The following is a 69,194-nucleotide window of genomic DNA, read 5'->3' as shown; positions in this document are numbered from 1 at the left end:
GTGACTGGAACGAGCCGGCTTTGCTCGCTCGTTTTCTGGAGGGTCTCCGCGCGGAGGTAAAGGATGAGATTCTCTCCCGGGAGGTTCCTTCCAGCGTGGATTCCTTGATTGAACTCGCTATTCGCATAGAGCGACGGGTTGATCTTCGTCACCGAGCTCGTGGAAAGGAGCTTGCGTTCTCCGTTGCCCCCCTCTCCGCATCACTACCATCTTCCTCCGCCGGCTCGGGTGCTGAGCCTATGCAGCTGGGGGGTATCCGCATCTCGACTAAGGAGAGGGAACGGAGAATCACCAACCGCCTCTGTCTCTATTGCGGTTCCGCTGGTCATTTTGTCACTTCATGTCCAGTAAAAGCCAGAGCTCATCAGTAAGCGGAGGGCTACTGGTGAGCGCTACTACTCTGGTCTCTCCTTCAAGATCCTGCACTACCTTGTCGGTCCATCTACGCTGGACCGGTTCGTCAGCTTCCTGCAGTGCCTTGATAGACTCTGGGGCGGAGGGCTGTTTTATGGACGAGACCTGGGCTCGGGAACATGACATTCCTCTCAGACAGTTAAGGGAGCCCACGGCCTTGTTCGCTTTGGATGGTAGTTCTCTCCCCAGGATTCAGCGTGAGACGCTACCTTTAACCCTCACTGTCTCTGGTAATCATAGCGAAACCCTTTCTTTTTTAATTTTTCGTTCACCTTTTACACCTGTTGTTTTGGGCCATCCCTGGCCAGTTTGTCATAATCCTTCTATTAATTGGTCTAGTAATTCTATCCTCTCCTGGAACGTCTCTTGTCATGTGAAATGTTTAATGTCTGCTATCCCTCCTGTTTCCTCTGTCTCTTCTTCACAGGAGGAGCCTTGTGATTTGACAGGGGTGCCGGAGGAATATCACGATCTGCGCACGGTGTTCAGTCGGTCCAGGGCCACCTCTCTTCCTCCACACCGGTCGTATGATTGTAGTATTGATCTCCTTCCGGGAACCACTCCCCCCCCGGGGTAGACTATACTCTCTGTCGGCTCCCGAACGTAAGGCTCTCAAAGATTATTTGTCTGTAGCTCTTGACGCCGGTACCATAGTCCCCTCCTCCTCTCCCGCCGGAGCGGGGGTTTTTTTTGTTAAGAAGAAGGACGGGTCCCTGCGCCCCTGCATAGATTATCGAGGGCTGAATGACATAACAGTGAAGAATCGTTATCCGCTCCCTCTTATGTCTTCAGCCTTCGAGATCCTGCAGGGAGCCAGGTTTTTCACTAAGTTGGACCTTCGTAATGCTTACCATCTCGTGCGCATCAGGGAGGGGGACAAGTGGAAGACGGCGTTTAACACTCCGTTAGGGCACTTTGAATACCGGGTTCTTCCTTTCGGCCTCGCTAACGCTCCAGCTGTCTTTCAGGCATTAGTCAATGACGTCCTGAGAGACATGCTGAACATCTTTGTTTTCGTTTACCTTGACGATATCCAGTGTCCTCCAGCGCCTTTTAGAGAATTGTCTTTTTGTGAAGGCTGAGAAGTGCACTTTTCATGCCTCCTCCGTCACATTTCTCGGTTCTGTTATTTCCGCTGAAGGCATTAAGATGGATCCCGCTAAGGTCCAAGCTGTCATTGATTGGCCCGTCCCTAAGTCACGCGTCGAGCTGCAGCGCTTTCTCGGCTTCGCGAATTTCTATCGTCGTTTCATCCGTAATTTCGGTCAGGTGGCAGCTCCTCTCACAGCCCTTACTTCTGTCAAGACGTGCTTTAAGTGGTCCGTTTCCGCCCAGGGAGCTTTTGATCTCCTCAAGAATCGTTTTACATCCGCACCTATCCTTGTTACACCTGACGTCTCTAGACAGTTCGTTGTCGAGGTTGACGCGTCAGAGGTGGGCGTGGGAGCCATTCTTTCTCAGCGCTCCCTCTCTGACGACAAGGTCCACCCTTGCGCGTATTTTTCTCATCGCCTGTCGCCATCGGAACGTAACTATGATGTGGGAAACCGCGAACTGCTCGCCATCCGCTTAGCCCTAGGCGAATGGCGACAGTGGTTGGAGGGGGCGACCGTTCCTTTTGTCGTTTGGACTGACCATAGGAACCTTGAGTACATCCGTTCTGCCAAACGACTTAATGCGCGTCAGGCTCGTTGGGCGCTGTTTTTCGCTCGTTTCGAGTTCGTAATTTCTTATCGTCCGGGCTCTAAGAACACCAAGCCTGATGCTTTATCTCGTCTCTTTAGTTCTTCAGTAGCCTCCACTGACCCCGAGAGGATTCTCCCTGAGGGGCGTTTTGTCGCGTTGACTGTCTGGGGAATTGAGAGGCAGGTAAACCAAGCACTCACTCACACTCCGTCGCCGCGCGCTTGTCCTAGGAACCTTCTTTTCGTTCCCGTTCCTACTCGTCTGGCCGTTCTTCAGTGGGCTCACTCTGCCAAGTTAGCCGGCCACCCCGGCGTTCGGGGTACGCTTGCTTCCATTCGCCAGCGTTTTTGGTGGCCCACTCGGGAGCATGACACGCGTCGTTTCGTGGCTGCTTGTTCGGTCTGCGCGCAGACTAAGTCCGGTAACTCCCCTCCTGCCGGCCGTCTCAGACCGCTTCCCATTCCCTCTCGACCGTGGTCTCACATCGCCTTAGATTTTATCACCGGACTGCCTTCGTCAGCGGGGAAGACTGTTATTCTTACGGTTGTCGATAGGTTCTCTAAGGCGGCTCATTTTATTCCCCTCGCTAAGCTCCCTTCTGCTAAAGAAACGGCACAAATCATCATCGAGAATGTTTTCAGAATTCATGGCCTTCCGTCAGACGTCGTTTCGGACAGGGGTCCGCAATTCACGTCTCAATTTTGGAGGGAGTTTTGCCGTTTGATTGGGGCTTCCGTCAGTCTCTCTTCCGGCTTTCACCCCCAGTCTAACGGTCAAGCAGAACGGGCCAATCAGACTATTGGTCGCATCTTACGCAGTCTTTCTTTTCGTAACCCTGCGTCTTGGTCAGAACAGCTCCCCTGGGCAGAATACGCCCACAACTCGCTTCCTTCGTCTGCGACCGGGCTATCTCCTTTTCAGAGTAGCCTCGGGTACCAGCCTCCGCTGTTCTCGTCTCAGTTCGCCGAGTCCAGCGTCCCCTCCGCTCAGGCTTTTGTCCAACGTTGCGAGCGCACCTGGAAGAGGGTCAGGTCTGCACTTTGCCGTTATAGGGCGCAGACTGTGAGAGCCGCTAATAAGCGTAGAACTAAGAGTCCTAGATATTGTTGCGGTCAGAGAGTTTGGCTCTCCACTCAGAACCTTCCCCTTAAGACAGCTTCTCGCAAGTTGACCCCGCGGTTCATTGGTCCGTTCCGTATTTCTCAGATCATTAATCCTGTCGCAGTGCGACTTCTTCTTCCGCGATATCTTCGCCGCGTCCACCCGGTCTTCCATGTCTCCTGTGTTAAGCCCGTTCTTCGCGCCCCCGCTCGTCTTCCCCCCCCCCCATCCTTGTCGAGGGCGCACCTATCTACAGGGTCCGTAAGATTTTGGACATGCGTCCTCTGGGCCGTGGTCATCAGTACCTAGTGGATTGGGAGGGGTACGGTCCTGAGGAAAGGAGTTGGGTTCCCTCTCGGGACGTGCTGGACCGTTCGCTGATCGATGATTTCCTCCGTTGCCGCCAGGTTTCCTCCTCGAGTGCGCCAGGAGGCGCTCGGTGAGTGGGGGGGTACTGTCATGTAGTGTCATATTATGTCTTGTTCCTGTTCTTTCTCTTCACTCCGTCTCCCTCTGCTGGTCGTATTAGGTTACCTTCTCTTCCTCTCCTTCCCCCAGCTGCTCCTCATCTTCTCTAACTACCTCGTTCACCCTTTTCCCACCTGTTCCCTTTTTTCCCTCTGATTAGGTCTCTATTTCTCTCTCTGTTCCTGCTTCTGTCTTTGTCAGATTCTCGTTTGAGTTTCTCATGCCAGAACCAAACTATCGTCTCGTTTGCTTCACCCTTGTCCTGTCCTGTCGGAATCTGCCTGTTCATCTGATGCTACGTGTGATCAGGTACCTCTGTCCTCTACGACCCGCGCCTACCCAGAGAGACCAGCAGTCTGTCGCCGCTAACCCAGCTATTCTCCTCTGCTGCTAGAAGGGGACTCTAACCCAGCTATTCTCCTCTGCTGCTAGAAGGGGAACTCTTCTGTGATTTCAGAAGGACTTTATGTTTCATTTGTCGCCCTCTCTGCGGGTTGTTTATTTTGACATTAAAGGACTCTGTTTTTGTTAAACCGCTTTTGGGTCCTCACTCACGTGCATAACAGTGGAAGGCTATCCGAAACGTTTGACCCAAGTAAAACAATTTAAAGGCAATGCTACCAAATACTAATTGAGTGTATGTAAACTTCTGACCCACTGGGAATGTGATGAACGAAACAAAAGCTGAAATAAATTATTCCCTCTCCTATTACTCTGACATTTCACATTCTTAAAATAAAGTGGTTATCCTAACTGACCAAAGACAGGGAATTTTTACTAGGATTAAATGTCAGGAATTGTGAAAAAAAAATGAGTTTAAATGTATTTGGCTATGGTGTATGTAAACTTCTGACTTCAACTGTAGGTCATTATTGTGGAGTCACTCCATTGTTGTTGCGCCATCGTCAGTTTTCTTCCATCACAACCATTGAACTCTGTAGCTGTTATAAAATCACCAATGGCCTCATGGTAACATCCCTAAGCAGTGTCCTTCCTGTCCTGCAGCTCAGTTCAAAATGACGAATGCATCGTTGATGTGTCTGAGTGGTGTAATACATCATCCATAGCATAATTACTAACTTGACCATGCTTAAAGATATATTCAATGTCTGATTTGTTATTGCTACCCATCTACCAATCACTGTGCTTTTTATGAGGCTTTTAAAAAGCTCCTTGGTCTTAGTAGTTGAATCTGTGCTTGAAATTCCATACATGACTGAGGGACCTTACAGATGTTATATGGGGGACAGAGGAAGGGGTTGTCATTTAAAAATCATGTCAACCCCTATCATCTCACACAGAGTGAGTCCATACAACTTATGATTTGTTAAGCCACATTTTATTTCTGAACTAATTAAGGCTTGCCTAAACAAAGGGGTTGAATACTTATGCAATTACTATATTTTAGTTAAGTTATTGCATATTATTATTGGTAAAAAAAAAAAAGTAGAATTAAATGTTAACTTTGACATTTTGGAGTATTTTGTGTAGCTCAATTACAAAACATTACAATTAAATCTATTTCAATCACACTTTGTGACGCAACAAAATGTGAAAAAAGTTCAAGGGGGTGTACACTTTCTTTAGGCCCTGTATGTTGTTAATAATATTTCAAACAGACCATTAATATACCAGACAGATTTTCTACTCTACAATCTTGAACATTGTCGGCAGCAGCCACATTGATCTCTAACCAAAACAAAGCACTTCTTGCTCTGACAAGTCCTCTCACTGTGGCGATTTATTTTGGGAATTAACTTCCCCCAAAACTTTATGACCGAGATACATTGTTCATGCCCTGGTCTCAGGATAACATCTGGGGGACGTGAACACCTCCAAAATACTGCTGAAGCCAGGGACAGAGAGGGCAAAGAGGCGATGCGTCCCCTCTGTGCACTGGCGTCACTGTAGCTCTTCCACCAGGCGTCCATTTTGGTTCTTTGTGTCCATTTTTGCATAGGTGACATTGTGAACAGACCTGATGATTTCCCTAAAGAGCAACAGTACTTCAATCTTAACTGCTGTACAGAAGGGTACGAGATTCTGACCCCGATAGACAGATTATTTTTGTTGTGGATGTAACATAAGAAAATATAAATATATGTCATCATTACTATTGATATTTTTATCCTGGTTAAGTTGATGCTCTTTACTTTGACCCCTGAATAAATATCCACCTGTCCTGTTCTACCTCAAACTCCGTACGACAAATTACTTTTCAAGGAACAACAGGGCAGCTGGTTGTTTGATGCATGTTTCTATATTTTTGTTGTATGTTTATTTACCTAATAAAGAGGAGTATTGGACTGACACGTTGTGATCACCTATCATAATTATACACTGAGTGTACACAACATTAAGAACACCTTCCAACTATTGAGTTGCACACCCCCCTTGCCCTCAAGAAACATCTAGTAATTATATTTACTTTTGATACGAAAGTATATTTTAAACCAAATACTTTTAGACTTCTACTCCAGCAGTATTTTACTGGGTGACTTTTGCTTTTACTTGAATCATTTTCTATTAAGGTATTTTTACTTTTACTCAAATATGACAATTGTGTACTTTTTCCACCACTGCCTTCTACCATACCCCCTTCCACTACCACACCCTTCCACTACAATACCCCATTCCACCACCATACCCCCTTCTACCACCATACCCCCTTCCACCACCATACCCCCTTCTACCACCATACCCCCTTCTACCACCATACCCCCTTCCACCACCATACCCCCTTCCACCACCATACCCCCTTCCACTACAATACCCCATTCCACCACCATACCCCCTTCTACCACCATACCCCCTTCCACCACCATACCCCCTTCCACCACCATACCCCCTTCCACTACAATACCCCCTTCCACCACCATACCACCTTCTACCACCATACCCCCTTCTACCACCATACCCCCTTCCACCACCATACCCCCTTCCACTACCACACCCCCTTCCACTACAATACCCCATTCCACCACCATACCCCCTTCTACCACCATACCCCCTTCCACCACCATACCCCCTTCCACCACCATACCCCCTTCCACCACCATACCCCCTTCCACTACCATACCCCCTTCCACTACCATACCCCCTTCCACCACCATACCCCCTTCCACTACCATACCCCCTTCCACCACCATACCCCCTTCCACCACCATACCCCCTTCCACCACCATACCCCCTTCAAAGGCACATACATTTTCTGTCTTGCACACTCACCCTCTGAATGGCACATATACACAATCCATATCTCAATTGTCTCAAGGCTTAAAAATCCATCTTTAACCTGTCTCCTCCCCTTCATCTACACTGATTGAAGTGGATTTAACAAGTGACATCAATCACCAGTAATACACCTGCAGATGTAATCAATGCCACCTGGTACAGAATCTCTGGCCTTTGGGAACATTTCTTCAGATTGACAAATTGGACTGTGACAGGCATTGACATTCCTTTGATACGTGTCTCTTTAATATTCTACCTGTAGCCGGGCGGGTAGGAGCGTTGGCCCAGTAACCGAAAGGTTGCTGGATTGAATCCCAGAGCTGACAAGGTTGTTCTGCCCCTGAACAAGGCAGTTAACCCACTGTTCCCCAGGCGCCGAAGACATGGATGTCGGTTAAGGCAGCCCCCCGCACCTCTCTGATTCCGAGCCTGGGTTAAATGTGGAAGACACATTTCAGTTGAATGCATTCAGTTGAATACATTCAGTTGTACAACTGACTAGGTATCCCCCCTTTCTTTCTCATACAAAGCTTTTTTGTTGTGTTGGAGCCAGGCGCTTTACTGGCAGGGGGGACATGACCCCAATATTAGAAACTGGCTAATTTGACTCCCTCCCCCCTAAGTAAAATCCCCACTGTAAGTGCCAGGCAACTACTGGCTTTGCACCGCATTGACTCAGCACCAAATTTTCAGTTGCGCTCGGTCACCCAGAGCTAGTTTGTGATAAAGGGAAAAAGAGCTGAGCACTGCTTGTAAGGAGAACAAAGAAACAAGCAATTTCTCCTCTTTCCCATTTCATCGGTCTGCAATGTTTTAGCTTTGGTCTGCAGTTAGTTTAGCAGCTCACACTACATGCTCTCTTTCTTTCTTTTTGTGGTGTTTGCTGAGGAGAAGTAGCTAGCTATATTCACGAGCTCTCCAATGTATAAATGTTTTTAACGTTTATAACATGTAACCATTTCATAAATGTATTCCTATGTTGTTGTGTAACTAGCGAACTATAGGTGATATTGTGTAAAAATAGTTTTATATAGTGATGCAATGCTAGGTTGTCTATTTTAGCGAGGCTAACATTAGCTAGCTAGCTAAGCTAGCACCAAACCTAGCACAGTATCTGGATCTTCCCGTTTTCTACTTCACTTTCAGATGAGCTGCACTCAGTGAGTCAGTGGTCACCCTTAGTGAAAAAGTAGCTAGTGCCCTTAATGTAGGTACCAATGCCAAAGAGGAGAAAAGACAGAAGATCTAGCTGGTCTGTCATAATATAATAGAGACAGTAGATCTAACTTGTATGTTGTAAAATAATAAAGACAGATGTAGCTGGTCTGTAGTAATATAATAGAGACAGTAGAACTAGCTGGTCTGGCATAATATAATTGACAGGACATAAGATTTCTAAAGGGGGAGTGCCGAGGACTAAGTAAATGAGTAAATGTCTACATAGCTAGCTAGCTTGCTATGTTCACATCAGGGCCTGAAACTCCCAGCGACGATTGAACATCCACTAAGAAAAGTCAGCAAAAACTTAAAAACAACATCAATGAAGAAGTCAACATACAAGTGTAAGTAAAAACTAATTCAAATAAGTTAGAAATTGTGCTACTAATGCACATGACGGTACAAACACGTCTCGTAAAAAGTATCTTTTGGAAGTTGTTGAAATAAAAGATTTTCCTTCTTCAGAATTTCCAGCTAACGTTAGTTAGCTAATTAATTAATTTTCTAGCTATCATACAGTAAGCGTATATTAATGTAAGTAGACATGCACTCATAATTGACTGTAGCGTATATAAAAGCACAGAGAGAGAGAGAGAGAGCGAGAGAGAGAGAGAGAGAGAGAGAGAGAGAGACAGAGAGAGAGACAGAGAGAGAGAGAGAGAGAAAGAGAGAGAGAGAGACAGAGAGAGAGAGAGAGAGAGAGAGAGAGAGACAGAGAGATAGAGAGAGAGAGAGATAGAGAGAGAGAGCACTGCCAGGATTGCCATTTCAGTGGTTTTCCTGCCAAATTGGGCTACTTTGAAAATTACATTGTGGGTGAAAATGTATTGGTCACGGTTTGAGGATTTTTGGGCTACTTCTAAGTTCCACTGTGGCCGGCATGGCATTTCTCTTTTATATATATTTCACTGTGACCTGCTGCTGCTGACTATCAGGCAGTGAGGCCGGCTGTTGCTGAGTGAGTGGTGTGGAGGGCCAGAGAGGTGTATGTTGAGAGAGCACTGCAGCATAGTCCACTATTGGCTGACACACATGAGTGAGAGGAGACCGAGCAGCACACACTGTGAACTTTTTACCAGTTGTAGGTAGGCTAATTCACTATTCATTACTCGCGAGTGGACATTTGAAATGGAAGGTATGGAACTCCCCTGCATGCTTCTGTTATGGGGAAAAGTCCTCATTGAAACTGACATTAAATGTGGAGAATGATACATTTGCATCTGTTGGCCATCAAGTACATCATTTATATGCCATTGTAGGCTTCTGTAGGCCAGGGTTTTCCAAACTCGGTTATTTGGATGAGCTGTGTAGTGTTGGTGGGGGGGGGGGGGGGGGGGGGACCCTGCTGCACCATCTCCATTGGGTTGAGGTCAGGTGATTGTAGAGGCCAGGTCATCTGATGCAGCACTCCATCACTCTCCTTCTTGGTCAAATAGCCCTTACACAGCCTGGAGGTGTGTAGGGTCATTGTCCTGTTGAAAAACAAATGATAGTCCCACTAAGTGCAAACCAGATGGGATGGCGTATCACTGCAGAATGCTGTGGTAGCCATGCTGGTTAAGTGTGCCTTGAATTCTAAATAAATCCCGACAGTACGATTTATTTGATTCAGTGATTGAAATTACGACCCCGTCCTCAGTAGCCTATTCCAGCAGACTATTGGGAAAAATAAGCACTTCTTACCTCGAAATACACCAAGCTATTCATGTTGAAATAATTAGTCTGTTCATTTGAACTAAGCAATCCGCTAAATCGTTCACTGCCGATGTTGAGGTAGGCCATCATTGAAAATTAGAATTTGTTCTCAACTGACTTGTCTATTAAATAAAGTTTAAATTAGATAAAACATTAAATTAAAAGGTACAGGGAGAGGATGAACAGGTTATCAGGAGAGAATTTGGAATTTGAGTTACAGAATTTGGAATTTGAGTTACAGAATTTGGAATTCCCAGTTTGGTAAAGTATGTTGCAGCACACAGATTAGAACTATAGGTTCAACTCCTCATCCTACAGCTGACTGTAGCCCAAGCGCTGTAACAAATGTTGTTGCCTCCATTCTGATTTCATTTGACTGTCATGGAGGTTGAAGAAGTGGCTGCTCTCAACAATGACACAAAGCAGACTGAACCAAGCAGGAGAAGCTGGATACCACAGATAGGAAAACAACAAATCATCACATGATATCATAACGTTTATATTTCACCCAGCAAGAATGTTAGGAAAGTTTGCTTGCCAAAGTCTTTCAGGATCCAATAACTACTTTCTCAGTTCTTAGATGAGTCTATAAGTTTCACAATGAGTTGGCAAGCACATTTCCTGAACACATTTCTGTATTGGTAGAGACCATATTGGTAGAATATACAAGTTGCTGAATATAGAGAGTAATACTGACTTGCTATGTAATTGGGTCAGTGTCTGAATAAGGCAGATAGGCTTGAGCTCGATCCATACCCGCTACTGTCTGATAATAATAATAAACTCACAAAGCCAATGCTTTTAACAGTTTACCCTTTGAAATGTTAATTCAAAAACGTGTCTTTGATCCTCTGCACTGTAACGTAGCCTGACTGCATTTTACCCACCATGCAAGATTACGGCAGCCTAAACAACAGCAGTCAAGCCCTTTGGGAGTGACATACTTAAAACCCAACATTTCCATAAAAAGCCTTTGTGTTGCCACCTTTCGCGTTGCCACCTTGCGCAGGGTTGTAGGCAAGCATACAACTTTCGTATACAACGACCACACACAGTACAACACATGACAATGAATTTAGAATCGGTTGTAAAATGGAATGAAACACTTTTATTATAGCTGTGCCAGAGGTTGATCACACCGTTCATCTACAATATGAGTGAACATCCGATACACTAATTCCTAAGTAAGCTATTTTACAATACACATACACTCCATTTGATTGAAGTTATGATATGAGCTAACCAATGGACAACTGACAGCAGTTTGATAAACAGGCAAGTCTGTTTATGGAAGCGAATGTCAGTGTGACTAAGTGACTAAGTGTCATGTTAACATCCCTTAGCAGTTTCTTCTTCCGGCAGCTCAGATAGGAAGGAAGGCTGAATGTTTGTAGTGTCTGGGTGTTATAATTAAATCCCCAAAGAAGAAAATCATCTATGAGAGCTCTCAGAGTCATTCCCCTTACCCTCTTCTGTGTCAATCGCTGCGAGATCCTGATCTCGTCACCCCAGTCACACGTAGTCACCACAGTGGGCAGCACAGGGTGCAGAGACACTCGCAGGCCTGCTGGTGTGAGTGCAGCATATTCAGCATCCGTGTGCTCTGCTGGTCGTAGAAGTGGACTGTGCCCCGTGACCAGTATGGACCCATCTGGAGAGGAAGTCACACAGCACAGCATAGGCCTCCACCTAAACCCCCACACCATTAGAAACACACTAAAATCAATTAATAGACTATACACTGAGTGTACAAAACATTAAGGACACCTGCTCTTTCCATGACATAGACTGAACATGTGAATCCAGGTGTAAGCTAGGATCCTATATTGATCTCCCTTGTTAAATCCACTTCAGTCAGTGTAGATGAAGGGGAGGAGACAGGTTAAAGAAGGAGTTTTAAGACTTGGTGCAAATCAATAAGCTGGAGACTCATCTCCCTCACTAGCTTTAAGCACCAGCTGTCAGAACAGCTCACAGATCACTGCACCTGTACATAGCCCATCTGTAAATAGCCCATCCAACTACCTCATCCCCATACTGTTATTTATTTGATTTATTTTGCTCCTTTGAACCCCAGTATCTCTACTTGCACACTCATCTTCTGCACATCTATCACTCCAGTGTTTAATTGCTAAACTGTAATTATTTTGCCGCTATGGCCTATTTATTGCCTTACCTCCCTTATCCTACCTCATTTTCACACACTGTATATAGACTTGTTCTATTGTATTATTGACTGTATGTTTGTTTATTCCATGTGTAACTCTGTATTGTTGTTTGTGTCGCACTGCTTTGCTTTATCTTGGCCAGGTCGCAGTTGTAAATGAGAACTTGTTCTCAACTGGCCTACCTGGTTAAATAAAGGTGTTCTCAACTGGCCGACCTGGTTAAATAAAGGTGTTCTCAACTGGCCTACCTGGTTAAATAAAGGTGAAATAAATTAAGTAAAAAATATTAGGAAAGTGTCTTTAATGTTTTGTACACTCAGTGTACATTGCAAATGGCCCAGGCTCACATTTTCCACTTTTAGTCGGACACTTGCAGAGCACAAAATAATTATAAATGTTGGCTATTCTTGCAAAACAAGTTTGCAATACTGAAGATCAAGATTGCGTTGAGGTTGTAATCCTGTGCTGCCTGCCTGAGATTCCCCCTTACGCTACTATGTAAAGCCATTAGACTAGCTTGTGAACAAGCCCTATATAAATCCAATCAATTATTATTACTGTGGCATTGCATGCATTTCATATACAGCACAGAGTTTACTTTATTAATGATGTCATCACATGAGAGGTTTCAAGATATAGACTTCCTATCATATTGTGAGTAATAGGCATCTCAGTGCTGTTTTGCATATAACCCGTAGTAAACTGGGAAATAACATGCATAAACAAATAAATTACATGTTTATTATGCTTATGTGTAACGAATCTCCTCTTCGTCTGAGGAAGAGTAAGAAGGATCGGACCAATATGCAGCGTGGTAAGTGTCCGTCATAATTTATTGACTGAACGCACAAAAACAAAATAACAAAGTGAAATGGAAGAAACGAAACAGTTCTGTAAGGTGACATACACTAAACAGAAAACAACAACCCACAAACAAGAGTGGGAAAACAGGCTGCCTAAGTATGGTTCTCAATCAGAGACAACGATTGACAGCTGCCTCTGATTGGGAACCATACCAGGCCAAACACATAGAAATACCAAACAAAGAACTAAAACATCGAATGCCCACCCCAACTCACGCCCTGACCAACCTAAAATAGAAACATACAAAAGGAACTAAGGTCAGGACGTGACATTATGCTTGTTTATTGTAGCTTTTTTTTACACAAAGGATCAATGTTGAAACTACACTTTAGTGACAGCTAAACATGCTTTCTTACATCGGCATGAGAGCTAGCTATAGGCTACTCACTCGTTGGACAAATATTGGCAGAAGAAACTCAGCAGGTTCTTTCAATATTCATATCACACATATCTGAATGTCACATTCTCTCTGTGACTCATTAGCGTTATTGTTTCTGGGTAACCATGTTTGTTTATAGAGTACTGTAAATGACAGGCCAAAGGAGCACTGCTATCAGCTATAGATCTGTGTGTGGAGCGTATGGATCTCTCACAGCCTAATCACCACTGACCTTGTGTCCCTCATACCGCCTCCTCTTGTCATTCTGTATGGCCGCTGTGCAGACAATAGGGCCATGTAGTTGTCATTGGTGTGCGCTACAAAGGAGTCTTCCTTGAGGTAAAGGCTGGGGCACATGTACAGCTCCTGGATTCATTCAACTGAATGGTAGAAGGTCAGAGAACATTCAACTGAATGGTAGAATGTCAGAGAACATTCAACTGAATGGTAGAAGGTCAGAGAACATTCAACTGGCTTGGCATTCATACTCAATAATACTGTATTTTCTGCCACAAAAAAAAGTGTAATTGACTTAAATAGTCAATTTGGTCCAACACTTACATACATTACAGGGAGAGGAATAATTGTGTATTATGAAAGACAAAACAAGTGAGAGCTTTAAGATAGATACTGTACATACATACTGTACATTCCATTATTACTAGTTATTTATTTGCTCCTTAATTAAAAAAATATATAATTCACCTTTATTTAACCAGGTAAGCTAGTTGGTAAGCTAACTGGGACCTGGCCAAGATAAAGCAAAGCAGTGCGACACAAACAACAACACAGAGTTACACATGGAATAAACAAGCGTACAGTCAGTAACACAATAGAAAAAAAAGAATGTCTATATACAGTGTGTGCAAATGGCGTGAGAAGGTAAGGCAATAAATAGGCCATAGTAGCAAAGTAATTACAATTTAGCAAATTAAGACTGGAGTGATAGATGAGCAGATGGTGATGTGCAAGAAGAAATACTGGTGTGCAAAAGAGCAGAAAAGTAAATAAAAACAATATGGGGATGAGGTAGGTAGATTCGGTGGGCTATTTACAGATGGGCTACATACAGCTGCAGCGATCGGTTAGCTGCTCAGATAGCTGATGTTTAAAATTAGTGAGGGAAATATAAGACTCCAGCTTCAGAAATGTTTGCAATTCGTTCCAGTCATTGGCAGCAGAGAACTGGAAGGAAAGGCGGCCAAAGCAGGTGTTGGCTTTGGGGATGACCAGTGAGATATACCTGTTGGAGCGCGTGCTACGGGTGGGTGTGGTTATCGTGACCAGTGAGCTGAGATAAGGCGGAGCTTTACCTAGCAAATACTTATAGATGACCTGAAGCCAGTGGGTCTGGCGAGGTCCAGCCGACTAGAGCATACAGGTCGCAGTGGCGGGTGGTATAAGGGGCTTTGGTGATAAAACGGATGGCACTGTCATAGACTGCATCCAGTTTGCCGAGTAGGGTATATGACATCGCCAAAGTCGGGGATCGGTAGGATAGTCAGTTTTACAAGGGTGTGTTTGGAGGCTTTGTTGTGAAATAGGAAGCCAATTCTAGATTTAATTTTGGATTGGAGATGTTTAATATGAGTCTGTAAGGAGAGTTTACAGTCTAGTCAGACACCTAGGTATTTGTAGTTGTCCACATATTCTAAGTCAGAACTGTCCAGAGTAGTGATGCTAGTCGGGCGGGCGGGTGCGGGCAGCGAACGGTTGAAACGCATGAATTTGGTTTTACTTGCTGTGACTAGGGTGGGCATTCTATGTTCCTTTTTCTATGTTTTTGTATTTCTTTGTTTTTGGCCGGGTATCGTTCTCAATCAGGGACAGCTGTCTATCGTTGTCTCTGATTGAGAACCATACTTAGGTAGCTCTTGCCCACATGGGTTTTGTGGGTAGTTGCTTTCTGTTTTGTACCTGACGGAGCTGTTTCGGTTGTTATTTTTGTTATTTTGTATTTAGTGTTCAGTTCTATTTAATAAATGACGAACACGTACCACGCTGCGCTTTGGTCCTCACCTTCTTCCACCAACGGCCGTTACATTACGAGTGTTTGAGAGCAGTTGGAGGCCACGGAAGGAGTGTTGTATGGCATTTAAGCTCGTTTGGAGGTTAGTTAACCCAGTGTCCAAAGAAGGGCCAGATGTATACAGAATGGTGTCATCTGCGTAGAGGTGGATCAGGGAATCACCAGCAGCAACAGCAAAATCGTTGATATATACAGAGAAAAGAGTCGGCCCGAGAATTGAACCCTGTGGCAGGCCACTCGATTTCGTCTCTGCGTTATATTGGCATCGAACATGTCACCCTCCCTAGGAGAGGGGGTGACCTTGATAATTTATTGTTAAAACGAGAGGCTGCCTGGATCTTTAATTTAAAGACCCTTGCTCCCTTCGGTCTCAACGTAGACTTTGATCTGAAGCCATTCTTGTGATTATTGTGACTTTGCCATTGTAATTGTTTGTAGACTTGTGTAGTTAAATGAATCTATGATGGTATGCTATCCATTTGTTGTTTGTATGCTGTTCTTTGCATGCCTTTTTAATATTTGATAATTAACCAATGATATTAGGCCACTCTTGGCCATGATTACAGACACCTGTGTCTTTTGACACTACATAAACGAGTCATCCCGCAGTGTTTGTGATTATACCCTGATGAAGACAGCTTGGCTGTCGAAACGTTGGTAATTACATTTTTGCATCTGAGCTCCTAGAGTGTGCGGCTCTCTTTAATTTTCAAACCTCCACAGAGACTGCCAGAGGTCCGGACAACAGGCCCTCCGATTTGACACACTGAACTCTGTCTGAGAAGTAGTTGGTGAGCCAGGCGAGGCACTCATTTGAGAAACCAAGGCTGTTGAGTCTGCCGATAAGAATATTGACAGAGTCGATAGCCTTGGCCAGGTCGATAAAGATGGCTGCAAAGTACTGTCTTTTATCGATGGCGGTTATAATATTATTTAGTACCTTGAGCGTGGCTGAGGTGGACCTATGACCAGCTCAAAAACTGGATTGCACAGTGGAGAAGGTAGGGTGGGATTCAAAATGGTCAGTGATCTGTTTATTAACTTGTCTTTCAAAGACTTTAGAAAGGCAGGGCAGGATGGATATAGGTCTATAACAGTTTGGGTCTAGAGTGTCACCCCCTTTGAGGAGGGGGATGACCGCGGGAGCTTTCCCATCTTTAGGGATCTCGGACGATACGAAAGAGAGGTTGAACAGACTGGTAATAGGGGTTGCAACAATGGTGGCGGATGATTTTAGAAAGAGAGGGTCCAGATTGTCTAGCCCAGCTGATTTGTACAGGTCCAGGTTTTGCAGCCCTTTCAGAACATCTGCTATCTGGATTTAGGTGAAGGAGAAGCTGGGAGGCTTGGGCAAGTAGCTGCGGGGGAGTGCGTAGCTGTTGGCCGGGGTTGGGGTAGGGTTAACCTCTACATCACCCGAGGAACAGAAGAGGAGTAGGATGAGGGTACGGCTAAAGGCTATCAAAACTGGTCGTCTAGTGCGTTGGGGACAGAGAATAAAAGGAGCAGATTTCTGGGCGTGGTAGAATAGATTCAGGGCATGGGTATGGTGGGGTGCGGGTACAGTGGAGGTAAACCCAGGCACCGAGTGATGATAAGAGAGGTTGCATCTCTGGACGGGCTAGTTATGCTGGGTGAGGTCACCGCATGTGTGGGAGGTGGGACAAAGGAGGTATCTGAGGCATGTTGAGTGGAACTAGGGGCTCCGCAATAAACTAAGACAATAATAACTATCCTAAACAACAGTGTACAAGGCATTTGACATTTGAGAGAGACATAAAGTGAGGCATAAAGCAATCACAGGTGTTGATTGGGAGAGCTAGCTAAGACAACAACGGGTAAGACAACAACAGCTAATCAGCTAAGACAACAATTACAGGTAAAATGGTGATGAATGGGCAGAGAGGGTCGGTTAACTACAGTATGTTTGCACGGACAACATGGCTGAGGTGAAACAAGCTATGTCCAAAGAACTGGGAAGGTACTAACGGAAATTGTCCAATAAGAAACGCTAATTTACATCCGTTGCAAAACATTTTGGTACAGTATGCCCTCCTGAACATGTCCGTGGTCTTACATACATGGTAGATCTGTTTGGAGACCTTAGCAATGGTTTGGAAGTCCCATGCGATGAGCGTGTGCTCCGCAGAGTCCTGGCTGACTGAGTCACTGCTGGTCACAAACTCCCTGCCCCCGGTCAGGAATAGGATGGCCAAAGTTTGCAGGATTCCTGCTCTGTACACCCTCTGAGAAGAGAATATAGGGCATAAATAGAATAAATAAAACATGCTGGTGAAGCTTGGCTCCTCTAGCAGATTTGACAATTCCATATTATCTGCAACCTGCATTGACACCTTATCTCACAGAACAAATTGCTGTTGCTTTAAAATGTACTAGCGGCTAGCCACTTGGGAACGTGCCAGTTTGAACTCATACCAAAAAGGGGTACAGTGCACCATAGAGTAGATCAGCATGCCTTGACAATGTTGTTAGCCCTATGAATTACTCTCTCTGTCTTGGTGACTGAAGAGCCACAGAGAGATCAGACCTGGGTTCAAATATCTTTCAGATTGATTGTCTGATAGAGCCTGCTTCTAGTGCCAGATGGGCAAGATTTGCACTTTTATGGCTATTCCATTGGTTCCATTGTGAAATTATTCTAAAGAAAACAAATACTGTTTGAATTCAGATCTAACAGAAATAGGCCTACAGTGCTGGGGAGAAGAGAGGGTTAATGATGCGGCTGACCTTGCAGGTATGGGCGTCCCAAGCCTTGACTTCTGCACTGTAACCCCCAGACAGGAACACTTCGGGGTCGTTGGGCTACACAGCCAAGCACATCACCTTGAACTGGTTCCCCACCTTCACGATCTGCTGTCTTGAGGAACCAAACAGAAACCGCCATAAGAGCTCCCCAGAGAACCTCTAACAAACCTCTAACAAACCTCTAGCAAACCTCTAGCAAACGTTTTACAAACAGGAGACAAGTACAGAACGTTACAGCTTTGATTAAGCATATATGAGAGAGCAAATGGACACAGCGTCATGTATAAGTATGAAACTTGAGTGGTCGTCTTTGAAGTCGAGGAGTTTATCGTTGTCACTCGCCGTCCCATACCGCCGAATTCTACCTCGGTCGACGTTATTACGCTGTCATAATGAACATCATGTGCAATCACCTTTATGTATGTCAGTGTACAATATCTATGTTTTTGTAATTTTCCAGGATCCTACAATCCTTTTGGGTACCAGAAGTCCTCACAAGGATAGTAAAACAAGGAAAATTCAAGACATTTCACCTGTCCTTACAAGGAAAAATGCTATATTAGGCTTAGGGGTTAAGTTTAGAATTAGGTTAGATTTAGGGTTAGGGTTCGGTTTAGATTTAGGGTTAGGGTTAGGGGTTTGGGGTTAATGGTTAAGGAAAAGAGGATTTGAATGGAAATTTGTTTTTGGATCAGCACAAGGATAGTACAACAAATATACAGTGCCTTCGGAAAGTATTCAGACCCCTTGACTTTTTCCACATTTTGTTACGTTACAGCCTTATTCTAAGATGGATTAAATAAATAAAAATCCTCATCAATCTACAGACAATACCCCATAAAGACAAAATGAAAATAGGTTTTTAGATTTTTTTTTGCAAATGTATTAAAAATTTAAAACAGAAATACCTTATTGACATAAGTATTCAGACCCTTTGCTATGAGACTGGAAATTGAGCTCAGGTGCATCCTGTTTCCATTGATCATCCTTGAGATGTTTCTACAACTTGATTGGAGTCCACCTGTGGTAAATTAAATTGGAAAGGCACACACCTGTCAATATAAGGTCACACAGTTGACAGTGCATGTCAGAGCAAAAACCAAGCTATGAGGTCAAAGGAATTGTCCGTAGAGCTCAGAGACAGGATTGTGTCGAGGCACAGATCTGGGGATGGGTACCAAACCATTTATAGCATGGAAGGTCCCCAAGAAGTGGCCTCCATCATTCTTAAATGGAAGAAGTGTGGAACCACCAAGACTCTTCCTAGAGCTGGCCGCCCGGCCAAACTGAGCAATTGGGAGAGAAGGGCCTTGGTCAAGGAGGTGGCCAAGAACCCGATGGTCACTCTGACAGAGCTCCAGAGTTCCTCTGTGGGGATGGGAGAACCTTCCAGAAGGACAACCATCTCTGTAGCACTCCCCCAATCAGGCCTTTATGGTAGAGTGGCCGGACGGAAACCACTCACTCCTCAGTAAAGGGCACATGACAGCCCGCTTGGAGTTTGCCAAAAAGCAACTAAAGGACTCTCAGACCATGAGAAACAAGATTATCTGGTCTGATGAAACCAAGATTGAACTCTTTGGCCTGAATGTCATGAGTCACATCTGGAGAAAACCTGGCACCATCCCTACGGTGAAGCATGGTGGTGGCAGAATCATGCTGTGGGGATGTTTTTCAGCAGCAGGGACTGGGAGACTAGTCAGGATCAAGGGAAAGATGAACGGAGCAAAGTACAGAGAGATCCTTGATGAAAACCTGCTCCAGAGCGCTCAAGACCTCAGACTGGGGTGAAGGTTCACCTTCCAACAGGATAACAACCCTAGGCACACAGTCAAGACAACGCAGGGGTAGCGTCGGTGAATGCAGGGGCGGCTTCTCTGAATGTCGTTGAGTGGCCCAGCCAGAGCCCAGACTTGAAACCGATCCAACATCTTTGGAGAGACCTGAAAATAGCTGTGCAGAGATGCTCCCCATCCAACCTGACAGAGCTAGAGAGGATCTGCAGAGATGAATGGGAGAAACTCCCCAAATACAGGTGTGTCAAGCTTGTACCATCATACCCAAGAAGATTCGAGGCTGTAATCACTGCAAAAGGTGCTTCAACAAAGTACTGAGCAACGGGTCTGAATACTTACGTGAATGTGATATTTCTGATTTTTATTTGTAATAAATTTGCAAGCATTTCTAAAAACCTGTTTTTTAGATTGATGAGGATTTTAAAATATATATAATTTAGAATAAGGCTGTAACGTAAAAAAAAAAGTGGAAAAAGTCAAGGGGTCTGAATACTTCCTGAATGCACTGTACAGTGAGCACCAAAAGTATTGGGACAGTGACACATCACTTTGGGTGACAATGACTATGAGGTTAAAAGACACACTGTCAGCTTTAATGAGGGTATTTTCATCCATCTCAGGTGAACCCTTTAGAAATGACATACTTAACTTTTTACTACTTTAATACACATAAGGGAATTTTTCCCAATACTGTTGGTCCCCTAAAATGGAGCTATGTACAAAAAGTGATGTTATTTCTAAATGGTTCAGCCGATATGGAAGAAAATACCCTAAAATTACAGTTTTTTTGGATTGTTTACACACTAAAATTAAAAGTAGTACACTATTAGCAAAACCTTACACTCAAGAAGCAAAACATCAGTCCATATTTGCACAACTATAAGCACATTGTCAACCTCACACTTGTTGCAAAACTCTACACACAGTGATTTGCAAAACACTAAACACACTTAACATACATTACACACAAAAATCTATCATGAAGTCACGTCCTTGCAATGCCAAAGCACTGACTGTCAAATTACCACACCGTCCAACCAATTGGTTCAACACAGTATTCAGGTGTGCAAACACTCGTTTGCTTAATTGTAGACACACCAATCAGGTGTATAAGCACTATAAAAAGCAGCAGGTGAGTTCACCGGTCTTCAAGCACAATGGAAAGAGTCAGAGAAAGAGTAAGACGAGGAGGAGGAGGAGGACGACGACGAGGAGAACGAGGAGGATGAGGAGAACGAGGAGGACGACAAGGAGAACGAGGAGGACGAGGAGAACGAGGACGAGGAGGAGAACGAGGAGGACGAGGAGGAGGAGGAAGGGGAGGAAGAGGAAGACAAGAAGGTGCTCAAAGAGGACCGAATCTGACAAATGAGATCCACGCAACACTGGTTGACCACGTTGTCAACCACGGCCTGACGCTGAGGGAAGCTGGACTGCGCGTACAGCCAAATCTAAGCCGATATACAGTGGCAAGTGTGATGAGAACATTTAGACTGGAAAATAGGTATTGTAAAAATATCATCATATCAAAAACATCTGCACGGTTTCAGTAACTGCTTACAGCACTGTATTCTATGCACTATCAGCACTTCTGTTACCTTTTCCTGTGAAATTACTGTACTATTGTATACTGTTTTTTTTCTACATAGGATTGAGGGTCAGGGACGACAAGGGGGAAGGCCTCTTATGTTCACAGAACAGCAAGAGAGGGAGATAGTAAACATGGTTTTGGCCAACAATGCTATAACACTCAAGCAGCTCCAAGCTAACATTGTCAATAACCACGCCATTTTCAACGATATCCATCAGGTCTCAACATCAACACTGGCACGCATCCTAAAAAAAAACATATTCAAATGAAGCAAATTTATCGAGTGCCTTTCCAGCGCAATTCTGAAAGGGTGAAACGACTGCGGCATGATTATGCAGAGGTATGTATTCACTTTAGCAGTGTGATCTTGCATACTGTCTCATAATATTTTACTGTACTGTAATATGTATACTAGATCTACACTGAACTACACAATTTTGCCTGACACTGTTTTTCAGAGAGTTTTACGAATGGATGGAGAGGAGATCCAGCATGAGTACATTTACGTAGATGAGGCTGGGTTCAACCTGACGAGAACACGAAGGAGGGGAAGAAACATCAATGGCCACAGGGCTATAGTCAATGTCCCAGGGCAAAGTGGGGGTAATATAACACACTGTGCAGCCATTACACAGAATGGGGTCCTCCACCGCCATGCCCATATGGGCCCTTACAACACAGCACTCATACTTACATTCTTGGACCAATTGCACAACATAACAGCAGCAAATCAAGTCGATCATATGCAATACATTGTTGTCTGGGACAATGTGTCTTTCCACCGCTCTGCTCTGGTTCAGATCTGGTTTCAGCAACATCCACATTTCACCGTCCTATATCTTCCACCACACTCTACATTCCTCAACCCTACAGAATATTTTTTTCTCGGCATGGCGGTGGAAGGTATATGACCTCCGTTCCAGGCTGAGGTACCCCTCATCCAAGCCATGGAGGAGGCCTGTGACCAGATGGAGGTAGCTTCAATGCAAGGATGGATTCGTCATTCAAGACGTTTCTTTCCAAGGTGTCTTGCTAATGACAACATTGCCTGCGATGTTGATGAAATTCTCTGGCCAGATCCAGCTAGGCAAAGAGACAATGTCTAGTTATTTTTTATTTTATTTTTTTGAACTTACAATATGTAAAGTGACGTTTGGTTACAGTATTATGAATCTCCATGTCAACATTTTGGGCGTGTTGAGAAATAAATGAGTTTCTTCAGTCTGCAACATTGGTCTTTTGTAGTGTTTGGTGAATTTACATTATATTTGTACTTTGTTGATAGTAGCCTACTCTAATCATAGGGAAGTAGAAGTGCTAAAAGTGTTTTAGGTTTATCACAGCAGAGTGTAACTCGTGTCAACAGAGTATAGTAATGTGAAACGTGTGTGTTTCATATGGTAACAAAGTGTGGTTTTTAAAAAGAAGTGTATAGTTTTTACAAGAGTGTTTAATTTTGCAAAGGATCTGTGGTGTTTTGCTATTTGGGTGTGTGGTTGTGCTAAATGTGTGTAGTGTTTTGAAAACACGGGCCCTGTTTTGAAAATCGTGCTTAAGCAATCAAAAAAAACTGTAAAGCTGACAGTCTGCAATGTAACCTCATAGTCATTGTATCATTTCAAATCCAAAGTGCTGTAGTACAGAGTCAAAACAACAACACATATGTCACTGTGTCAATACTTCTGGAGCTCACTGTGTGTGTGTGTGTGTGTGTGTGTGTGTGTGTGTGTGTGTGTGTGTGTGCGCACGTGTGTGTGTGTAGATGAGAAGAGCCCTGCATCTGTCTCTCTCAGCTGTGAACTGATTACCCTGGCCACTTCAATCCCCCCTGCTCTGCCCTCTCTGATCCAAAATCCAGCAAAGCAATTACCCTGTCAGTGTCCCATCCGAGACCAGGGACCAGCGCTGACACACCACCGGCAGCCACTAGCCGTATCACCATTTAGAATCAGTGTTAGCCACCGTCGCTGGCTGCTATGCTAACAACATGCCGTTTCTGTGTACTCTACAAGCCCAGGCACCACAGTTGATGGATGTTGAAACAGATTCTAAAACAGCCATAGGTCTACCTGATCATACGCAGACTTATTATTATTGGGGAGGGGGGGGGTATTTGAGGGTGACTGCCAAGTCTTGTTAGAGATAGGCCTATAAACTAGAGCAGAGCTGTGTATTGCACATGTACACTGAGTGTACAAAACATTAAGGACACCTGGTTTTTCATTGACATTGACTGACCAGGTGAATCCAGGTGAAAGCTATGATCCCTTACTGGTGTTACTTGTTAAATCAACTTCAATCAGTGTAGATGAAGGGGAGGAGACAGGTTAAAGAAGGATTTTTAAGCCTTGAGACATGGATTTTGTGTGTGCCATTCAGAGGGTGAGTTGGCAAGACGACAATTTAAGTGCCTTCGGTAGTAGGTATGGTAGCAGGTGCCCAGCGCTCCGGTTTGTGTCAAGAACTGCAACACTGATGGGTCTTTCAAGCTCAACAGTTTCCTGTCTGTATCAAGAATGGTCCAACACCCATATGATATCCAGTCAACTTGACACAACTGTGGGAAGCATTGGAGTCAACATGCACCTTGTAGAGATTTGGTCTAGACAATGTAGCAAAATAAGGAAAGAATGGGTTCTGAAAATGAAATTGCCAAGACAACATGTGTGGTTGTTGGTACCGTATCCAGAACCAAGCATGTTTTATTTGCTTTTGTTTAATATTTTCATGTGTTGTTGTCTTGTCACGTCTTGAGCTATTGAGATCAATCAAATATATAAATAGCATTTTCTCTCTCCGGTTGCACATTTTGCTGAAAGCATTTATCCTGTTCAATATAGGAATGCTTTCCGTGGACTTGCATCTCTTGTAGGGAGTTATGGCAAGATTTGATTTGAGGCTATAAATATTGGGCAAATTACATTGAGCAATATGCCATGCATCTCTCTACTGAATGGATTCCTTTGAAAACAAGCTGATTAAAACAAGACAAATTGTGTTGTTACTTTACAGCATTGGGTGTAATCGTCAACTCAGCAGAGCTTTCAAATTCATGAGGCACATATATGATTAGTAACGTTCCAAGATATTTACAACGAAGAACTGGAGCTATAAAGTCATCTCAGTTATTACAATGGAGGAGGATAATACTCTATAACAGTGGTTCCAAACCTTTTTCGGTTAATGTACCACCAAGTACATTTTGCTCTGCCCGGAGTACCCCGCATGTGCATTTTACAAGTAGGCCTATGGTCTCATTCATCTTCTCAAGTACCCTCTGTGGACTGGGGCGGCAGGTAGCCTAGTGGTTAGAGCATTGGGCCAGTAACCAAAAGGTTGCTAGATTGAATCCCCAAGCGGACAAATACAAATCTGATATTCTGCCCCTGAACAAGGCAGTTAACCCCCTAGGCCATCATTGTAAATAAGAATTTGTTCTTAAACTTGCCCTGGTTAAATAAAAGTGATACATAACTAAAGTATGATGTATTTAACAAAAGATCAACTCGATCCAGTTGGGAACCACTGCCTTGGGTTTCAAACATTGTACAATGTGTCAGTGATACATAAATAAAGTATGATGTATTTAACAAAAGATAAACTCGATCCAGGAATCACAGAAGCATGCCGTGATATTTTTGGATCTATGCCTTTAACCATGTCGAACAAATTAGTCTTTGAAATCCAAAAGCAGCTTTTATCTCACACAAGTAAAAAAAAAAATTTGCTAATTTAAACTGACAAAGAAGTGATGATATAAAGATGTGTAAAAAAAAAAAGAATCCACTGTTTTGGCCAGCGGGTGTCTGCAAGCGTTTTCTTATATAATTATAGCGATGTTGAGCTTCTAAACAAAACCAAAACATTGAGGGGCTTAAATATAATTAATCCTGAAAGGGTGCGACATCCAGAGTAAAAACCTGCAGGGGGACCATTCCAGACTATGCCCAGGCATCAGCCCTGTCAAAGGCAATGTAAAATGTACCCCAGGGCCAAGCTTCTCCTCATTAATTAATCTAACACACAAACTCCATCACCAGTGTTAAATACCCCCTCCCTGGTGTTAAAGATTCCATCACCAGTGTTAAATACCCCCTCCCCGGTGTTAAATACCCCCTCACCAGTGTTAAAGACCAAGGTTACTATAGTAAACAAAAACTGGAAATAGAATAAAAACTACAATTGGAAAAACAATTTTGTAAACTGAAATAGAAACTAAAAACATTTGAAAAACAAACTATACTGAAACTATTATCTTCGACTGCAAAACTAACTAAAATAAACTGTTTAGTTTGAGTTTTTTTATTCTAATCTTTGACAAATATCAAATGGGGTTTTCAGGCTTTTTTTGCTAATGGGGAGATGCAGATGTTTCAAATAGGCCTAGCTTTTGCATCACTATCACTAGCTATCACTAACTAACAGGGCATAAATCTGAGGGCGAGCACGGAGCATGACTGAGACAAGCTAGAACAGCATGTGATGTTGTTGGAGCCGTTTGCAATCCAAACTAACCAACTTCAAACTGACAGCAAGTCACGGTCTGATGTGGTGCCGTGCTTTCTCAACTTTGAGACACACTTGCAGTCAACTACTGTTGCAAAACAGTTGGCACAGGTCCTCCTAAAGTCACTGCGTGAGCGCTTCGGTTGCATACTGATTCCCCTGGCAGCCAACATCAACACAAACCCTGCAGCACCTTGTCTGATGGACCCAAGTGTGTCTCTGCCACTTCGGTCAACAAAGATGGAGACACTGATGAGGCAAGCAGAGTCTTTTGCACTTCAGCAAATTCGACAGTACAGCCGTGGAGCAGCAGGACGCCAGGGAGATGCCAGCCCGATTAATCCAGCAAGCTTCTCGACCAGATTGTTTAGAAATATAGCTTCCTCGCATCGAAGATTGTGTCTAAGGTCACCGTCTAGCCGGAGGGTCAACCTGGCAGGGCATTAAGTACTCTGTGTGAGCTGTGGAAATACCTGGAAGAGGTAAAGGGGGGCATCACTGCCTCATTACCTGCATGCGTTCTAGGGCCTATTTATTGCCTACCTCCCTACTCTTCTACATTTGCACACACTGTACATACATTTTTCAATTTGTATTTTCTTTTGTGTTTTTGACTGTACCTTTGTTTATGTGTAACTCTGTGTTGTTGTTTTTGTCACACTGCTTTGCTTTATCTTGGCCAGGTCGCAGTTGTAAATGAGAACTTATTCTCAACTAGCCTACCTGGTTAAATAAAGGTGAAATTAAAATAAATAATCAATAAAAATGTTTACAGAATCACCTCTCCAGTTTCAAGGATGGCTGTGTATCCAAAGCTGTGGCCCGTGGCACTGGATCTGCTTTCTACCCATGCATCCCAAGCGTTCGTGGAGAGAATATTCTCTGTCTGTGGACAACTGTCACCCAGCTTGAGATTCCGAACGACCACCTTTCTGGAACGCAGAATCTTCTTGAAGATAAAACAGAAAATCTTGTTTTGTTGAACAAAAACAAAAACACACACACACACACACACACACACACACACACAAGCACACACAAGCTGGCTGTGAACTGATAGATTTGCGAATAATTGTTTTATTGCTTACAGTGCCTTCGGAAAGTATTCCTCTTGACTTTATCCATATATTGTCAGGGAGATGACCAAGAAACCTGATGGTCACTCTGACAGGGCTCTAGAGTTCCTCTGTGGAGATGGGAGAACCTTCCAGAAGGACAACCATCTCTGTAGCACTCCACCAATCAGGCCTTTATGGTAGAGTGGCCACTCCTCAATAAAAAGCACATGACACATGACCCGCTTGGAGTTTGCATAAAGGCACCTAAAGACTCTCAGATCATGAGAAACAAGATTCTCTGGTCTGATGAAACCAAGACTGAGCTCTTTGGCCTGAATGCCAAGCGTCACATCTGAAAGAAACCTGGCACCATCCCTACGGTGAAGCATGGTGGTGGCAGAATCATGCTGTGGTGATGTTCTTCTACGACAGGTACCGGGAGACTAGTCAGGATCGAGGCAGAAATGAACGGAGCAAAGTACAGAGAGATCCTTGAAGCAAACCTGCTCCAGAGCGCTCAGGGACTCAGACAGGGGCGAAGGTTCACCATCCAACAAGCACACAGCCAAGACAAAGCAGGAGTGGCTTCGGGACAAGTCTCTGAATGTCCTTGAGTAGCCCAGCCAGAGCACAGACTAGAACCCAATCGATCATCTCTGGAGAGACCTGAAAATAGCTGTGCAGCAACACTCCTCATCCAATCTGACAAAGCCTGAGAGGATCTGCAGAGAATGGGAGAAACTCCCCAAATACAGGTGTGCCAAGCTTGTAGTGTCATACCCAAGAACACTTGAGGCTGTAATCGCTGCCAAAGATGCTTCAACAAAGTACTGAGTAAAGGGTTTGAATACTTATGTAAATGTGAAAATTCAAGTGACGTCACCGATTGAAACGCTATTTGGCGCGCACCACCGCTGACTAGCTAGCCGTTTCACATCCGTTACATGTAGATGGGTGAAAAAATATATTTAATCCATTTTGAATTCAGGCTGTAACACAACAAAACGTGGAATACGTCAAGGGGTATGAAGACTTTCTGAAGGCACTGAGTGTTTCTATATCTGGTGTTAGCTTGTTACTGGGTAGTTAGGTCTTCAGCTGGCATGGAACAAAACGGGGGGAAGGGTCGTTCAAAACTCAGATCCAGTTGTCAAGTCAACACATCCGTCAGTGCTGCTGTGAACTACATCACCTCAAACATGCCAAACGGGAGATGTATACATTTTTTTTTAAATCATTGATTCAATGTTGTTTGAGTTGCTTTGTGTATCAACAAATTTGCTTGAGAGATGATTTTACTGCAATACTGCTCACTGCATCAAAGTTGCTTGGCATAGGCACTTCAAACAGCTGTCAGTCAAGGCGAGCTCATGAATATAGAAAATAACTAGAGACAAGGGACTCTCTTCCCAGCTAGCACATAACGTTCTGAGAACCATATGTTTCTTAGAGCTTGGTGAGAGTGGGGTTGTCCTATGGTTATTTTGTATACAACCTTCCCACAACTTTCTATGCAGGATAGTTTCTTGGCTTTGGAACATTCTCAGCACATTAAAAGAACTTGACAAAAAAAAAACGTTATTTTCTTGGTATTTCATTACTTTAATAGAACATTTCCAAAACGTTTGAACATGGTTGCATTTAATTAACATTTTGGTAATGTTCTAGGAACGTTCTCCAACTGGTTTGACATTGGGAAAGTTCTCAAATAGTTCAGAGAACTTTAAGAAACAACGTTCTTCTATGGGAATTTCAATACTTCAGCATAACGTTTCTTACAGGTTTCCTCATGGAAACAAAACTCTCATTATCCTCTAATCTTTTTAGTGTGTTCAGGTGTGTTGGCCGCGCCCACTAATTGGTCACACTTGACCTTTGAAATGGGGTCAATTTGAATACACTAAAAAGGACAGCTTTGTATGCGTAAAAAATGGAGTAGTGGACTAATTCCATAGATAGAGAACAGAATCTCACTGATGCTGTGTCACAATAATAAATAGGTGTTTGCATGATTAATGTCAAAGGAAATTAATTTCCATGTGTCCTATCTGTGCTTGGAGTGTTATTAAAAGTCTTATTGAAGCATTCAGTGAAAGTTTTAAGAGAATTTGTCAACAACCTTAAACAAACCTATTGGTTAATAAAACCTCCCAGGAAAAAACTTTCAAGCAACCAGAGTAAACGTTGTCAGAACCACCCTGCAACCTAAAAAGAAATGTTCCCAGAACATGCTAAATGTTCACTTCTGTTCTAAGATTATTATTATTATGTTTTTTTTTTTAAACATTACGTTTTACCGGTCAGGAAACAATCAGCAAAGATTGTGGGAAATTTCTTCTGGCGTGTGGCCAGGAAGGGTGGATTTCCTGTCTTCGCCTTTAATGGCTGTCCCCCCCATGGTGATGTGGGAGAGATCTTAGATCTGTCATTGAGATTCAAAGTTAATGTTTGGGGTGATGATGAGAAGTCAGAACCATTTTCATAATAAATAAGGCCTTTCACGTTTTAATTAAGAAACGTTAATTAGCTTAGCGAAGTTGGAAGATAAGGGGAGGAGACCGTTTCCTGTGCTAGAGCTGGTCTCTGAACTCCTAATATAAAGCCAGTGAACATTAAAAGCTGTCTGATCCTCAACGCTGGCCTACATGCAATGTCGATCTTGCCATGTAAATCTTGGTGGGGCAAACAAAAATATATATTTTTGATGCATGTCAGCCAAGCCGCTACACAAAACTAAACAATACATGAATTGCACTATAATGGTGATAAATGGTTCCCACAAACTGTTAGGGCCTACGTACAGCTGTCCCAACAGCAGAGCTTTCTTTTCAGCACCATGGAGTGAATCCTTACCACCGCTACCCCTGGCTATCAGCAGAGCCTTGTCTGGCAGCGAAACAGTTAATTCAGCCTCATTTACTGCCTTTTTAAAAAACAAAGCTGATATGGCTGACTTGATTAAACAAATGTGGTTTCTACTGACAATTGAGATGTACAAACTATGGCATAAGGGGATGACAAGCGCATAAGAGGCTATCTGTAATTTGGATTAAGACATTAATGAGGACAGACATAGTCAATATAACTATTTGTTTAGCACTTTTGAAATGTACAGCGACAGAATTCAGAACATGGTCCGTTATTCAGTATTCTCCCTGTACACCAGGTCAGAACCATATGATAAATAAAGGGGGCATATATGAAGACAATTAAAGCTCTTACAATATTCGATGATGACATTTCTCTCAAGCAGGCTATAGGCTACATGTGCACCTCCAATTCAGAACAGTAGGCTACATTATGAGGGGGAAAGGGACCAAATTATTAGGGCGAGGCACATGGGCTATTAACAGCTTAGTACACAACACACCCTTAGCATTGCTTTCTTAGAAACAGTATACATAAAGTGCCTTTGGAAAGCATTCAGACCCCTTGATTTTTTACACATTTTGTTAAGTTACTGCCTTAATCTAAAATTGGTCAATTGTGTTTTTTCCCTCATCAATCTATACACAATACCACATAATGACAAAGGAAAAACTGGTTTTTAGACATGTTTGCAGATTTATTAAAAATAAAACAGAAATATCACATTTACATAAGTGTTCAGAACCTTTATTCAGTACTTTGTTGAAGCATCTTTGACAGAGATTACAGACTCGAGTCTTTCTGAGTATGACGCTATAAGCTTGGCACACCTGTATTTGAGGAGATTTTCCCATTTTTCTCTGCATATCCTCTCAAGATCTGTCAGGTTGGATTGGGCTGCATTGCTGCACAGCTTTTTTCAGGTCTCTCCAGAGATGTTTGATCGGTTTCAAGTCCGGGCTCTGGCTGGGTGACTCAAGAACATTCAGAGACTTGTCATGAAGCCACTCCTGCATTGTCTTGGGTGTGTGCTTGGAGTCGTTGTCCCGTTGGAAGGTGAATCTTCGCCCCTGTCTGAGGTCCTGAGCGCTCTGGAGCAGGTTTTCATTAAAGATCTCTCTGTTCTTTGCTCTGTTCATCTCTGCCTAAATTATGACTAGTCTCCCAGTCTCTGCTGCTGAAAAACATCCCCACATCATGATGCTGCCACCACCATGCTTCATCGTAGGGATAGTGGTAGGTTTCCTCCAAAAGTGACGCTTGGCATTCATGAGAGTCTTTTGGTGACTTTTGGCAAACTCCAAGCGGGCTGTCATGTGCCTTTTACTGAGGAGTGGATTCTGTCTGGCCACTCTACCATAAAGGCCTGATTAGTAGAGTGCTGCAGAGATGGTTGTCCTTCTAGAAGGTTCTCACATCTCCACATAGGAACTCTAGAGCTCTGTCTGAGTGACCATTGGGTTCTTGATTACCTCCCTAACCAAGGCTCTTCTCCCCTGATTACTCCGTTTGGCTGGGCGGCTAGCTCAATTACTTCGACCTCATGGCTTGGTTTTTGCTCTTATATAGACAGGTGTGTGCCTTTCCAAATCATGTCCAATCAATTTAATTTACCACAGGTGGACTCCAGTCAAGTTGTAGAAACATCTCAAGGATTATCAATGGAAACAGGATGCACCTGAGCTCAATTTCAAGTCACATAGCAAAGGGTCTGAATACTTCTTAATTTTTAATTACATTTGCAACTATTTCTAAAAACCTGTTTTCGCTTTGTCATTATGGGGTATTATGTGTAGATTGCTGAGGATACAATACATGTTTGGACTCACCTTTTGCTGTGCTCACTTAAACAGGAAGGTGTCGCGGTGGTCCTTCTTGTGTGGTCTAGAAAGAGGCCTGAATAGTAAAAATAAAGAAAAACCCTTGAATGAGTAGGTGTGTCCAAACTTTTGACTTGTATTGTATACATATATAAAATTATTTTTTATGTGTGGGGGGGGCTAAGCAGATGTGGCTCAAAACAGGTGGGGTGATGCATCATGCCTACATGATAAGAGAGAGAGAACATTTAAGATAGTTGGGGGCTAAAACAAACATCATAACAAGCTTTACAAAAAGCAGAGCAATAGTAGTTGATCTACATGTACATACCATATTATGACCCAATCAAATACATTCTTACAAGGCATAATCTTCCAAAAACACAATGGCTGGCTGAAGACAAAAGCATAATGAAGCCAAAAACCAAAGCATAAACGTAAGATAGTGGATGCTTACGACGTAGGGGTCCACTATCTTCCATTTGGTGGCAGCAGTGGGATACAGGTCTGGGGGGGAGGGGGACTTTGTGCCCTGCAAAGTCTACACAGCTCATGTTGTAAACTTATACCTGCGGGCATGTCTTCTGCCAGTCGCTTTCAATCCCATTGGCCCATGAACAGCTTGGAAAAGCCAAAGCAGCAGCTGCCACTTCTCACTAATGCCCTTCAAATGAAATTAATTTATTCAACTCTCCATCCCTCCATCCATCCATCCATCCCTCACTCTCTCTCTCTCTCGCTACTGAACTGTGACAGTCACTCTGTGGGCCAAATACGACTGCCGTAGGACTCAACAAATTGAATGAATGGGACAGAGCTTCTTGAGACGGATGAAACACTTAAGATTTCTTTGAAAGGTGGAAACATGGTACCATTGCATGAATATAAATGGCAGAGCATTTGTTGAGGTACCTCACTCTAGACCATTGAGGTCAGAGGTTCAGATAATGTAAGTGCAAGTTCTCTAACAGCCAGTCAGACAGCCAAGAGCTGTGCTGTTTTGATCGAGGACCCATCCTCTAAACAACCCAGCCTTCCTCGTTGCGGTTGAGAGCCTCTACATTATTGAAGAGCATCAAGAGCCTATGAATCACATCTGTTGATTACGAGCTGATGTTCCTAACACAAGCACACCACTCCGGCTCCACTGCCCCAGCTCTGCTATTAACATATATATGAATTTGTGACTGTCAGCGCAGACATAACAAACACCGCTGCATTGATATTCTAATTATCTCAATGTGTGGGTGTGGCCGTTCACCAGAATGCGTCATCACCACAAACATAAATCTAGTACTACGGGCCATTGCGGCTGAGGATTCTCAAGCTTTGCAAGGGAGCCTACTCTCCCTGCCTGCCAGATAAAGGTGCACAGCATACCGGTATTCAAGAGTGCTGGCCTGCCAAAAGAAAGGTTGACAGACAGAGCCCAAAGGCCATGCCAAATGGTCATCAAGAGTCCTTATTGTAATTTTCTGTTGCAAGTCACAACTAAACTGAGGTAAACATATTATTTTCAAGAATGTTCTCAGAGTATCTGTGGGATACCGTTCCCTAAAAGCCCAACGAGAACGTCCTCTTATGTCCTTAGGACATCCCCTGTTTGCTGGGACAGTCATTGGGTCACTGGTCCCTTATTGAGTTAATACACTATTTTACCAATAAAAGGAAGGGTAAACAGGAGATGATGTCACAGCAGGCTGGTGATTGTGGGTTGGTGGTTGGTTGGAGGTGTGTGGGCATGCTGGCTTCTGCCTGTGGATATGCTATCGATCACCACTCCGAGCTACCAGGGTATTTAATGGGAGGGTGAAGCAATTATCTAGGGGCTTTATTGGCAGATTGGACAGCCGCACGGGGAGAGGAGGTGCACACTGCAGCGACTCATTATGGGGATGAATGTGGTGACCTAAGAGTTGACTCATCATGGGGATGTGGTGACCTAAGAGATGACTCATCATGGGGATGTGGTGACCTAAGAGATGACTCATCATGGGGATGTGGTGACCTAAGAAATGACTCATCATGGGGATGTGGTGACCTAAGAGATGACTCATCATGGGAATGTGGTGACCTAAGAGATGACTCAACATGGGAATGAATGTGGAGGCCTAAGAGATGGAGCACCACCGGGAGCTTTAAAACATTGTCCTACTGAATGGTGTCTTGTTTGTTGAGAAAACAATTAAGTGTGTTTACAGTTGATAAAACACACTTAAAAAGGTCCAACACAGCCATTCATATCTCAATATCAAATCCTTTCTGGGTAACAATTAAATGTGATTATCTTGGTCTATGGGGCAGGTGAAAACTGAATAGTAGCTGATATTGGCAGAGGTGTTGAACTCTTTCTTATTGGTCTATTAACTAATTTACTGCCTGGCGATGTCACCAGGCAGGCCAAAACTCCATCCTACCAAAACAGGCTGTGATTTCAGGCAGTCTTTTCAAACAGCTCTTACACTAAAAGGGTGTTATCATAATTTTCACCATTTTACAGTATTATTCCAACCTCATAATGTGAAGATATATATAAAAACAGAGGGAAAATCACAATTTCAAATGCACTGAGCTTTTAAGAAAATAGGATAACATGCATTAAGGGGATGGATCACTTCAAAGAGGATTTTTACAAGATTTCCCATTAACCTTGGCTATTAGAAGGTTTTTAAGTGCACAATCTGATCACCTACACACTTATCAAATGCCAATTGTCTTAACGATTTTCCATAATTGGGTTAGGGTTCGTTTTTTTCCCCCACATATGGCATTTTTCAATGGTCTAATATACAAAATCAGATGTTAGACCTTGGAGAATCTGTGGTACAGTGCCTTCAGAAAGTATTCATACCCCTTGACTTATTCCAGCCTGAATGCAAAATGGATCAAATATATATTTTCCCCTCACCCATCTACACACAATGGCCCTATAATGACAAAGTGAAAAATGTATTGCAAATGTATTGCAAATGAAATACAGAAATATCTAATTTACATAAGTATTCACAGCCCTGAGTCAATACTTTGTAGAAGCACCTTTGGTGCCGATTAAAGGTTTGAGTAGCCTTGGGTATGTCTGTGTTACAGCTTTGAGTAGCCTTGGGTATGTCTGTGTTACAGCTTTGAGTAGCCTTGGGTATGTCTGTGTTACAGCTTTGAGTAGCCTTGGGTATGTCTGTGTTACAGCTTTGAGTAGCCTTGGGTATGTCTGTGTTACAGCTTTGAGTAGCCTTGGGTATGTCTGTGTCAGCTTTGAGTAGCCTTGGGTATGTCTGTGTTACAGCTTTGAGTAGCCTTGGGTATGTCTGTGTTACAGCTTTGAGTAGCCTTGGGTATGTCTGTGTCAGCTTTGAGTAGCCTTGGGTATGTCTGTGTTACAGCTTTGAGTAGCCTTGGGTATGCCTGTGTCAGCTTTGAGTAGCCTTGGGTATGTCTGTGTTACAGCTTTGAGTAGCCTTGGGTATGCCTGTGTCAGCTTTGAGTAGCCTTGGGTATGTCTGTGTTACAGCTTTGAGTAGCCTTGGGTATGTCTGTGTCAGCTTTGAGTAGCCTTGGGTATGTCTGTGTCAGCTTTGAGTAGCCTTGGGTATGTCTGTGTCAGCTTTGAGTAGCCTTGGGTATGTCTGTGTTACAGCTTTGAGTAGCCTTGGGTATGTCTGTGTTACAGCTTTGAGTAGCCTTGGGTATGTCTGTGTTACAGCTTTGAGTAGCCTTGGGTATGTCTGTGTCAGCTTTGAGTAGCCTTGGGTATGTCTGTGTTACAGCTTTGAGTAGCCTTGGGTATGTCTGTGTTACAGCTTTGAGTAGCCTTGGGTATGTCTGTGTCAGCTTTGAGTAGCCTTGGGTATGTCTGTGTTACAGCTTTGAGTAGCCTTGGGTATGCCTGTGTCAGCTTTGAGTAGCCTTGGGTATGTCTGTGTTACAGCTTTGAGTAGCCTTGGGTATGCCTGTGTCAGCTTTGAGTAGCCTTGGGTATGTCTGTGTTACAGCTTTGAGTAGCCTTGGGTATGTCTGTGTCAGCTTTGAGTAGCCTTGGGTATGTCTGTGTCAGCTTTGAGTAGCCTTGGGTATGTCTGTGTCAGCTTTGAGTAGCCTTGGGTATGTCTGTGTTACAGCTTTGAGTAGCCTTGGGTATGCCTGTGTCAGCTTTGAGTAGCCTTGGGTATGTCTGTATCAGATTCGCACATCTTTATTAGGGATATTTTCAGCTATTTTTCCTTGCAAATTTCTTCAAGCTCTGTTAAGTTAGATGGGGAGCGGAGTTGAACAGCAATCCTCAAGTCTTTCCAAAGACTTTCAAGTCACTCAAGAACTTTCACATTCTTGTTCTGAAGCCATTCCACCGTTGCTTTGCTTAATGCCTGGGGCCGTTGTCTTGTTGGAACGTAAATCTTCCTCAGTCTAAGGTTGTTTTGCACTCTGAAGCAGGTTCTCATCAGGGATTTGGCTGCATTTGTCTCTATTCATTGTTTCCTCTATCCTTACCAGTCTCCCAGTCCCTGCTGCCACCACCATGCTTCACGGTAGGGATGGTGCCACCATCATGCTTCACGGTAGGGATGGTGCCAGGTTTCCTCCAGACGTGACGCTTGGCATACAGACCAAAGAGTTCAATCTTGGTTTCATCAGACCAGAGAATCTTGTTTCTCATGGTCTGAGAGTCTTTAGGTGCCTTTTGGAAAACTCCAAGTGGGCTGTTTTACTGAGGAGTGGCTTCCGTCTGGCCAATCTACCATAAAGGCCTGATTGGTGGAATGCTGCAGAGATGGTTGTCCTTCTGGAAGGTTCTCCCATCTCCACAGAGGGACTCTAGAGCACTGTCAGGGTGACCATTGGGTTCTTGGTCACCTCCCTGACCAAGGCCTTTCAGTGCCGATTGCTCAGTTTGGCCGGGCGGCCAGCTCTTGGATAAGTCATGGTGGTTCCACACTTCTTCCATTTAAGAATGATGGAGGCCACTTCTTGGGGACCTTCAATGCTACATAAATGTTTTGGTACCCATCCCCAAATCTGTGCCTCGACACAATCCTGTCTCGTAGCTCTACAGACAATTCTGTTGACCTCATAGCTTGGTTTTTGCTCTGACATGCACTGTCAACTGTGTGACCTTATCTAGACAGGTGTGTGCCTTTCCAATTGAATTTACCACAGGTGGACTCCAATCAAGTTGTAGAAACATCTCAAGGATGAGCAATGGAAACAGGCTGCACCTGAGCTCAATTTCCAGTCTCATAGCAAAGGGTCTGAATACTTATTTAGATAAGATATTTATTTTGTTTATTTTTAATACATTTGCAAAAAATGTATTAAAATGCTTTTTCATTATGGAGTATAATGTGTAGATTGCGGACAGAAAAAAATTTGAATCAATTTTAGAATAAGGCATGTTTTGCCACTAATATAAAATACCAGTGACTTCCATTGTTCCACAGAGAGCATTGCTCACCTGTCTCCACTGCAGTTACCATGGCTGGGTTGTCAAAGAAGCCAGTGAGGAGGCGTCGCCCACAGGGGAACCAACAGGCATCTCGCACCGCCCGTGAGTGGGAGGAGTATACCATTAGGCACCACCCACTCTCTGCACATTCCCAAATCTGTAGCACATGGGGTGTATTCATTAGTGAACACCGTAGCAACATATTTTCCTACGAAAACAAGAGTTTCTTATTGGACAAATTCAAGTAGGGCTCTCACCGTTTGGTTCTTAGTGTTTGGTTCTGTTTGGTTCCTAGTGAATACACCCTTGAACACAGTGCAGTGGTTAATTAGACATTAGTCAGGCACTTTATCAGTTGTAATGGGAATTCACATCCACGGCACAGAGAGAGCACAAAGAGGCTTTTCATCACATTATTCTGTATCAGAAAATGAATGTTCTTTAAGAAGGTGTTGCATTCACACTACGGCTAAATAATCAGCAATATGGGGGCTTTCAGTCTTTGTTACCAGAGCCTGGACAATTTCTCTATAAATTACATGGGGGGAAAAGAAAAATGCTCTATAATACATTGATACTCATTAGTTTCTTTTGCAGTTCTTCACTTCAAATAAAATCGGCCTACATTAAAAAGGATCGCCTCGGTTCTTTTATTCAACAAGTTGGGACATATTCTTTCCCTCCTCTGGTGTAACAACCATTTTAGCACTGAAACACATAGAGGCCTACTCACAATGGTAATAAACTCTGTTGTTCGAACGATGAGGGTAAACACCTTACAGCTGCACCACCCGTTTTTGGCTATGACATCACACAGAGCAGGGCAACTTCCTGCTTAGAGACATCATCATCAACATAAACAATAACAACAGGATTGAAATATGCCAAGATGGACACTACTGGCATATTGTAACATGTGCCCTTTCTGAAAGCATCCATTTTGTTGTTGTTGATTTCTTAAAGAGGAAGTTGCCAGCCCCACTGTCAAATTGCTCAGTCTACCTATAATGTTTATGCAGGAGGGATATTAAAACAACTATCCACTGTAGAGCAAGCATCTTCAAAAGGCATTTGCCTCCAAGAGCGCATTGGCTCAAGGGTTTAATGCTAAATTAAGTCCACAAGCAAACCCTCAAACTAACTACAAAACATGTCTGCCTCGATCAACGGCTTTGGCATTTGGTGGACAGCTAGCTACAAAACATGTCTGCCTCCTAGATTAACGGCTTTGTTGGACAGCCAGAGCTATTTGTGATGGATCTTCGCTGTCATGAGCAGGTGAGCCAGAGGCAGACCCTGTGATGATATGACAGGACCACTGGTTTAATAAGTCCTGTCCATCTCTTTTCATCTTGAGGTGCTCTACCGTCTCATCTAGTGCAATCAGGACTCAGAACACACAAAGAACCGATACCTAAAAAGAACTGAAGCTAGCCACAGCCGTTAATGCCTTTCCACACAGTTATTTTTTTTTACCAAGAGGAAAAGCAAAGATACTAAGCCTGAGGCATATGAAAGGAAACATCTACTAACAAGGTGTTTGACATCCACAGTTGAGTGACATCTATTACAAGTTGCATAAGAGATCCAAAAAATGACATGCTCTTTTCAGACGGAGTGCATGAATGTCAACATGAAGGCAATCAAGCTAATGGAGGAAATCCACACCTAGTAGGATCACGCTGAGATAATGATCTGGCTAGCTGGCAGCGACCTAGAAACCGGAGTAAAATCCATGGGCTGGTGTACAGCACAGACAATCTCACATCCTCTTTACTGGCTCCCACATCGGGAGCCTCAGGGAGCCACACAGTCCTTTAGGATGGCAGTGGATTACTTTAGAGGTGGATAGAGGACAATCTGAACCTCTGTATTCGCCTCTCACTTTGGCTGGGAAACAAACAAACACATATGCAACACAAACTGACAGGCCTGCATTAAAAGGGACAGTTTGGGTATATCATGTTTAACATGCTTATTGAATTTTTTATTATCTTCTCTTGACATTCTCATTATCTATGTTGATGAATACAGTATATTGGATTATGTAGCCTACATATTTATGTCTATAGTAGCTTATGTTATAACTTTGGGATTTGCTATTTCCGCATTTTTTTATTACAATGTACTTTTTTCTGCTGCTAAATCTGCTAATGTTAGTAAAAGCCTTTAATGTTTTTTGCATCTGGATCACACTGCTCTTGATATACACTCAGTTTATTAGGTACACCACCACGTTTGCGAAAATGGTTCACTCCTCTTTACAGTGAGTCACGTGGCCGTAGCTTGCGATAGAAAGCATGCAGACAGGCATTGAGGCATTCAGTTACTGTTCGATTGAACGTTAGAATGGGCAAAACGAGTGACCTAAGCGACATTGAGTGTGGCATGATTGTCGCTGTCAGGCACACCGGTTCCAGTATCTCAGAAACAGACGGCCTCCTGGGCTTTTCACACACGCGAGTGTCTAAGGGTTTACTGAGAATGGACAAACAAAAAACATCCAGTCAGCGGCAGTCCTGTGGGTGAAAACAGCTCGTTGATGAGAGGTTGAAGGAGAAGGATAAGAATAACAGAGGCATCTGCCAGTCCCTTTGGTCTAATCTCCCTGGGCAATGTTCTAAAGTTGAGTGGCTGGTCTCCTGTGTGTGAAGGCCGAAACGAAAGATGAGAAGTTTCTATGCCCTAGCATATCCACACCCACAGAGGGGCTGTGAAGATCTACAGTATGAGTCAGTTCTGTCTCCCTCTATTTCACGATTGAACACGGTACTGTACTGTACGGAGCATAAAACGAGAAAGGCATGACAGCTCCCATACTTCACAGAGAGAGAGAGAGTCAACAGGATGTGTGACACGTCAATCCAGGAACAAGCTATTCCAAACAGAATTCCCAAGAACCTTATGGGAATATTTTTGGAAATTTAAAGCCGTAATAAGGACATTTTGAGGGAATGCCTAAGCAAAAATTAAGACACAAATAGAGCAGAAAATAAGTGGAGTAAAATAACTACACAACGCTATATCCATCCCTATCATGAACAACAGCAACAGTAACATCTAAAGAAGTGTCGCATACTAGTCTTTGTAAGGGAAACACTGCCATCTTAAGCATAAATTCTGACAGTAGGTGTACTGTAATGTGTACTGTAGAGAATGAATGCTTGATGGTTTGCAACATTTTCCATTTTACTGGTCACTTCAAGTCCTTGTAAATGACTCATTCTTTAAAATCAGCCTCCTAATGTGCTCTAAGTAATGAAAATACAATTGGTATTCATGCCATCCACCTAAACACTGGCAAAAAAACCTACTGTAACCATGGTGACTGTCTACAGCTACAAACATAACTCTTCCCTGTCACCAAAAGTATTTGTTACATTTTGAATGCTTAGCAGGACAGGAAAATGGTCTGATTCAAACACTTATCAATAAAAAAATCCCTGGTCATCCCTACTGCTTCTTCTCTGGCAGAATCACTAAACATGAATGCTTCATTTGTAAAATATGTCTGAGTGTTGGAGTGTGCCCCTGGCTTTCAGGAAATACAACAACAAAAAAAAACATCTGGTTTGCTTAATATAAGGAATTAGAAATTATTTTTATTTTACTTTTACTTTTGATACTTAAGTATATTTAAAGCTAAAAAAAATGTAGACTTTTACTCAAGTAGTATTTTACTTGCCGACTTTCCCTCAAGTAATTCTCTAGTAGGGCAACTTTACTTTGACTTTTTCCACAACTGCCTGTGTCCCCTACAGTCATGTCCCGCCTTCCTCAGCTTGGCTCATGTCTTTGTTTGGGTTTAATTGGATGAACATTACAATATTTACACATTGCATATTCCAATTGGATGCCCCATTCAAATAATTTGTGAGATTGATCCATTTAAGACCGTTTATCATACGAACAATAAATATTGATCTGAGTAAATTCATTTCTATCCTCAAATAGGTTTTCTTTAAATAATTGGATAAAGGAATCCAATATGAATATATAGTGTCATTAACTGATTTGATGCCGAGATACAGACACACAAATACCTCACAAGCCGTGCCATCTGTTTCTAAACTAGTTTGCCAGGTGCCAGAGGAGGAGGGAGCCTTGCAGCGGTACACTTGTACTCCTGAATGAATAGAAAAGACTCATCATGAATATTTAAATTGTTAATTATACCGAGCCAATTGGATAGCAGGCAGCTAATGCTCTCTGGCACTGTGCGGGGGGACCCAATTTCCTCTGGATCTAAATATTGAAATATTTTGTTGTCTGCACCTGCAGCACTTGACCTTTGAGAAGATGAATAGATAGCTGGTTTTGGACTTCCAGGGTCTTATTCATTGGGGCTCTCATACAATTTGCATTTGCATTTTAGTAATTTAGCAGACACTCTTATCCAGAGTGATTTACAGTTACCTAGGTGGGACAACCACATACACTACACGACCAAAAGTATGTTGACACCTGCTCGTCAAACATCTCATTCTAAAATCATGGGCATTAATATGGAGTTGGTCCCGCCTTTGCTGCTATAACAGCCTCCACTTTTCTGGGTAGGCTTTCCACTAGATGTTGTAACATTGCTGTGGGGACTTGCTTTCATTCAGCCACAAGAGCATTAATGAGGTCGGGCACTGATGTCGGGCGATAAGTCCTGGCTCGCAGTTGTCATTCCAATTCATCCCAAAGGTGTTCCATGGGGTTGAGGTCAGGGCTCTGTACAGGCCAATCTAAAAAATAAAAATATACTGTATACATATATATTTTTTTGTTGATCAATCTAATATTTATATATATCTTAATTCCATTCTTTTACATTTAGATTTGTGCGTATTGTTGTGAATCATTTTTAGATAATACTGCACAGTTAGATACAGTACTACTGCACTGTTGGAGCTAGGAACACAAGCTTTTCACTACACCCGCAATAACATCTGCTAAATATGTGTAGTTGACCAATAAAATTTGATTTGATTATAGTTCTTCCACACCAATCTCAGCAAACCATTTCTGTATGGACCTCGCTTTGTGCACGGGGGCATTGTCATGCTGAAACAGGAACGGGCCTTCCCCAAACTGTTGCCACAAAGCTGGAAGTACAGAATGGTCTAGAATGTCATTGTACACTGTAGCGTTAAGACTTCTCTTCACTGGAACTAAGGGGCCTAGCCCGAACCATGAAAAACAGCCTCAAACCATTTTTCCTCCTCCACCAAACCACCAAATTAGCTGTTATTCTGAAGTGGAAACGTCTAGGAACAGCAATGGCTCAACCACAAAGTAGTAGGCCACACTCCCCATGCGCAATGCCAAGCATCGTCTGGAGTGGTGTAAAGCTCAACGCCATTCTGGAGCAGTGGAAACGCATTCTCTGGAATGATGAATCAGCTTCACCATCTGGCAGTTCGATGAATGAATCTGGGTTTGGCGGATGCCAGGAGAACGCTACCTGCCCGATTACATAGTGCCAACTATAAAGTTTGGTGGATTAGGAATAATGGTCTGGGGCTGTTTTTCATGGTTTGAGCTAGGCCCCTTAGTTCCAGTGGCGGGAAATCTTAACGCTATATAGCATACAATGACATTCTAGATGATTCTGTGCTTCCAACTTTGTTGGCCTTTTCCTATTTCAGTATGACAATGCCCCTGTGCACAAAGCGAGGTCCATACAGAAATTATTTGTTTAGATCGGTGTGGAAGAACTTGACTGGCCTGCACAGAGCCCTGACCTCAACTCCATGGAACACCTTTGGGATGAATTGGAACGCCGACTGCGAGCCAGGCCTAATCGCCAAACATCAGTCCCCCACCTTACTAATGCTCTTGTGGCTGAATGAAAGCAAGTCTCTGCAGCAATGTTCCAACATCTAGTGGAAAGCCTTCCCAGAAGAGTGGAGGCTGTTATAGCAGCAAGGTCTAACTCCATATCAATGCCCATGACACTGGAATGAAATGCTCGACGAGCAGGTGTCCATATACTTTTGAATATGTATGGTAGTTACCAGCAAAGTCAGTGATAGTAGGAGGGGGGGTGGGGGGGGGGGGTTAGTTAACGGAAGGCAAGGGTGTTATTTATTCATTTTATTTATTGGGGGAAAGGTGGAGGGGGTTCCAAGGGGAGGGGCTGGGGGAGTTTTTAAGATACTCTCTGAAGAGGTAGGTTTTCAGACGATTTTCAGAAGATGGGCAGGGAGTGCTGTCCTAGCTTCAGGGGGAAGCTGGTTCCACCATTGGGGTGCCAGAACAGAGAAGAGCGTTGACTGGGCAGAGCGGGAGCTGCCCTCCCGTAGGGGTTTGAGGGCTAAGAGACCAGAGGTGGCAGAACGGAGTGCTCGGGTTGTGGTGTAGGGTTTGAGCATAGCCTGAAGGTAGGGAGGGGCAGTTCCTCTTGCTGCTCCATAGGCAAGTACCATGGTCCTGTAGTGGATGCGCGCTTTGACTGAAAGCCAGTGGAGTGTGGGGAGGAGCAGGGTGGCATTGGTGAACTTGGGAACGTTGAACACCAGGCAGGCGTGTGGTGTTCTGGATAAGTTACAAGGGTTTGTGGGTTTGATGGCACAAGCCGGGAGAAAAATGTTTTGCAACAGGAAACAGAAATACATTTTTCTTATTGGTAAAGTTCAGCTAGTCCTTCCAGGTTTCATTCCGTTTTCCTCCATTTGGTGCCTAATGAATACAACCCTGGTGAAATGTGGTATGGAGGAGTGCAGGAAAGGGTAGCCCATGGGTCCTGACACACATTGTTCTGACAGTGACACAGGTGTTTCTAAAGGCAGCATGTCTCTGTCTGTCTTCATCTCACTGCAAGGGGGTTATCATCCAGCTTACCACTGAGCCACTTCAATTGAATGTCAGATAACCTGTACACTGTGATTGCCCACTTACCTGCCCCTCGGACTAACACAAGTCTGAAATGATGTCGTGTGTCGGCTATGATTTATGCTACCACGCGTATGACCAAAAACATGGAGCACTCGCTCACACAGACAGACAGATACAGACACACACACACTTTGCCACATCCATTACCATCGTCATCATCCTTATCCTCACAGTTACCTTGACAGTCTTATCCATGGAGGCAGACACTAGGAGATGGTCAGTAACCTGGAGACAGGGGACCTGTCAGACATGACGTTGGTTTCCAAAGACGTTGGTTCTTCTCTCTCTCCTGGTGTGGCCAACCTCTGGGGAATGTATGGCCTGACACCAAGTGCTGCAGCCTGATGCCTCTTCACTGTTGTCATGATATTTACATGATCATGGAGTTGGGGAGTAGGGTATGGTTTTGAGTTTGAACTGCTATCCACCATCGCTGAGAGACCCAACGGAGGGGGATAATTCTCCCTGTGATGTTTTAACACTGTCCCACCACCACCAACGCATTGTCCTATTCAAGTTGTTTGTAGTGGGGGGCTGTGTAATGGTCCATGGAAGTTAGAACCCAACGATTTCTGTTTTCTTTGGTACGGCCTGATATCATCCATGGAAAAGTTGGCAAGCGGAGGGAGCTCCTCGTCCTTCTCCTCATCCTGGTCAGAATCCTCATAGGCCACTAGTGAGGTCATTGTCCTTTCCCCAGAACCTTGTGCGATGTCAATTAAAGAACACAGAGACAGGTATAGAACCGTTTCAAATAATCCTACTACAAACTCTGTCCATCTGCAATTCCCTCCCTAATTCCATCCACTCTGGATAAGCAATAACTTAATAAGAGACACTATTAGAGTGACACCTGCTGGAGTGAAGTATAGCACACCAGTCTAAAATATATTATTTATAGAGGGTACAAAACATTAGGAACATCTGTTCTTTCCATGAAATAAACGGACCAGGTGAAAGCTATGATCCTCTTTTGATGTCACCCGTTAAATTCACTGCAAATCAGTGTAGACGAAGGGGAGGAGACAAGTTAAATACAGATTTTCAAGCCTTAAGAAACAACTGAGACATGGGTTGTGTATGTGTGCCATTCGGAGGGTGAATGGGCAAGACAAAAGGATTTAAGAGCCTTTGAAAGGGATATGGCAATAGGTGACAGGCACACCGGTTTGAGTGTGTCAAGAACCGCAACACTTCACGCTCAACAGTTTCCTGTGTGTATCAAGAATGTCCCAAAGGACATCCAGCCAACTTGACTCCACTGTGGGAAGCATTGGAGTCAACATGGGCCAGCATCCCTGTGGAATGCTTTCGATACCTTGTAAATGCTCTGACGAATTGTGGCTGCTCTGAGGGCAAAGGGAGGTGCAACGCAATAAGGCAGGTGTTCCTAATGTTTTGTACACTCAGGTATTTTGTACAGATCCTTGTGACATTTAAAAAATATATAGATCTCTTCACGGTATCTCTGCGCATTCAAATTGCCATCCGATAAAATGTAAATGCGTTTGTTGTGCGTAGCTTATGCTTGCCCATACCTTAACCTCACCGCCACCATGGGGCACTCTGTTCACAATGTTGACATCAGCAAACCACTAGCCCACACTACACCATGCACGTGGTCCGCTGTTGTGAGGCCGGTTGGACGTACTGCCAAATTCTCTAAAATGATGTTGGAGGCGGCATATGGTAGAGAAATTAACATGAAATGATCTGCCAACAGCTCTGGTGGACATTCCTGCAGTCAGCATTCCAATTGCACGCTCCCTCAACTTGAGACATCTGTGACATTGTGTTGTGTGACAAAACTTCAGATTTTAGAATGGCCTTTTATTGTCCCCGGCACAAGGTGCGCCTGTGTAATGATCATGCTGTTTAATCAGCTTCTTGATATTGGCCACAAGGGACCAGTAAACGGTGAAACTTCTGTGACTGAGGACAGGTCTTCTGAACAAGACTCACAAACAGTTGGCCACCATATAATCAGGTAAACTCAGTTCTTACTTAAAGTTTAAGTTTGTGTGATTTGCTTCAGGAGTTCTTCCTCAGCAATAGAAGCACCAAGGAGGTCTCTCCAAATTTTAAACGAACTGAAAGATATTGGGAGCTTTTGAATTCAATAAATGCATGCATGAATGTCAAGGAAAAAGCTTTGGGGGTTGCAATAATTAAGTAAAGAATAAGTAGAAATATTTGTGTGGGCATTGTGGATTGGGAGTTGTGTGCTTCATCGGTGTCGGGTGGCTTAGTTGGGTGCATGATTGGCCTGTCTGAATTGGGATTGTTTTGTCTGATTCTATCTGACGGGACAAGTCTGTTCAGGATCTGTCTGGGTTTGTGCGCAAACACAGCCCATTCAGCTTGATCAGTTGGTCCGAGTTGGATGAGTCATTCAGTTCATCCTGCTTGCTGTGCAGCTCATCTGGAGAATTTATTCAGTATGGTTCAGTGCATCTGTTTGCCCTGCTGGCTGGTGTGCTTGATTCACTTTGGAGTGGCGGCTGTCTGTCTGCATGGTCAGCACAAATGAATAGGAAAATCCTACGATAACGCTGACTCGATTTAGCGGAGGTCTGAATTGGGTAGGTCACTCACAATACCGCTTCGGCTCAATTTAGCGAAGGTCTGCCTGGGTGAGTGTGTAGCCTACGGTAACGCTTTGACCCGATTTGGCAAAGGTCTGTTTTGGTAGGTGAAAAATCCTGTATAATAACGCCTACTTGTGTTGGGGGAAGTGTATCCGGGAGGGGCTGAATTTGCAGGTCGTTTTAGGAAAAAACGTGAGTAAAAGTGTGAAAGTGAGTGTGAAAGTTGCCTGTCCTTGGTGGGGAGGGATTGCACAACCTTCCTGGGACGTCACTTAAGTGTGGCCTGGCAGGAAGGACACATTTGATCCTGCACTAGGAGAGGGGAGTGTAAATAATACAGTGCCTTGCAAAAAGTATTCATCCTTGGCGTTTTTCCTATTTTGTTGCATTACAATCTGTAATTTAAATTGAATTTTATTTGGATTTCATGTAATGGATATACACAAAATAGTCCAAATTGGTGAAATGAAATGGAAAAAAAAAACATGTTTCAAAAAATTCTAAAAAATACACAACAGAAAAGTGGTGCGTGCATATCTATTCACACCTTTGCTATTAAGCCCCTAAATAAGATCTGGTGCAACCAATTACCTTCAGAAGTCACGTAATTAGTTAAATAAAGTCCACCTGTGTGCAATCTAAGTGTCACATGATCTCAGTATATATCAACTTGTTCTGAAAGGCCACAGGGTCTCCAACACCACAAAGCAAGCAGCACCACCAAGCAAGCAAGCAAGCAAGCAAGCAAGCAAGCAGCACCAAGCAAGCAAGCAAGCAGCACCATGAAGATCAAGGAGCTCTCCAAACAGGTCAGGGACAAAGTTGTGGAGAAGTACAGATCAGGGTTGGGTTATAAAAAAAATTGAACATCCCACAGAGCACCATTAAATCCATTATAAAAAATTGGAAAGAATATGGCACCACAACAAACCTGCCAAGAGAGGGCCACCCACCAAAACTCACAGACCAGGCAAGGAGGGCATTAATCAGAGAGGCAACAAAGAGACCAAAGATAACACTGAAGGAGCTGCAAAGCTCCACAGTGGAGATTGGAGTATCTGTCCATAGGACAACTTTAAGCCGTACACTCCACAGAGCTGGGCTTTACAGAAGAGTGTCCAGAAAAAAGCCATTGCTTTAAAGAAAAAAAATAAGCAAACACGTTTGGTGTTCGCCAAAAGGCATATGTGGGGGACTCCCCAAACATATGGAAGAAGGTACTCTGGACAGATGAGACTAAAATTGAGCTTTTTTTGATTTTGATAATTTTGGTAATTATCAATAATAGTGATATTTGAGGTGATTTACTAGAATAAGACATTAAGTCATCCGTATTCTCCAGTAATACATTTGCAGACATAGTATAGTATAGGTTCTAAGACAAGGTATAATTAGTGCCGTGACTAATTAATTATTATCCGGGGAAGTGGGTAGCCCAACCTTGGAAAATAGTTAATAGAAGGTGTGTATTATAGAAGGGAGGGGTAACAATGAATTAGCAAAGAGGTTACTAAACCTAAAATTAACTTTAAAATGTTTTAGTTAGTTTATGAACATTGTGGTGGTTGGCAAAACAATCAGAGACAACCACAGGGCCCTGTGAACCCATGGGCGGGGCCTAATCAGGGATACTAGGGATGCCCGGAGAATCCTACAGGGGAAGGTCAGCTGATCAAGAACCTATGCTGCAGGTTCAAAGAGAGAACAGAGGCACACCCACAATGATAGATACTGGAGCCACTTACACATGTGTAAATCCAAATTATGCCTCTCATCTCCCAATGTCTGGAAAATATGCCAAAAATATAGGATTCTCAGGACAAACACAGCTAATTCCAATGACAGCTCCAGTTTGTCTAACAGCTGATGGTAGATCAACAATTCTCCCTATTATAGTGTCAGAACAAACTCTGATTAAGTCAAGGGAAGAGATGTAGACTAGTGAAGGTAACAAAAGACAGTCAATTGGAAATTAAGAATTTTGAATTTGAATTGTTTGGCTTGATTAAGAATTGGCTGATGTATTTTCAGGTTAATCTTAAAATAATAGATGTTTAATGAGTGTGAAGCTGTGGTTAGTGATAAAAATATAGTCATTGATAAGGAGGATTGGTGTAAACGTAATGAGTATCTGAATGGTAATATGTTATTAGTGCCTTTATATAGCACTCTAACGATGCGATATTTTAGTCATTTGAAAATATGAGGTTTCAATACAAGGGTAAAGGATGAGTATAGGGATTGAGCATTGAGATTGTAAAAAAAGATTAGCTGCGGTTGAAAGCAAGGAGGTAGTGGGACATTTGAAGTAGAGGTATGAGAAACATTCTTTGACAATTTTTGATTATTGTGGCTTGGTTTCCATTACGTGGAGCAGTGTTCAGTAATACAAGTAGAATGAAATTAGTATTGACTGTCAAGCTGATTAGACAGCATCAACTTTTTGAAGGGTCTACATTTGTTAAATAACAGTTTTGTATTTTACTAACCTAATGCAACATGTTAAACTGAAAAGATTACTGGAAAGGGGTTTTCGGATTGTTTATTTTCAATTCAGTTTTAAAATGGGTATGCAGTAGGATGGAAATGTTTTGAAAGGTTTTTAAATGGTTTCTGAAGGTCATGGAAAGAAAAGGGAGAGGAAATATTTTAATGGTGTCGAATTCCCTGTATCCTGACTTTCTGATGAGGCCTGATCAATCTCACTAGAAATGATTGAAACCGGTGGGATTTCATTAGAAAATGAATGAAAAACACCAGTTTCAAATTCAAATTCAAATTGCACCATTACTTTGAGATACTATTACTTCCTTAGGGACTTATAAAAAATTGTCATTCTAAAGTTGATTAGTTATTCGAATCTGTTTATTTTTATTTAACATGATGTTTTTGAATCACGTGTTCATAGGGAAAATGACCCGTTTCCTGGGGTCCTGGTCTTTGGGTAAATCTATAATATGTACTTTGTTCAGTCTGCATATAGAAGGGAAAATATATGTCAATAAGGGATGACAGTTACTCCAAATGGATTGTGATAAATGTATTGATGATTTTGTTTTTTGTTTTTGTTTCCATACAAATTTCACCAGATTGGATTTATGGAGTGTGGGATTCTAGGAGGGGTTAGGGTGATAACTTTATGATCTGGTAACTCTTCCGAGAGGTCGCCAGTAGAATAAAGGAGTTATCATAGACGGTGACGTCATATCGTGTCTTAACGCATGGTTGGAATCATTTGACCACAGTGTGTGTACACCTCAAACCCCTCTCTTCCGGCTGGAGAAAGAGCGACAAAGGCGCGCAATACGACAGTGACTTTTATCACTTCTATCTGAGTCTACACACTGCCAACAGTTTGGACTAAGTATGCATTGAGATACTGATCTTTCATTACCAGGCCACTTATGACAGGAAAACAGGAACAAAGGGGGGCTGTAATGAGAATAGTTATTACTGGCACTAAAAGGTTTTGTTTATAAATGTACATTTTAATAGGGATGATGTGTGCTAAGTTGAGAAGGTTGAATTTGAGTTAACTAAGGACTGTTATTCTGAATTTGGGTTGGATAATTCATTAAATGTTTTAGTTATGATTTGGATATAGCAAGAGAGAGTTGCTTTTGAACGATGAGGGTTGGGGGCACTGTTTAAAAGTATTAGGCCTAGGGAAGCTCTGGAAACCTTGTCTCTAAGTATCCTTTGATAGGGAGGTTGTTAGAACTAGCTTGGGTTAACTTCTTGGTGACAGGGGGGCAGTATTGAGTAGCTTGGATGAATAAGGTGCCCAGAGTAAACTGCCTGCTACTCTGTCCCAGATGCTAATATATGCATATTATTAGTAGTATTGGATAGAAAACACTCTAAAGTTTCTAAAACTGTTTGAATGATGTCTGTGAGTATAACATAACTCATATGGCAGGTGAAAACCTGAGACAAATTCAACCAGGAAGTGGGAAATCTGAGGTTTGTAGTTTAATTTAAGTGATTGCCTATCCAATATGCTGTGTCTATGCGGCCAGATTGCACTTCCCAAGGCTTCCAGCAGATGTCAACAGTCTTTAGAAAGTTGTTTGAGGCTTCTATTGTGGAAGGGGGTCGAATAAGAGCTGTTTCAACAAGTGGACTGGGCTGTGGCCAATCAGTTGTTTACTATGCGGTCACGCAGGCGCGCTGTTCCTTCTTTTTCCTCTGTAATGAATACGCTATTGTCCGGTTGGAATATTATTGAAGATTTATTATAAAAAGACCCTAAGGATTGATTGTAAAGATCGTTTGACATGTTTCTACAAACTGTAATGGAACTCTTTTGACTTTTCGTCTGGATTTTGCACTCGCGCATTGTGCCTTTGTAATAGTGAACTAAATGCACGAACAAAACTGAGGTATTTGGAATATAGACGTAATCGAACAAAACAAAAATGTATTGTGGAAGTGGGAGTCCTGGGAGTACATTCTGACGAAGATCAGCAAAGGTAATTGAAGATTTATAATGCTATTTATGACTTGTTTTGACTCCACAACTTGGCGGGTAACTGTGGCTTACTTTTGTGGCTGAATACTGTTCTCAGATTATTGAATACTGTGCTTTTGCCGTAAAGCTTTTTTGAAATCTGACAGCGGTTGCATTGAGAGCCAGTTTATCTTGAATTCTATGCAAAACATGTATCTTTCATCAAAGTTTATGATGAGTATTTCTGTTATTCGATGTGGCTCTCTGCAATTTCTCCGGATGTTTTGGAGGCATTTCTGAACATGGCGCCAATGTAAACTGAGGTTTTTGGATATAAATATGAACTTGATCGAACAACACATACATGTATTGTGTAACATTGAGTCCTGGGAGTGTCATCTGATGAAGATCGTCAAAGGTTAGTGATTAATTTTATATATATTTCTGCTTTTTGTGACACCTCTCTTTGGTTGGAAAATGGCTGAATGATTTCTGTGACTAGTTGCTGACCTAACATAATGATATGTTCTGCTTTCGCCGAAAAGCCTTTTTGAAATCGGACACTGTGGTTGGATTAACGAGAAGTGTATCTTTAATGGTGTAAAATACTTATATGGTTGAGGAATTTTAATTATGAGATTTCTGTTGTTTTGAATTTGGCGCCCTGCAATTTCACTGGCAGTTGGCGAGGTGGGACGCTAGCGTCCCGAACGATCCCAGAGAGGTTAACATAAAGGTTTTAGTTTTTTGTTTCTTTTGTTTTACTATGTCATCAGAATTTTTTTGTTAACTTGTTGTCACTTCTTCTTCTTTGTCACGACTTCGACGTCACCGGCCTTCAAGCCATCGCCGATCCACTTTTCATTTTCCATTTGTTTTGTCTTTGTCACACCTGATTTCAATTCCCCAATTACATGTTCATTATTTAACCCTCTGTTTTCCCCATGTTTTTTGTGCGTGTTTGTTTTTTGTAAGTTCGGTCCATTGTTTGTGGGCCTGGTGTTACTTCATGTATTTTGATATTTTGAGTAAATTTCCTTGTGTTACTCATCTCTGCTGTCCTGCGCCTGACTCCTCTGCACCAGCTACACCCAGATACTTACAATTGCATTGATAAATAGAGATGGCAGGATGATATGATATAATTAATTGCATATAATGTTTATAGTCTTCAGTGTTTGTCTGGTCCACACACAGTACTCCTTACAGCACCTGCAGTGGTAAAGATCGCCATGTCTCTCCTCGGTGGGTGCATAGTTCTCACGTGAAGTGAGGTCCAGCTGTATAATGGGTGAGCTTGAAAGAAAGAGAGAGAGAGAGAGAGAGAGAGAGACTAGATTCCAGTGTAGACATGCAGATGGGTTGGGTCAGAGTTACGCTATTGAGGCAATCTACCTCTCATCCATTTTAACAATTTTATCTCCAGTTTCTCATTCACATTGGTGAGTCAGGACCAAACATCTCCTTTCACATATAGTGTTAAAGCATGTGCATTTCTTAATCTCGGGCAAGGCCATCTCAGTTATGTAGAATACAAGAAAAATAATAAAACAATGAACTAAACATCATAAACCCTTATAATGTTAATCTCAATATGATACCTAAACATATTGCCCTCCCTCACTGACACCTCTCGGACAACTATATTTGACATAAGTGAAAAACCTGTCAGAGGATTGAGGACAAAGCCTATGTCACATACATGTATAGAGTGAAGAGATATTCAGAAGGTCTAACATCATTTATCATTCAGCAACTGTTACATTGAGTACATGGTTATATTCTGTTATACTCTGTACCAGTTTCAACTGTTCTGCCTGCGGCTCTGGAATCCTGACCTGTTCACCGGACGTGCTACCTGTCCCAGACCTGCTGTTTTCAACTCTCTAGATACAGCAGGAGTGGTAGAGATACTCTTAATGATCGGCTATGAAAAGCCAACTGACATTTACTCCTGAGGTGCTGACTTGCTGCACCCTCGACAACTACTGTGATTATTATTATTTGACCATGCTGGTCATTTTTGAACATTTGAACATCAAGGCCATGTTCTGTTATAATCTCCACCCCGCACAGCCAGAAGAGGACTGGCCACCCCACATAGCCTGGTTCCTCTCTAGGTTTCATCCTAGGTTTTGGCCATTTTAGGGAGTTTTTCCTAGCTACCGTGCTTCTACACCTGCATTGCTTGCTGTTTGGGGTTTTAGGTTGGGTTTCTGTACAGCACTTTGAGATATCAGCTGATGTACGAAGGGCTATATAAATAAAATTGATTTGATCTATGCATAGCCACTTTAATAACTCTACCTACATGTACATAATTACCTGTTACCCCGACACGGTTCCTCCCGCACATTGACACATTGACTCTGTACGGGTACCCCATGTATATAGCCCCGCTATTGTTATTTACTGCTGCTCTTTAATGATTTGTTATTCTTCTCTCTTACTTTTTGGAGGGATTTTCTTAAAACTGCATTGTTGATTAAGGGCTTGTAAGCAAGCATTTCACTGTAAGATCTATGTCTGTTTTATTTGGCGCATGTGACAAATACATAAAAAATAAATAAAAATGTATGCACCTAAAATGTGGATGCGATCCGCAAACCCAATCTTTAAGAAGAATCCCCTCTGTCCATTAACCCATTCACCTTAGTTAGCTAGCTGGCTATTACGCTGCGTTCATAACCAAGTAGGAAGGTGGTATTTGCCACATAAGACTGTCAAACGGGTCATTGATAGTGGACAACTCTGGACACAGTTGTTTATGGTAAGAACTAAAAACAAATTGTTGATACAAAATGGATTCTGCTCATCTTCCCTTTGATTTATAAAGTTAAAGCAGATCCGAATGTACTTTTTTATTAGCAAAACAATCACAATGCTTCTAAAGACGTTTTGACGGGATTTCCCAGTTCAAAACGTGGATGCACCCATATTGCATTTACGGCTACACACTTAGCATTAGCGAACATGAACCCGCAAGCTGGCTACGCGCTGAAGCCAGGCACAACAGCTCCATCACAGATACAGTCGAAAAATGAGCTATTGGTTAGTTATAAAAATCTTTGGCTCTATGGTTAGCCACAGTAGTTAGCTAGCTTTGTAACTCAACCAAGAAGCTGCATAGCAATATCTTCCTGTGTCTATAGCAGATATGCCACTACAACAGATATGTCACTAGTACCATGACGGGGGGATAATCGCAGTAGCTAACGCTACTTTACAATTCAGTGGTTCAGGAGAAAGTACAGTAAATGTGTGTAGGTCATCAATTTTGTCCCGTTCCAAATGTGTGAAGCCTGTGCAGGAACCCATTGATCCACATCTTCGAAATAAAAGTTGTAATTATATCTCAAGCTCTTTACATTAGCGTACAGGGCTTGACAACTTTTATTTTGAAATCAGTCAGTCGGAACCAACACAATTCCGACATGCACCGTCGACGTTTTAAACAGACTTACATTGTCGTTTACGCATTTCTCTTTATGTCCTTCTCATTCAAAGTAACTGGATTTTCTCTTTGACATGACAACAATATTATAACCTCTCTTATTACGGTAAATAAATTCACAGTGGAACTGAATAGATCAACTACTTGTTTGTGAGGGGATACATTTGCCCTGAACACTTCCCAGCCAACAAGCAGGCTGATGCAAGTGGAATGAGTTGATTTTACCGGCGTCATAGAATCTGAAAGGTGCGTGCATTTGAATTATTTTGAAACATTTGGAATATTTCAAAATCTAAACTATTTTGAATATTTCCTTTGATGTACTAGTGTTTATTTAAAAAAACATCCTATCAAACCGAAAGCCACTGTCATGGCGTGGTAGAGTAGATCAGAACAACGTTATGGCAAACATATGGGCTAACCACCATGCTAAGCTAGCTTTAGCAGTGGAGATAGAGAGGTTCTTGAATCACAACATATGCACCTTAAACCTTCCTTTCTGTTCAGGTGGCTTCATGGACCATAGCAAAACTAGATATCTATTGCTGTTCATTGTGGAAATGATTTCAAACCACCCCTGACAGCAATGTGTGTTTTGTTGATTTTAAATACCCCATACATTAGGTAGCTAGTCATTTTAGTGGACAAACTACTGAACACATTTCTGAGATTTTAGTTCTGAGTTAACCAAGATTAGCTAGCTACTTTCTCTAGCACAGGGAACTGAAAACCCTGGCCTTATCTTTATCATGCAAAATGTCATCTTATGACAAGACACACTAGATAGCTTGTTAACTAATGCAATGGCATGTGTGCTACTTGACGTAAACTACTGTATATGAAATTGTGTCACACAATCTTGTATCTCTTAGGTCCTGACCAAGTTGAAGATGACAGACTGTCTGGGAGACGGGGCTGGGGATATGACCCCAATGGACCTATATGAGAAACTAACATCACAAGGAGACACAGTCCGAACTCTGAAAACTGAAAAGGCTGCAAAAGTGAGCTTTTAGAATGATTTATTCCATTTATTTTTGCAGGATAAAATTGAGATGCACCATCTCGTTTTCAAGTGTCCCCCAAAAAATACAATACTTAGTAACAAGAATAATATGGCAAATACTAACGGTCCAATAATAACAATGAAATACAAATAAAACGGCATAGAAAAGTTGTAAAACTAATAATAGGCCTACAACTAACAAACTACTGCTACAACTAATATACATCTAAGTACCTATAACATATACATATTTAGAAATATTTTCACATGGGGATGTTTTCTATTAGTTAAGAACACAACCAGTGTGTTCTTATACTGTATCATGTCATAATAAGTGGCTAAGTGTTGTGCAATACAGTCCCGATACAACACTGGTCATATCGTCTTCGTATAGTGAATTATTCCATGATAATGATCCACCGTGATGTTATTGTATTACCTTTTATCTTATATTGTTTTTGGATTGCAGGCTGATATTGACGCTGCTGTACAGTTGCTGCTGAAGCTAAAAGTGGACTACAAGCAGGTAACAGGTCAGGACTACAAGACTGGATGTCCACCCTCAGAATGCGTTGTTTCACAAGACAACGGGCCAGCTGCAGATGGGGAGGACATGGTCGACCCCTGGAATGTCTCCACCACCAACGCCAAAGGAGTGGACTATGACAAGCTGATAGGTCAGAGGGGAAAGCATAATGTTAGATCTCTGGGCAGAATCCGAATTTATGCACAGCGCACGCTTCACTTGATAATTGTGTAAATCATGCATTGATGGAAGAATTGTCAGAGTTATGTATGAATATTCAAGTTAGGAGTTGGGCCTCTCTGAAAATGAATGAGCCTTGTGAGATATGTCAATATCTCACACGTTGCTGTAAACTTGCTTCAAACACATGGACGTTATCGAATGTCAAACTCTTTTAAAAAAAAAATTGTCAGAGCATAATTAATGGTATCGGTAGATTGTGTACTGACGTTTCTTTTCAGTGAGGTTTGGCAGTAGCAAGATTGACCAAGAGCTGGTGGACAGAATAGAGAGAGTCTCGGGACAGAAGGCACACCGGTTTTTACGCAGAGGAATCTTCTTCTCTCACAGGTCAGTTATGTTAGTCAGTTATTTGAATGTACTCTAGAGGGTGGTCCATCTGCCCATCTGCCTTTATGTCTATCTGTCTGGGATTTAGCATGAGCAATTGATACCACGTAGTAAACATATAGTCTTAATCTGCTCTCATCTTGTCTTGGGGGCATTTTAGGGTGTGTCATATGCTGTAACTCTATGGTTTGTCTTTTTCCAGAGATATGCACCAGGTTCTGGACACGTATGAGAAGAACAAGTCTTTCTACCTCTACACGGGCAGAGGACCCTCCTCAGATGCCTTGCACATGGGCCACCTCATCCCTTTCATCTTTACAAAGTGAGTCTGTTGGTATACGTAGCCACGGTTGGGATCTATTCCATTTCCCTTCCAGTCAATTCAGAAAGTAAACCAAATTCAGAGTTTTTTCTGTGAAAAGCATAGAAGAGAATTGGACATCCAGTGTACTTCCTGAATTAACTGGAATTAAAATGGAATTGACCCCAACCCTGATTAGTGTTAGTGAGATGGAGGGACTTGACACTATTAATAACCACCAAAAGTTCTCCCTACACTATGGTACATCCCTGACCTTTTGTCCCAGACCCTTTGTCCCAGACCGGGAAACACTCTAGACCCTACCTACTGTATAACAAACTGCCTATAATAACAAATACAGTACTTTATAACACATTGCCAATAATAACAGATACTGTATAAAACACTGCCTATAATAACAGATACTGTATAACACACTGCTTATAATAACAGATACTGTATAACACACTGCCTATAATAAGAGATACTGTATAAAACACTGCCTATAATAACAGATACTGTATAACACACTGCTTATAATAACAGATACTGTATAACACACTGCTTATAATAACAGATACTGTATAACACACTGCTTATAATAACAGATACTGTATAACACACTGCTTATAATAACAGATACTGTATAACACACTGCTTATAATAACAGATACTGTATAACACACTGCCTATAATAACAGATACTGTATAACACACTGCTTATAATAACAGATACTGTATAACACACTGCTTATAATAACAGATACTGCATAACACTGTCTATAATAACATACTGTATAAAACACTGCCTATAATAACAGATACTGTATAACACTGTCTATAATAACATACTGTATAAAACACTGTCTATAATAACATACTGTGTAAAACACTGACTATAATAACAGATAACCTAAACCCCAGCGCTTCAAGTCAGGTTTGTAGAAGAAAGGTCTACTTTAGACTGACTTCGTGATTTAAGGTCGATCGAATGGCAGTGGATTCGGATCAGAGTTGAGAGTAAAGGGTTTTTGCTCTACCTGTTCCCAGATGGCTGCAGGACACGTTTGACATCCCGCTGGTGATCCAGCTGACGGATGATGAGAAGTACCTGTGGAAGGACCTGTCCCTGGAGGACTGTCACCGTTACACTATGGAGAACGCCAAGGACATCATCGCCTGTGGCTTTGACATCAACAAGACCTTCATCTTCTCTGACCTGGACTACATGGGGTACGTAACTAAATCACAGACCCCTGATCAAGGATCAGATCCCCTCCGGCTATCTAATGCTATTCGTTATGATCTAAAAGGCTGATCCTAGATTGACTGATGCTTTGTGGATATGCGCCCTGGGTCTCATATACCTAAGAGGTGCAGGGACTCTACTGTGTGTTTTAGAACTATTAAATATTAGTGGTTTCAGAATTCCCTCATCATGCTCTTTGAGCATTTATACATCATGGGAGAACTAAAGAATAGTTATTTAAAATATATATATATATATACTGCTCAAAAAAATAAAGGGAACACTTAAACAACACAATGTAACTCCAAGTCAATCGCACTTCTGTGAAATCAAACTGTCCACTTAGGAAGCAACACTGATTGACAATAAATTTCACATGCTGTTGTGCAAATGGAATAGACAACAGGTGGAAATTATAGGCAATTAGCAAGACACCCCCAATAAAGGAGTGGTTCTCCAGGTGGTGACCACAGACCACTTCTCAGTTCCTTTGCTTCCTGGCTGATGTTTTGGTCACTTTTGAATGCTGGCGGTGCTTTCACTCTAGTGGTAGCATGAGACGGAGTCTACAACCCACACAAGTGGCTCAGGTAGTGCAGCTCATCCAGGATGGCACATCAATGCGAGCTGTGGCAAGAAGGTTTGCTGTGTCTGTCAGCGTAGTGTCCAGAGCATGGAGGCGCTACCAGGAGACAGGCCAGTACATCAGGAGACGCTGAGGAGGCCGTAGGAGGGCAACAACCCAGCAGCAGGACAGCTACCTCCGCCTTTGTGCAAGGAGGAGCAGGATGAGCACTGCCAGAGCCCTGCAAAATGACCTCCAGCAGGCCACAAATGTGCATGTGTCTGCTCAAACGGTCAGAAACAGACTCCATGAGCGTGGTATGAGGGCCAGACGTCCACAGGTGGGGGTTGTGCTTACAGCCCAACACCGTGCTGTTCTTTTGGCATTTGCCAGAGAACACCAAGATTGGCAAATTCGCCACTGGCGCCCTGTGCTCTTCACAGATGAAAGCAGGTTCACACTGAGCATGTGACAGAGTCTGGAGACGCCGTGGAGAACGTTCTGCTGCCTGCAACATCCTCCAGCATGACTGGTTTGGCGGTGGGTCAGTCATGGTGTGGGGTGGCATTTCTTTGGGGAGCCGCACAGACCTCCTTGTGCTCGCCAGACGTAGCCTGACTGCCATTAGGTTCCCGAGATGAGATCCTCAGACCCCTTGTGAGACCATATACTGGTGCGGTTGGCCCTGGGTTCCTCCTAATGCAAGATAATGCTAGACCTCATGTGGCTGGAGTGTGTCAGCAGTTCCTGCAAGAGGAAGGCATTGATGCTATGGACTGGCCCGTCCGTTCCCCAGACCTGAATCCAATTGAGCACATCTGGGACATCATGTCTCGCTCCATCCACCAACGCTACGTTGCACCACAGACTGTCCAGGAGTTGGCGGATGCTTTAGTCCAGGTCTGGGAGGAGATCCCTCAGGAGACCATCCGCCACCTCATCAGGAGCATGCCCAGGCGTTGTAGGGAAGTCATACAGGCACGTGAAGGCCACACACACTACTGAGCCTCATTTTGACTTGTTTTAAGGACATTACATCAACGTTGGATCAGCCTGTAGTGTGGTTTTCCACGTAAATTTTGAGTGTGACTCCAAATCCAGACCTCCATGGGTTGATACATTTGATTTCCATTGATATTTTTTGTGATTTTGTTGTCAGCATATTCAACTACGTAAAGAAAAAAGTATTTAATAAGAATATTTAATTCATTCAGATCTAGGATGTGTTATTTGAGTGTTCCCTTTATTTTTTTGAGCATTGTATATATATTAATCCCATGTCTGTTCACTGATCTCCCAGAAGGTGGTGCTATAGTGCAGTCAATATTTAGATAGAAGGCTACATTGCTCTCAACCTTTCACTCATGAGCCTTCTGTCATCATAATTCTTCACCATAATTATTTTCTATCTCCCAGCCTGATGAGACTGGGAGATACTAAAGTCTGATGGTTATCCTTCAATTAGAAGTAGCTCACAGTGACAAATACTTTACCTATTTAAAGTGCATCTGATTCCTACTAGTGGTAATTATTTTGATATATAAATTCAGTAAAAAAAGAAACGTCCTCTCACTGTCAACTATGTTTATTTTCAGCAAACTTAACATGTGTAAATATTTGTATGAACATAACAAGATTTAACAACAGACATAAACTGAACAAGTTCCACAGTCATGTGACTGACAGAAATGTTATGTGTCCCTGAACAAAGAGGGGGGGGGGGGGGGATCAAATTCAAAAGTAACAGTCAATATCTGGTGTGGCCACCAGCTGCATTAAGAACTGCAGTGCATCTCCTCCTCATGGACTGCACCAGATTTGCTAGTTCTTGCTGTGAGATTTTACCCCACTCTTCCACCAAGGCACCTGCAGGTTCCCGGACATTTGTGGGGGGAATGGCCCTAGCCATTTCTGATCCAACAGGTCCCAGACGTGCTCAATGGGATTGAGATCCGGGCTCTTCGCTGGCCATGGCAGAAGACTGACATTCCTGTCTTGCAGGAAATCACACACCGAACTAGCAGTATGGGGGAGGAGGGAGGAGGATGTCTTCCCTGTAACACACAGCATTGAGATTGCCTGCAATAACAAGAAACTCAGTCCGATAATGCTGTGACACACCGCCCCAGACCATGATGGACCCTCCACCTCCAAATTGATCCCACTCCAGAGTACATGCCTCGGTGTAACACTCGTTCCTTCAACGATAAATGCGAAGGACGATCAGCTGTCCGTCCTGTCTCCCTGTAGCGCTGTCTTATGCGTCTCACAGTACGGACATTGCCATTTATTGCCCTGGCCACATCTGCAGTCCTCATGCCTCCTTGCAGCATGTCTAAGGCACGTTCAGGCAGATGAGCAGGGACCATGGGCATCTTTCTTTTGGTGTTTTTCAGAGTCAGTCGAAAGGCCTCTTTAGTGTCCTAAGTTTTCATAACTGTGACCTTAATTGCCTACCGTCTGTAAGCTGTTAGTGTCTTAACGACCGTTCCACAGGTGCATTTTCATTAATTGTTTATGGTTCATTGAACAAGCATGGGAAACAGTGTTTAAACCCTTTACAATGAAGATCTGTGAAGTTATTTGGATTTTTATGAATTATCTTTGAAAGACAGAGTCCTGAAAAGGGGAAATTTATTTTTTTGCTCAATTTATATATATTTTTTACCCTTTATTTAACTAGGCAAGTCAGTTAAGAACAAATTCTTATTCATAATGAGGTCGGCATGTCAGCTATGTTGCCTTTTTTGCTGATTGTTTTGTCTCTACAGGGCGTCCCCAGACTTCTACAGGAATGTGGTGAAAGTACAGAAGCATGTGACTTTCAACCAGGTCAAAGGCATTTTTGGATTTGGCGACAGTGACTGCATCGGTAAGAGAGACGACTTGTAGGAATTGAGTCCACCTGTTGAGGAATTATACAAATGCCGGGATTTCACTTTCATTATGAATAAGCACTTTCTGAGTAGCATAGTGTTGCTACAATGTGATCAGGGTCATATTCACTAGAAACCTAAAGCGGGGAAAAAACTAACTCAAACAAAGAGGGACTAACTGTCCAATAAGAAACACTCATTTTCTGCTGCAAAACGTTGTTTTACTATGGTGTGCACTAATGAATACAGCCCAGGTGAATGCTTTTTAAAAGCTAAGTATTCCTCCCTCTCTCACCCATCCCAGGAAAGATTGCCTTCCCCGCCATCCAGGCCGCTCCGTCGTTCAGTAGCTCTTTCCCTCAGATCTTCAAGGGCAGAAAAGATGTCCAGTGTCTCATTCCCTGTGCCATAGACCAGGTCAGTCAAGCATCACAGCGCAACCAGGACATACTGTCTGCTAAAGATTTAACAACCAGGACACACTGTCTGCTAACCTGTAACAACTAGGACATACTGTCTGCTAACCTGTAACAACCAGGACACTGTCTGCTAACCTGTAACAACTAGGACACACTGTCTGCTAACCTGTAACAACCAGGACACACTGTCTGCTAACCTGTAACAACCAGGACACACTGTCTGCTAACCTGTAACAACCAGGACACACTGTCTGCTAACCTGTAACAACCAGGACACTGTCTGCTAACCTGTAACAACCAGTACACACTGTCTGCTAACCTGTAACAACTAGGACACTGTCTGCTAACCTTTAACACCCAGGACACACTGTCTGCTAACCTGTAACAACCAGAACACTGTCTGCGAAAGATTTAACAGTTAATTTTAGAAATTGGCTGCTTTGACTGATCATCTACACTACTCTGACTAGTGGCAACTGATTAACCTCAACCTCTGTTCCTACAGACTATGCTTGTGACTTCATTTTCATTTAGCCAGAATAAAATCCTGCAAGGTTAAAATCAGAAGGATCTGAGTAGCAGGGTCTGACAGCATGTCACTGAGAGAGTAAAGAACTATAAAGTTCAGTCTGATATGTTTAAGTTCATTGGGACTCAATGTAGCGTTACATCTAGAGCACTATAACGGTTTTTATAACGATATATTCATCCTCTACCCCTTAAGGACCCTTACTTCCGGATGACCCGGGATGTGGCCCCCAGGATCGGCTACCCCAAGCCTGCCCTGTTGCACTCTACCTTCTTTCCAGCGCTGCAGGGGGCCCAGACCAAGATGTCCGCCAGTGACGCCAACTCCTCCATCTTCCTCACAGACACGCCCAAGCAGATCAAAAATAAGGTGACACTGAAGCTTTCTAATACCCTGTTGCCCACTCGAACTATACTGGCTCGGGTATTTTATTTTTAACTCGTCCTTTCTATCAATAGTGAATGCTTAACCAGATTGGCACAGTACATTTAATTTATTACTTCCACATGGCAGTCAAATACAGTCACCTGAAATGGAAATCATATTACATTTGATCGATTGATAAGAGAATGGTTTACAGGAAACAAGAGGGGGAAAAACTGTAATTCATGTTCGAGTTGTCATTTTTGCTGTCATCACCTAGGTGAACAAGCACGCCTTCTCCGGGGGGAAAGACACGGTAGAGGAGCACAGGAAATATGGCGGCAACCCCGATGTGGACGTGTCCTTTATGTACCTGACCTTCTTCCTGGAGGACGACGAGCAGCTGGAGAAAATCCGACAGGTGAGGGGGGGGAGCGTGCTGCCGGACAAATGCCAGAGAACCCAATGCACTTGGACTGGAACAATAGACAGACATGGATAAACCTTTTTACAGTATTGCTGTCAAGGTTTAGAATCTGGTGTTATATTGACAGCCACACTGTCCTACATTTTGAAGTGTGTATATTTATTATTTTACCTAGCTACATAGCCCTACATTTCAATTGGTGTTTTTAACCCAAACAACCATACTATCAATGACTACCCTAATAGTTGAAAAATAACCTGAAATAACCTTATAGGAAATAAGCAAACTAAGTTTTCTATTTGGTATTAAAACTCTTGTACGCAGCGGGACATTTGACTGTGCCAGACAAAATTGTGCCAGTCTGTTTTCTAAAAATCTCCCCAAATGAACACTGATGCTTTGTGTGTGTCAAAGTCTTATCCGAATGATTAACTGTCTAGATTTCTAGCCTGGTCACCCTCCAATGATGTGTTGTAGCCATCTATTCTATTGATGTCATGTCATGCCATGTTTGGCCTGGCAAAAGCACAAACAGACTGGACCACCAGGCTAATGATTTCCAGGAAATAAAGTTCTATGCTGTATTGTGTCATAAGTATAATAATCCCACTCATTGCTGTGTTGTATCTCTGTCTCCAGGACTACGCCAGTGGAGCCCTGCTAACCGGTGAGCTGAAGAAGCGTCTGATAGAGACCCTGCAGCCAATGATCACATCCCATCAGGAGAGACGCAAGCAGGTCACAGAAGAGACCGTCAAGCAGTTCATGACCCCGAGACCTCTAAATTACAGTTTCTAGCCCGTGCGTAGCCATGTGCTAAGTCCTGACACAATGTTGGAGGTCGTTCAGGTCAAAACTCAGCAGAGGAGTGTTCAGCGGAGCACAAAGTTGTGGAACGTTCAGATATAAATATCTTTTGTAGAATAGATATGCCTCTGACATGTAGAATAAAGGAATAGTTTCTATTCATGATATTTCTATCTGCAACGTTCCACAACCTCCTACTGGATGTGTCCCAGGTCTCATCACATGCGCCATACTAGAAACATGAAACTTAAATGTGTCAACGACATATCCCCATGCTGAGCAGTTCGTGTCTAATGATTAACCAACTATGATATGGCTTCACATCAAACTTACCAAGCATTGACAAAGGAAGTCTTATTTTGGTTTGTGCTAACAGCAATACCGTTGGATGAATAAAATAATGTCTGTCTTGTGAATCTTTATTCATTCATTAAATATATTTTATTTTTTCACTTTACACTGCTGAAATGTTTGTGCGTGTTAAAACTCCCTTATACGTTTCACTCACAGCAAAATCAGATGCGCTACTTGAAGTTTTGTTTTTTCTCAAACACCAAATCACACGTACAGGATCATCAGTACATGTGGTATACAGAGAATGACTTGCAGTATTTTGAGAACTGGGAGTTTAGACAGTACCATTGAAAATACTGTCCAAGTCAAGGACAAATAATTGATACTGCTTGGCTACAGTAACAAAGCAAAGTTGATAAATTCCTAGCCACAGCTCACTTTCATACTGAAGGTGAGGTGAAAGCCTGTGGCAGAAGTTAATCAATTCCTAAAGACCGACCCCCAGTATACTGCAGTTTGCTGGGTGGTGGCCCTACTTCAAAGACGCTTGTTTCCGAGCTGCCGACAGGAGCGATATGAACAGTGGGATAATTATTTGGGCAGGATCAACAAGTAACTTTCATTAATACAGTATTCAGGAAAAACTTCATATTTTCTAAGACACGTTGTCCATCAGCTTCAGTTGTAGCCATTGAAATCAAGTGATCGTGCGGTGTAAAATACACCCTGTTATGTTCTAAGGTCAGTGAGGGAATGTTGTGTAAAAAGTAGGTAAGTCAAAATAATGACGTTTCTGTAGTACTATTAGGTCCTATTTCTAAACAATCAGAACTCTACCATAAAACTTTTAGCTTAGTATTCATTTTCAATTCATATTTTCCCTTGAAATACAGAAATATTTCAAATAAATCTTACTGAGGAAATGTAGTGCAGTATGGCACTACATAAAAATCACATAGCAACTGAGGCAATGGTGAATAATGATACAACATAAACAACGGATTGGGTGTTATTCTAGTCATGGAAAATGGCATGAGAAACAATTAAAATAGAATCCCATCACCCAAGTCTTCAAAGACAAGGTTGGATTCATTAGTACAGCCCGTGTCCAAATTTGTTCTCGGACCAGTAGTTGCTCCCTATTTCAGTCCATTCGGCACCTAATGAACAACCCAGCCTTTAAATTCAAGTTTTCGGTCGGAGGAGGCGCACAACCACCTCGTACATGGCGAACACGGACATGTTGACAGGGAAGGCCCGTATGCAATTGAGGCTCAGGCCTTTGAAGAGAACACCCGGCCCCTCAGTGCGTATGCTCTGTGCGATGCAGTGGAAAAAACCTGTGTATCTCCTCTTGCCCATACCGTCCACCTGCAGACGGGATTTGATCACGTCCATGGGTGTCCCTATGCACCAGCCACACATCCCTGACAGTCCACCAGCAAGCAGAACCACATTCCACTCTGGGGGGGGGGGGAAGAGACACCAAATAATCAACACTAAATTATCCTGGATCATGATGACCAATTGCAAAAGCAGCCATGTACACTTAAGAGGACAGAAGCATACGAGATACAGAAGCATACGCTTTGGAAGATTCTTACAGAGTGAAGCTGTGTGTTTACCTGGCTGGGTGTTCCCATGTGCTGTGTGTTTACCTGGCTGGGTGTTGCCAGGTGCTGTGTGTTTACCTGGCTGGGTGTTCTCAGGTGCTGTGTGTTTACCTGGCTGGGTGTTCTCAGGTGCTGTGTGTTTACCTGGCTGGGTGTTCTCAGGTGCTGTGTGTTTACCTGGCTGGGTGTTCTCAGGTGCTGTGTGTTTACCTGGCTGGGTGTTCTCAGGTACTGTGTGTTTACCTGGCTGGGTGTTCCCAGGTGCTGTGTGTTTACCTGGCTGGGTGTTCCCAGGTGCTGTGTGTTTACCTGGCTGGGTGTTCTCAGGTACTATGTGTTTACCTGGCTGGGTGTTCTCAGGTACTGTGTGTTTACCTGGCTGGGTGTTCTCAGGTACTGTGTGTTTACCTGGCTGGGTGTTCCCAGGTACTACGTGTTTACCTGGCTGGGTGTTCTCAGGTGGAGATAGCTGCTCACAGATAACGTGGTAAATAGTGAAGTAGGTGGCAAAAGAGGGGCCGTCTCGCAGGGCGAGGGCACCAGCTCCCTTGTACAGCCCGAGGAAGCCCTCTTCACGAGCGATGGTCAGCAGACAGTGCATTGGGCCGCGATACTTGGGTTGCTGAGCGTCCAAGCCTTGGTGTACCATCTGACACTGCATCCGTACTTTTACTATGTCAGCTGGTGCCATTACAGATACCTTAAAGAGGACAAGGGAGAGAGTACTCAAAGGTGTTGTGGTATGATGTCATCGGGGTCGTGTTTCAGCCCATTTGGTTCCTAGTGAATATGATCCAGTTTTGCTTAGTGGAACTTATTTTTTTAGTTCCCCTAATTAAATTGACTGAAACTTACCAATATTGGCCATGCCAAGCAACCATGTCATGTAACGTTGCAACAGTATAGACTAATATACTAGTTATAAGTAGACTACCTGGGCAACACCTCCTGACAACCCGGACAAGAAGAAGTCCACTTTGGCTGGCAGAAAATCCAAACCTGTGGAGGTGGATCGTAGTTGATGTAAACACTGCAGGACATTCCTGTAGACGCCAAACACTACAGAGGAGCTGATGGACACAGTGGTGACTGGCATGGACATGCCCCTGTAGAATCCATTCACCTGTGGAAGAGACACAGCTTTCAGCCCCAAGTCCAAACTACAGCGCTTCATATGGTGGTTTTAACATGTCACTTAGACACTCACCCCTTCTTTCTTCCATGTAGTATGAATACATTGCCAAACTCCTGTGAATCTCCTTTGTGTCTGTATTCTCACCTGCAAAAAGGTAATTGAGTCAAAAGTTGAGTTTGATAATTGCGCACTGTTAAACATTAGTGAAATAAGCACAGACAACTAATGAAGCTCGCTCACTTAAAAATATACTTACCTTCACTGTGTCCAAAGGATACCCCACAGCCACTCCAAAGGCTCCTGAAGGAACAAGTCATATTCATCACATTATGTAACGAATTCACTGAAAATGTTTTAACCTATTTCACATTATAAGCTGGCCTATAGCCTCGCTTGCCTGTGTAGTTGCATGCTGCCAAATTTCCCAGCAATACAACTATGATAAGTTAAATTATTTAGATGGTTTTAAAAAAAAGACAAAAACACATTACAGTAACGTTATTAAGCTCACCTCCAACGGAACCAGCAACGAAATCTGCCAAATGCATATTTTCCTCCTTGGGGGGGTCAACTCAATTCATTTAGATGGCTGCCTGCTAAGCTAGTTAGCCAAGCTATGATGTTTTTCTAGATAACACGAGTCACGACCTTCAATTTTGATCTATATATCATTTAATATTATTCTCCTCGTCGATTCACTGTCAGGTGAATTAGGTATACGTCGCATCAGAAAATGTTTACTAAAGCTTTCTACATAGAGATCTAACGTGACCATAGACGACCTACACAGCTATGGTAGCTAGCTACTGTCAAACATCAAAATGCTACACCGGCATTGTGTCACATTGAATTATGACTCGTTGTGCAACAAACAGTCTGAGCCAATTTCTGGGTTTGAGTAAACATCACCGAGCTGTAACGGGCATATTGAGTTAATTGGAAAATATAAATGTAGTATATTATTTAAACATAAAGAATAATTGTGTATGAATTAGAGATTGTTTGTAGATCCATATATATTTTTTATGTTACCTTCATTTTCCCAGGTCTCTTTTCAGGGATTCTGGTAAAAACGAGACAATACTTGTCCGTCAAACTTGAGCTTACAAATTACATTTAGGGGAATTTTACGAGGGAAAGATACGTTTTCGGAATTTTCTAAATACTTTCAATGTGATTAATTTCCATGTCGAGTCTTTGTCTGGAAATGCCCTGTCAGGAGCAAAGGATCCCAATTTCAAACTCTCCAAAAAAGTGTTTACAAAAAAAAAAATGTAATCATGGATATTAACTAAAAAGGGATCTCATGTAGTTTCTTGCAATAGCCCTCTGTGACTTTAAATAATATTTATCTCAAAACTGTGATTCCTAATGTGTCACATTAGGCACATATCTGGGGAATGGTAACAAAAAATGTGTGCAGCATTAAAGTTCGCCAAGAACACAGTGGCCTCCATCATTCTTGAATGGAAGTTTGAAACCACCAAGACTCTTTCTAGAGCTGGCCACTGGCCAAACTGAGCAATCGGGGGAGAAAGGCCTTGGTCAGGGAGGTGATCAAGAACACGATGGTCACTCTGACAGAGCTCCAGAGTTCCTCTGTGGAGATGGGAGAACTTTCCAGAAGGATTACCATCTCTACAGCACTCCAACAATTAGGCCTTAATGATAGAGTGGCCAGATGAAAGCCACTCCTCAGTAAAAAGCACATGACCACACATTTGGAATTTGCCAAAAGGCACCTAAAGACTCTCAGACCATGAGAAACAAGATTTTCTGGTCTGATGAAACCAAGATTCAACTCTTTGGCCTGAATGCCAAGTGTCACGTCTGGAGGAAACCTGGCACCATCCCTACGGTGAAGCATGGTGGTGGCAGCATCATGCTGTGGGGATGTTTTTCAGTGGTAGGGACAGGAAGACCATTCAGGATTGAGGTAAAGATGAACGGAGCAATGTACAGAGAGATCCCTGATGAAAACCTGCTCCAGTGAGCTCAGGACCTCAGACTGGGGTGAAGGTTCATCATCCAACAGGACAACG

At 42.9% G+C, this 69,194-nt stretch overlaps 2 protein-coding genes and 1 pseudogene across 2 annotated transcripts; 1 reads left to right on the top strand and 2 right to left on the bottom strand.

The window, feature by feature from the left end:
- Positions 1–10,184: 10,184 nt before the first annotated feature.
- Positions 10,185–44,666, bottom strand: LOC139374529 (WD repeat-containing protein 25-like; annotated as a pseudogene).
- Positions 44,667–54,428: 9,762 nt separating this feature from the next.
- LOC139375394 (tryptophan--tRNA ligase, cytoplasmic-like) lies at positions 54,429–64,567 on the top strand. The gene is made up of 11 exons (XM_071117135.1): positions 54,429–54,718; positions 55,345–55,476; positions 55,948–56,155; positions 56,466–56,574; positions 56,777–56,896; positions 57,926–58,108; positions 61,461–61,561; positions 61,870–61,982; positions 62,709–62,882; positions 63,157–63,297; positions 63,943–64,567. Exons 2-11 carry the CDS (start codon positions 55,363–55,365, stop codon positions 64,099–64,101), a joined length of 1,422 nt encoding a protein of 473 aa, XP_070973236.1. The 5' UTR covers positions 54,429–54,718; positions 55,345–55,362; the 3' UTR covers positions 64,102–64,567.
- On the bottom strand, positions 64,529–68,006 carry LOC139375396 (solute carrier family 25 member 47b). The gene is made up of 6 exons (XM_071117140.1): positions 67,664–68,006; positions 67,409–67,452; positions 67,225–67,296; positions 66,952–67,140; positions 66,459–66,717; positions 64,529–65,867 (listed from the first exon to the last, which is right to left on the bottom strand). Exons 1-6 carry the CDS (start codon positions 67,698–67,700, stop codon positions 65,590–65,592), a joined length of 879 nt encoding a protein of 292 aa, XP_070973241.1. The 5' UTR covers positions 67,701–68,006; the 3' UTR covers positions 64,529–65,589.
- Positions 68,007–69,194: the final 1,188 nt, after the last annotated feature.

This window comes from Oncorhynchus clarkii, chromosome 19, assembly GCF_045791955.1.
Source record: "Oncorhynchus clarkii lewisi isolate Uvic-CL-2024 chromosome 19, UVic_Ocla_1.0, whole genome shotgun sequence".
NCBI lineage: Eukaryota > Metazoa > Chordata > Actinopteri > Salmoniformes > Salmonidae > Oncorhynchus > Oncorhynchus clarkii.
The sequence above is the reverse complement of the archived record's forward strand: the minus strand, read 5'-3'. Positions and strand labels throughout refer to the sequence as shown.

Excerpts from the sequence above, each read along its gene's own strand:
- LOC139375396 (XM_071117140.1), bottom strand. The coding sequence starts at position 67,700 with ATGCATTTGGCAGATTTCGTTGCTGGTTCCGTTGGAG. Across the intron at positions 67,453-67,663 it reads CGTTGCTGGTTCCGTTGGAG|GAGCCTTTGGAGTGGCTGTG; the intron begins GTGAGCTTAATA and ends TTGTTCCTTCAG. Across the intron at positions 67,141-67,224 it reads CTACATGGAAGAAAGAAGGG|GTGAATGGATTCTACAGGGG; the intron begins GTGAGTGTCTAA and ends TCTCTTCCACAG.
- LOC139375394 (XM_071117135.1), top strand. The coding sequence starts at position 55,363 with ATGACAGACTGTCTGGGAGACGGGGCTGGGGATATGACCCCAATGGAC. Across the intron at positions 56,156-56,465 it reads GGACTATGACAAGCTGATAG|TGAGGTTTGGCAGTAGCAAG; the intron begins GTCAGAGGGGAA and ends GTTTCTTTTCAG. Across the intron at positions 62,883-63,156 it reads CCAAGCAGATCAAAAATAAG|GTGAACAAGCACGCCTTCTC; the intron begins GTGACACTGAAG and ends GTCATCACCTAG.